Source organism: Pinus tabuliformis, chromosome 1_2 (assembly GCF_031772625.1).
Source record: "Pinus tabuliformis cultivar Carrire ecotype Pingquan chromosome 1_2, CPIR1, whole genome shotgun sequence".
Taxonomy (NCBI): Eukaryota; Viridiplantae; Streptophyta; class Pinopsida; order Pinales; family Pinaceae; genus Pinus; species Pinus tabuliformis.
This window is the reverse complement of record NC_142298.1, coordinates 650,004,473-650,076,561: the sequence shown is the minus strand read 5'-3', so window position 1 is coordinate 650,076,561 and position 72,089 is coordinate 650,004,473. Positions and strand designations below refer to the sequence as shown.

The window sequence follows — 72,089 nt, the reverse complement described above, 5'->3', positions numbered from 1 at the left end:
GGGTGTTCTCAACACCCTTGCTACTCGTGCCCTAAGAATCTCTATGGAAAAGTGCTTTGAAAGGGAGAAATCCCATCTCCTTGATGTCTTTGTCGAAAATGGTTATAGTAGATTCTTGGGTCAGAAAGCTTTCCTGAAAGCTGCCAAGAATTCGCTAACTAGAAGAGAACTGAAGGAGTAGATTCCAGGTGTCCATCTTCTATATGTTCAGGGGACCATTGTTAAGATTGCAAGGATTCTTAAAAAGCATAATGTCCCTGCGACCTTTAGGCCCCTTAACACGATTCGTAAGTCCATTAGATCAGTGAAGGATCCTATCAACCCTAAGGATATGAAAGGGGTATATATTATTGCTTGTTCATGTGGGACCCCCTATATTGGTGAGATTGGCCGCTCCATTAATGAAAGGATTAGTGAGCATGCAGCTAACCTTAAAAACAGGTGAACCAAGTCTTTCGCTTTAGCTGAACATGTGGAATGAACCAAGCATCATGTGTGTATTGAGGAGCCTAGTGTGATTGCTAGAGTTTCCCAATTCCATCATCAAAAAATTTAGGGAAGCCCTTGAGATTGAAAAAAGACCAAGCAATCTCAATAGAGAAGATGTCTGGAAGATTAGTAGTTGCTGGGTCGCAACACTCTCTTCCTAGTCGTTTTCTTCCCTTCCTCCCCTCCCTCGTTTTTTGGTTTGTTCGTGTCCTTTTTTTTTCAATTTAATCATATGTTAATTTTAACAATTAAGATAAACGATTAATTATACTATTTTCTTTCCAACACTTGACTTAGTCTATCATTATATTTCTGTTTATACTAACTATTATCTTCATAAATTTATATATGTGTATGATAAAAAAATAAAATAAATAAATTATATATATATATATATATATAGAGAGAGAGAGAGAGAGAGAGAGACCTTTAGGTAAATTCATATAAACAATTAAATTAGTTAAATACCTCTAGGTTAATGTGACAATTAATTTAATATGAATATTTAAAAAATAAATTTTCTAACACATGACTTATTCTAATATTTATATTATATTTTTTTATTAGTTAGTTAATACTTTTTATAACTAACTGTCTACTTAATAATATTTTAAAATTAATTTATTATATCTATATCTATATCTATATCTATATATATCTATATATATATATATATATATATATATATATATATATATCTATATATATATATATATATATATATATATATATCTATATATATATATATATATATATATATATATATATATATATAACCCCTATGATAATTATTTGTCGCTTTGACTTTTAGTTTAATAATAATATAACTAGTTAGCTATGAAATTAACTTATTTTTATACCCCTGGTCTGTCTAACTGTCCCCGAGTCATATATAGTCGTTAGTCAATATAGTTGTTGCCTGGTCTAGGATTATAGCAATTGGAGGTTCTGCTGGGACTCTTTACATGCAATGCTGGATCTGATTCTTCAACTTGTCCTGACGATGAACCACACTAGTTGGTTCAAAATGTGTCGACAAATGAAATATCATGTGATTTATGCCGAAAAATCTCTCATAAATTTGATATGGATCACAGAAGCCTCAATTCAACACATTTTTTATTATTTAAATTTCCTAATATTTATTAATTTAACCTCCATATACCACATAATCATAATCATGTAGTTTTTTATTCTTTCATAAATTATAATTACAAAAAAGACATTGTATAATAAAAATATGTATAGGAATAGCTTAATTCAATAAAAAAATTCTTTTCAATTTTTTTGAAAGAAACTTTAAAAACCTTACTTAATATATGTTTAAATTGATGTGATTTTACATTTTCTATTGTTTTTAATTTCACGAAAATTCTTTGGAATTACATGTAAATTTAATTCAACAAAAAAAGAAAAAATTGCAAGAAAATTTGAGTAAAGATTTTTTCGAATCACAGGTAAAATGTAGTTAGTTCCAACCAAAGATTCGTTAACATCTATTTGTTAGAAAACCCTTTAAAAATATTCATAAACACCTAAAATAAAAATCATAATTCAGTTTTAAGATTAAGATAAGTTATATATCATTATTTTTTTTAAATAATGGAGACATATAGAATTAATTGTTTTAGAAAACACATGTTATTAATAGTTAAGAACATTTAAATTATAACTATTATGATTAGTGTGTCGTTAAAAATTACATTATTAAGTAAGAAATACTATTTTAATAAATATTAAGAAATTCAAATAATTAAAAAAAGTTATAGAATTATAAAATTATGTTGAAAAATCTCACAAACATAAAACATATTACATTTTTTATTATTTAAATATCCTAATATTTATTAATTTATCCTCCATATACCGCATAATCATACTCATGTAGATATTAATGTAGTCCATTAGAATGCTTAGGTTGTGATATTAATGCAGTCCATTACAAGGATTAGCTTATCATATTAACAATCTATTGTTTTATTAATAAATAAGTAAAATAATTTTAGATTAATTCTAAATATGAAAAAAATAAATATATACAAATATGTTGTTTTATAAATTTAGTAATATAATTTTAATTTGACTTTTTTTATTCATTATGATTCAGTCATTTTTTTTTTGTCAAATTCCAACCAGAAAATTATTTAGGTAGTTCACATTACATACATAATTAAAACATATAACTAAAATAAATTCACTACCATACAAAACAGGTAGCCATGTGATCTTGAATCTAGAAAAAAAACGAAGTTATTCACCAACTATTTTTTATTAGTTCACATTTCACTCTTACACAACCATTAACATTTCTTATCCTTAACAAAATGGAAAATTGTGTATGGTAAATTATGTATTTATGTTACTTTTAATTTCATTCAACAGTAAATTGTTTTGTTGATATCAAATACCTTTTGTTTTTTACTGTTTGGTGATTTCACTGTTTCATCATGGATCTAGCTATTTGGAGTTGTCTTCCATTTTAAGTTCTTGAACTTGTCTTCCTGTGGCTCCCTTTATTAGTTGTGATAAAGTTTGGCATTGTTTGTAAAAAATGGAACAATTCTTTGAAAAAACCTTATTTCTTTTTACGTTGCAAGAATGTCTCTATGAACGAATCTGGATTTCTCGTTCCTTTCCTCAATAGTGAAGACAATTGTTTTTCTGCTCGATACCTTAATCAAAATGGCCACATATATCAATTTCATTTGGGATTCATAGATTCAAGATACAGAGTAGAGTGTATTGTTGGACAAATGATGGTTTTATCCTTACCAAAATAATGCTCCGAAACACACAACTATTTTGTAACAAATCCATTTACAAAGGCATTTAAAAACATAGGGCCAATACGAATTGGAGACTCAAGATTCTTTTCATTATTGGAAAATGTAAGCAGAAAAAAATATGACTGGGTTGTTCTAAAACATATCTATGACAGAATGCAGTCTGAATTTTATGTTTGTAGTAGTCTTGATAGGGTATGGCAAAGGGCTGTTGTTCCATTTTGTGGCACTTCACCCGCTAAGAATGTAGTGTTTTATAAAAGTAAATTGTTTTGGTTGTATCTCGACAAGGAGCATGAAGCTTATCCTCAGTATGGGTATACAATCTACTGGTTTGATGTAATAAAAAATGAGTGGTTTTTTTCATTTGTTCCACTCAGTGACATACGTTGTATGTCGTTAGCAATATACATGAATCATTTGATATCCATTGTCAATGATGGCTCCACTTCTGTATGGTTAATTGAAGAATTAAATCATTTCCAATTTGGTAAACCATGTGTTGAACGAAGAATTGACTACTTTGAAGATGATTAGGGTTTCAGATGGAAGTTCTTGGAAGAAATTTCTGCAGATATAAATAGAAAATGTCCTAGGTATCTTCTGTTCCAGACAGTCCATGGTCTGGTTCTTATGTGCAACTGCAGTGAAGTTCCTTTCCTATTATATGACATGGTAACTCACATCTGTTTTCCAATAGATATTGATAATTCAACTAATGAGTATATGTCTCGATTTTGGTACCCAACATTGGAGGATTGCAATGATTTGATTGAGTATGGAGATGTTTTTGCAATTGCTCCCCGTATGGATTCTGTTGATGAGATTCCACCATTGGATATGGCTATGGATTCTTAGGATATTTGTATTCTTAGGAGTTCTTATAAATATTTCCATTTTATATACTCTCTATGGTTGTGGAAAATATTTCGATTTTTGTCTCCATACATACTATGTGTCTTTATGGTAATACTTTAAAATTATGTTTGTATCAATCTTTGTGATGTAAAATATTTAATATTGTTTCCCCTAAAGTTTTCTTATTTACATGTAAATGTTTCTCGATGTTATGCATTTTTCTTTGTTTGTATAATTATAATTTTTATGATTTATGTTATATATATTATTTGTATTGGTTTTTGTCATTGATTCTCAAACAATGTTATATGTTTATGTCCATTTTAATATTTATATTTATATTTTGATAGTGTATATAGTTCTAAATATTTAGATATACTTCCAACTCATATATTTCTTAGATTATTGTGTCGCAATAATATGGGTTTCATTTTGATTATAATATGATACATGGAAATTTAGACTTTTTTGTTTAAGCCATTTGGAAAAATTCATTTATTTTTTTTGCCATTTTGAAATTTTTTGTTTTTGTTCTTAGTCATTTCGAAAAAGCCTTATACATTTTGATAAGTTTATATGGTTGGAAAAAAATAACATATACACTTTTTATGTTCCATGTTTATAATTCCATAATGAATATTTTATTATTCATTGTAGACATGTCATCTGAAGGCACAAGCAAGCATACAAGAAAAAGAAATTTTTCGCCAAAATTATGTGAGAGGTCTAATGAAAGTCATCGTTTATGGTATCAAAAAAATAAGGATGCCATAAATGAGCATAGGAGAGCTACATATAATAGAAAAACAAGTGAAGCCTCTCTTCAAAATGATTTTATAATTCCCCGTAAGTATCATACTATGGACGATATAATGGAAAGAACATTTCCTGCTGATAGTTCATTATCAGGATATGCTCCTCCTTAGCATAATCTTGTTGTTTGATGCTCTTCTGAAAATGTTCATAACATTTGGGAAACATATTGCAATCAGGAAGAACGCCATATCGATATCATGGATGCAAATGTCCACCCTAACCCTTCTTTGTGTCCAATTGCATGTTTTGATGGCCAAAGGTTGCAAAACATCCATGGTGGAGGTAATGATGACATTTTGTGTGATGATTTGGATGATAGTTTACTCAGCCATTTGTTTGATAATTTGGATCCAATTGCTCGAAACATCAGATCTTCAAATCTCGCTTCTCAAAGTAATGTGGTCCCACCAAGAGAACCAATCATCCCTGATAGAATTTCACGTGGAACAATGGAGGTAACACAATTATTTTTTGATTTTTGCTGCAATAGTGGTTGTTCTATTACATTCCTATATTTACAAAGTTTTGCTTACTAAACTTATGTTATTTTATTCTCTTCGAATAGGATACAACTTGTTTAATAGAGGTCTAGAAATTAACTCCCAAAGTGTTCCATCTACTAATCTGAGAAGTGAAGATGAAGCATGTCATAATCTTCCTATTCATTCTCCTCCATAATCAAATTACCAAACTAATGTAAATTTTCAATGTTTTTTATTTGCCTTTCATTTTTTAAATTTATAGTTTCTTAGGAATACAGATTAACTCCATAGATGTTCCATCTATTGATGTTAGAAGTGAAGAGGAACCATCTCATAATGTTCATCCACATTGCCAAACAAATTTAAATGTTGAGTGCATTTGATAGTTTTCTCATTTTTTCAATTACAGTTACCTGGAAATTGTGTTTTGTAATCTTTCATGGAGAAACCATGACCTCATCTCATTGGGTTGGAGAATTGGAATCCAAAACATCAAATTGTAAAATTGATGTAGATTTTCAATGTATTTGATTTATTTTCAATATTTGAATCTTTCTTTTTTGGACATTTAGTTTTATAACGTATTTTATTTTTTTGAAATAGGAAACGACTCATTTGAATAGAGGCAAAGAAACTACATCCAAAAGATGTTCCATTTAGAATCCAAGAGAAACCATCTCATAACCCTTGTCCACATGAAGACACAAATGTAAATTTTGAATGCATTTGATTCCTTTTCATTTTCTTCATCTATAATTAGTTGGAAATTAAATTTTAAAGACTTTTATGACAAAGAGACCTTTACATCCTCTCTGGTTCACAAAATGTACACCATAAATTTGGAAAGATATTCTAATAGATCCATTCCACATGCTTCACATTTGTGAAGGGAATCTCATGTTCTTGAAGATGAAGTAAATGTTAGAAGATATTTTACTCATCCAAATGGTTTTCAACATGGTTCAGCGAGTAGAGATGATATTCATTTTGATGAAAAGATTATTGCAGTGCATAAAAGGTTTTGCACAAAGATATATAGCTTGTTAGTTATCCAAATGTGCCACATTTGCCAAGAATCATATCCCGGAATCCATGTTGTGAGACATTATGAAGGACATATTTGTAGACGATGTAAGAGCGAAAGAGGAGCCCATTGTTTTTGTCAATATAATAACATGGATCCTGGTGAGAAACCTCATATTTTAAGAGTTCTTACTCAAGTTGAAGAAATGATAATAGCACGTGTGAATCCTATTTTGCAAGTGACACATGATTGAAGTGGTCAATATAAGTATAGTGGTCATACAATTAGCGTTCCTCAAGATATTTCTACAATTGTACAAAGCCTTCCCCGACATGTGGAAGATATTGACTTTCTAATTGTGAGGATACATGGTGCTTAGTCTAAATATTATGAATATTTATGTCAAAAGATCTCGAGTGATGTCTGCATTGCTTTTCAAAATCCAACAGGATCAATATTATCGAGATGTTGTAATTCATTATGATTCAGTGAATGCTTTACCTGAAAGATCAACAGATGTCTCCTCTAGGCTTAAATCTGTTAATTGTGATATTGAAGAATCTGAGATCAATGAAACTAATAATGAAGGGTTTCATGTTGATCATTTCCCCTCTCATGCTTCTTCTTTTGTTTCTCTCCTACTAAATGAATGAAGAGAAGTGAAAGAAATTAGAGCATTTCTTGATAATGTTGATTCTTCACATGTTCAAGACATGGATTGGCCCAATATTGGAACCTCTCTAGTGAATGAATATAATACAGAGGGGTTATTAGATATGGCATTCCCAACATTGTTCCCCACTGGTGATGCTAATTGGTTGCAACCACGTATTTGTAGTGTTGAACTTCATTAGTATGCATTGAATCTTCTTAGGTACTATGATCAAAGATTTGGAAGCCATCCTCACTTTCGATATTATCTATTAAGCATGATATTGTGGCATCGAAGCCAAGCAACATCTGCAGTTTTTGCAAAGAAACATTTACATGATAACTCACCTATAATAGTTGAGGAGTTGCGTCACCAACTATTTAATTTACCAGATAATAAGTTGGTTGAGCATCTTATGCGGTTTGGTTCTTCTTTGAGAGCTACAAGGGCATACTAGACTAAGTGTCGAACTGAATTGATGGACATGATTACTCAGTTAGGATGTCCAACTTTATTTTTTACTTTAAGTGCAGTTCACACAAAGTTTCCAGAGTTGCATAACCTCACGCCCATACATTCACATTCTCGTTCTTCAAATGAGCATCGTATGAAAATTGAGAATGTTATCTAGTACACTCATATTGTTATGACATTTATGCACCAAAAATTCAATATTTTTCAAGAGGAAGTTATCCAAAAATATCTTAAAGCTAAAGAATTTTGGTACAGGTTTGTGTTCAATTTTTTTCTATACTTTTTTGACTTTTATTATGATTCTATTTATATTGCTTTTAGTAACTATATCTTCATTTGTTTCAGATATGAGTGGAAACATGGAGGTCCAACACATATCCATGGTTTCCTATGGTTATAAAGTGCTCCTGACATGGAAATACTTGATTTTCAAATAGTTCTGATGTACAACTTGCAAAGGTATTCTTCGACACATATGTAACTACATGGAATCCATGTGACATACATCATCGCAACATAATGGTTCCACAAAGCCTCAATGATGACCCTTGGCTATTGAATACTGGTTAGATTTTCTCTTCTAATCCTCATAATGATTACGAGGAATTGTTAAACCATGTCCAAAGGCACGCAAAGTGTACTGTAGATTCTTGTTTGCACAAAAAGGGCACTATTCTAACACATCGGTACAATGGTCCATGGGATCTTTGTGATGAATCAAGATTGTTCATAGATGATCAAGGAAGAAAACAATATGAGCCAGCAAGAAATGATGACAGGCTTAATGTACATAACATTGACCTTCTCACAATGTGGCTTGAAAATGTTGATTGCCAGCCAATCCGCTATGCTGTGTTGAAATACATTGCTAAGTATGCATCAAAATCAGAAAAAAGGTTTGAAAGTTATCATCATATGTTGACTAGAATTTCAAATTCTATTAGCTCTGAGGATCATGCTTTATGTGCATATATAAAGTTTCTTGTAGAAACGATTGTTGACTATGACATTGGAGCACAAGAAACATGCCATATGTTGCTTAAGCTACCTCTTGTTGTTTGTAGTCGGAAATTCATTTCCTTATATGTTGGAAGAAAGGCTTTTAGGAAAATATCAAGGGATGGCTTGAAATATTCATCTGAGAATACTTTTGTTGAACATGATCAAAAGAGAAATTTTTCCCTGAACATCTATCTTTGATAGAAACAATAAGATCTTGGACATTTGATAGCAAGCGTAAACAAGATACATGGAAGCCTAGATATGTTCATGCTATTGTTTGGTTTTGGCCACGATTTTATTCTATTCCTGGTGAGGCTTCAAAGGAATTGAAACCTTTTGCTGGACATAATTGCTATTGTACAAGACATTTCATGACATTCCTGCAGAAATTGGCCTTTCAGCTAAAATTATTATTGAAAGTTGGAGGAATTTTCGATATCAAGCATGGCATGTTAATCTACATCCATCAATTGTAGAAAATATTGAAGATGAAGAAGATGGTGATTTTTCTAACCAATAAATGAATCTTGAAGATGATTTTCACGAATGGAAGATTTTCTTTTGTTTGGTTCCACCAAATGATGTGAAAGTTTATGATCTTCACACCCTTGGTCGAAGGGACTTTGATATATCCTTTGACTAGTAAAGTACAACTATTTATGATGATGTTGCAGAAGAAGCTATTAATTTTATAAGGAATGAAAAACCAATGGGTGATATTGTTGATCTTTCAAACATAACATTTGCATCTCCAGGTTCTTTGTCGGAAAAACAACGACTTGCTTTTGAAATTGTCTTAAGGCACTTTGATGAATATGAGCATGAAGCTCTTCTTATGATTATTTAGGGCACTGCAGGCACTGGGAACTCTTTCCTTATCCATTGTATTTTTGAAGCTCTTTCTAATTCTTCAAGTGATGGAAGAAGCCCTTTGCTTCTTCTTGCCCCAATAGGAATAGATGTTTTTAATATACATGCAAAAAAAAATACACTCGGCTCTAAAAATTCCAATTAAAGATATGCAGCCACTACAGGGGCAGTCACTTGCAGTATTCCAAGAAGAAATGCGACATGTTAGATATATATTGATTGATGAAATGGTCTTTATAGGATCAAGGTTGTTTATGAAAATAGATGCTTGATTACGAGAAGCATTTATAGAGAAAAAGAATTGTCCTTTTGGTGGCAGATCCATCATCCTTATGGGTGACCTTGGCTAACTGCCTCCTATCAGAGATAAGCCTTTGTATGTAGGTAATACAGCAGGGAAAGTCTTGTGGAACAAATTCAACATTGTTGTCACTCTTGACACAGTATTTCGTCAAGAAGGGAATAAGGAGAAAAAATCTTGTTTTCATAGAGTCCTCAAAAACATAAGAAACATAGAACCTATTCTTGAATATTGGTATTTTCTTATGTCATGGGCTGATATGAGGTTGCATCCTAGAGAAAGAGATTTATTTAATGCAGCAATTCACATGTTTCCAACAAATAATCTAGTCTCCTTCCATAATAGGCATATGTTAATATCATTAAATTCTCCAATTGCATGATGTGTTGTTGAGCATTCGAGGTGTTCAGAAATAAGTGGTGTTAATGATGATCAATTGGATCGTGAAGCTTTGTTGTGTCATGGTCAGCGTGTTATGTTGACGTGTAATTTATGGGTTGAAGCTGGCTTGGTGAATGATGCACTTGGTTTTGTTAAGGATATATTCTATCCGCCTACTTCTAAGCCACCTCAACTTCCAATGTTCACAACTATTGTTTCTTATAAGTATGTTGGTGTTCCATTTGATGCAAGCAAGCCAAACATTGTCGCTATCACCCTAGTGATAAGAGGAAATCCAAAACAAATTCCTTTGAATATGGCATGGGCTCTTATAATCCATAAGTCAGAGGGATTGACTTTAGAATGAACATTAGTTGATATCGAGAACAAAGAGAAGCAAAGCCTTACCTTAACAGCCATATCAAGAGTGAAATCAATAGATGGTTTATGCATTGCACCGCCTTTTTCGTTCCAACGTTATGCCAATATGAAAGATAGCGCATATGTTACAATTAGGAAGAAGGAAGAGGAGCGATTGAAGTCCATATCACTATCAAATACAACTAATAACATTGTGACCTTCTTTATAGTATGTTTTTTGAATTGCTTTTATTATTCTCTTGATTTATTTTAATGTAATAATCATTTTCATATATTTATTAGATTAATAAATTCAACATATTTATAGTAATATTTGAGAAAGTTGTTTACAACATTTTTCATGTTGTTAATTTTACTTATTTATTTTTTAATTGCTTATTGCTCTTTTCTTTGCAACAGACCATTCAAACATAAACATTGAGTTATGTGAACTAATCATTCCAAATCATTTCTATAACTGATTCGTAAAGATATTAATATTGTGGATTCATATTACATCATGAAATGAAAAAATGGAGGTTTTGAATACTGGCCATCCCCATGGCCAATATTCATTTTTTGAATATTGGCCATGGTTTTATTCTATTTCTACAGTTTTTTCTATTGCATTTTGAAATGAGGCTTATATTTGTAGAAATTTTTATATCATTTGGTTCATGTAACACTAGATTGTTTTTTTCATGTAACACTATAACATTAATTTTTTTAACAAATAAAAATGGGGTGTTAATGTTTATGTACACACACACACACACACACATATATGTCTCTGATTATTTATTTGTGAATGTCTTTATTGATTTTGCTTTTGTTTTTGTGTCTTTCAAATGCAGATATGGACAATAACGATGTCATATATTATTCCAAAACAATACAAGATATTGTTGGAGCTATAAGATTTCTTTCCTATCTTAGTAACAAGTTTGATAGAAAACATGGGTTCCACCCTGCATTTCTTGATGATCATATTCATGAGCTAGAACAAACAAAAACACACGTAAAATACTTGAAACATGTGCACCAAAGGGAACCTGGGAGGAGAACAAGAAGGAATTGGTTGGAAAATTTTAAGTATCATGATCATTATCTTGTTGATTTGAATTGGTATTGCTTTTGTCATCGGTCTGGTTGTGTTTTGGAAGAGGCTGCTCCATAGATGAATTTTGAAACATTGTTTGAACGTCAATTTCTAGTGGAATTATTTGATGTAAAGAAAACAAAAAATATATGTTAAGACTCAATGTTCTTTCTATCGTTGCAATGTTGGTTAAAATGATTATTTTAAACACTAATGTTGTTTTTATGTACAAAATTGTACATCTCTCGTCTTAATATGTCCTATTATGTTGTTCTTCTTTAAATCCAATGTGTCCAATTTAGATGTGTTTTTTTCATTTATGTTGCTTTACTCCAATGGCAGTGCTACTATTTTATATCTTTCTCTTGCATTTCTAATTGTTGTGGTCTTTTGTGTGGATCCCTTCACTTTGTTTACATTTTCCATAAATGAAAATATTGTTTACATTTATAACATTATTGTTGGGATTTCATGTTCTAGGTGTTTATACCAATATTCTTGGGATTTATACTATTAATACTTTCATGTAATGATATCATTGTATTTATGGCTTAAATTCTATTTATTGTTTATAAAGTAGTGATATAAATGTGTTATTATTAATTTAATGATGATTTATCATGTTTTAATGCTTTATGGTTGGCAATGTGGTTCTTATATTGGTTTTGGTTTATGTTTTTTAATTTTTTTGTGTTAAAGCATTATTTATGTTTATATATTGATGCCATGGATTTAAGGCTTAGGTTCGGTTTACTATTTCCTTGGTTTATAATATTAAATTATTAGGTTTATTTGTTCCTTAAGTTTGTAACATTAATAATTCCTTCAGTTTATCATTTATTCCATTTGTTTTATTAATCTCCAACATTAAGGTTTAAATAATAGACCTAATGTTTAATATTAATCCCTTACATTTACAATGTCTATTCCTTCAATTTATTGACATGTTACTTTCATAATATTAAGAATCCCTAGGGTTTATTGATGCATTAGGTTTATAATATTCATAGTCACGTGGGTTGATCAATCCATTGGGTTTAAAAAATTAACTCCTATTAATCCCTTGCCATTTCTGATCCCTTTGGTTTCTAATATTTTTCCCTTGGGTTTATTAATTCCCAATGGTTTATAATATCAAATTATTGGGTTTCTTCATTCTTCAACATTTTAATATTAATAATTCCTTGGGTTCATAATCCCTTGAGGTTTTAGTATTAATCCCTTGGGTTAATTATTCCTTTGGGTTTATTATATCAATCCCTTGGGTTCATTATTCCCTTGGGTTTATATTATTAGTCCCTTTTGTTTAATAATATTGCCTTAGGTTCATGATCCCTTAGGGTTTTAGTATTAATCCCTTGGGTTTATAATATCAATCACTTGGGTTTATTATTCACAAGTCAAACATGGTTTATTATAATGTCAACCATGGTCCAACATGGAATTGTGATAGGAGTTGTCTTAATATTTAAATCAATGATGGCCGATCATGTTTATTTTAATGTTTGTAATATTTGTCTTAGGGTTTACATATGTTGGGTTTATAATATTAGTCCCTTGGATTTAATATTATTCCCTTGGGGTATTAGTATTAATCCCTTCATTTTATTATTCCTTTAGGTTTCTCATATTAATCCCTTGTGTTTATTATTCCCTTAGTTTTATAATATCGATCATGGTAAACCATTGTCAATCACAGCCAACCATGCTTGAATGTCACATTGTGACAAGGATTGTCTCACCATGAAAATAAATAATAATCCCTTCGGTTTATTATTCCTTTGGGTTTATTATATCAATCCCTTGGGTATATTATTCCCTTGGATTTATATTATTAGTCCCTTTTGTTTAATAGTATTCCCTTTGGTTCATAATCCCTTGGGGTTTTACTATTAATCCCTTGGTTTATAATATCAATCTACTCGGTTTATTATTCCTAAGTCAAACAAGGTTTATTATGATGTCAACCATTGTCCAACATGGAATTGTGATAAAGATTGTCTCAATATGAAAATCAATGATGGTTCATCATGTTTATTTCAATGTTTATAATATTTGTCATAGGGTTTATATACGTTGGGTTTATAATATTAGTCCCTTGGGTTTAATATTATCCCCTTGGGGTTTTAATATTATTCACTTGGGTTTATTATTCATTTGGGTTTATAATATAAATCCCTTGGGCTTATTATTACCTCGCATTTATAATATCAATCATGTTCAACCATGGTTGAATGTCACATTGTCACAAGGATTATCTCACCATAAATAAATCATGTTTATTTTAGTCTTTGTAATATTTATATTTGGGTTTACAAATGTTGGGTTTATAATATTAGTCCCTTAGGCTTAATATTATTCCCTTGGGTTCATAATCCCTTGGGGTTTTAGTATTAATCCCTTGGGCTTAATATCATTCCCTTGGGTTCATAATCCCTTGGGGTTTTAGTATTAATCATTTGGGTTTATAATGTAAATAAGTTGGGTTTACTATTCCCTTTGGTTTATAATATCAATCATGGTCAACCATTGTCAATCATAGCTAGCCATGGTCGACCATGATTGAATGTTGCATTGTGACAAGGATTGTCTCACCATCAAAATAAAAAATGTTTATTTTAGTGTTTGTAATATTTATATTTGGGTTTATTTGTAGTATTTATATTTGGGTTTATCAATATTGGGTTTATAATATTAGTCCCTTCTGCTTAATATTATTCCCTTGGGTTCATGATCCCTTGGGGTTTTAGTATTAATCCATTGGGCTTAATATTATTCCCTTGGGTTTATAATCCCTAGGGGTTTTAGTATTAATCACTTGGGATTTTATTATTAATGTAAATAAGTTGGGTTTACTATTCCCTTAGGTTTATAATATGAAAATCAATGATGATTGATCATGTTTATTTTAATGTTTATAATATTTGTCTTAGGGTTTATATACATTGGGTTTTTAGTATTAGTCCCTTGGATTTAATATTATTCCCTTGGGTTCATAATCCCTTGGGGTCTTAGTATTATTCGCTTTGTTTTATTATTCCTTTTAGTTTCTCATATTAATCCCTTGGGTTTATTATTCCCGTAGATTTATAATATCAATCATGGTAAACCATTTTCAATCATAGCCAACCAAGGTCAACCATGCTTGAATGTCACATTATGACAAGGATTGTCTCGTCATAAAAATAAGTAATAATCCCTTGGGTTTATTATTCCTTTGGGTTTATTATATCAATCCCTTGGGTTCATTATTCCCTTGGTTTTAGATTATTAGTCCCTTTTGTTTAATAGTATTCCCTTTGGTTCATAATCCCTTGCGGTTTAGTATTAATCCCTTGGGTTTAATATTATTCCCTTGGGTTCATAATCCCTTCGTTTTATTATTCCTTTACGTTTCTTATATTAATCCCTTGGGTTTATTATTCCCTTAGGTTTATAATATCGATCATGGTAAACCAATGTCAATCATAGCCAACCATGGTCAAGCATGCTCGAATGTCACATTGTCACAAGGATTGTCTCACCATGAAAATAAATGATGTTTATTTTAGTGTTTGTAATATTTATATTTGGGTTTACGAATGTTGGGTTTATAATATTAGTCCCTTTGGTTTAATATTATTCCCTTAGGTTCACAATCCCCTGGGTTTTTAGTATTAATCACTTGGGTTTATTATTACCTCATGTTTATAATATCAATCATGGTCAACCATGGTTGAATGTCACATTGTCACAAGGATTGTCTCACCGTGAATAAATCATGTTTATTTTAGTCTTTGTAATATTTATATTTGGGTTTACAAATGTTGGGTTTATAATATTAGTCCCTTGGGCTTAATATTATTCCCTTGGGTTGATAATCCCTTGGGGTTTTACTATTAATCCCTTGGGTTCATAATCCCTTGGGGTTTTAGTATTAATCCCTTGGGTTTATTATTCATTTGGGTTTATAATGTAAATAAGTTGGGTTTACTATACCCTTAGGTTTATAATATCAATCATGGTCAACCTTTGTCTATCATAGCCAACCATGGTCAACCATGTTTGAATGTTGCATTGTGACAAGGATTGTCTCACCATCAAAATAAACCATGTTTATTTTGGTGTTGGTAGTATTTATATTTTTATTTATCTATATTGGGTTTATAATATTAGTCCCATGGGTTTAATATTATTCCCTTCGGTTCATAACCCCTTGGTGTTGTAGTATTAATCCATTAGTTTTATTATTCCTTTCGGTTTATCATATCAATCCCTTGGGTTTATTATCCCCTTAGATTTATAATATCAATCATGGTCAACCATGGTTGAATCTCACATTGTGACAAGGATTGTCTCATTGTCAAAATAAATCATGTTTATTTTAGTATTTGTAGTATTTATATTGGGGTTTACCAAATTTGGGTTTATAATATTAGTCCCATGGTTGAATGTCACATTTTGACAAATATTGTCTCACCATGAAATTAAACCATGTTTATTTTAGTTTTTCTAATATTTATATTTGGGTTAACCAGATTAGTCCCATGGTTGAACGTCCCATTTTGAAAAATATTGTCTCACCATGAAAATAAATCATGTTTATTTTGGTCTTTGTAATATTTACATTTGGTTTTATGATTGTTGGGTCTATAATATTAGGCCCTTGGGTTTATTGTTCATTTGGGTTTTAATATCAATCCCTTGGGTTTATTATTCCAACAAGGTTTATAATATCAAACATAATCAACTGTGGTTGAATGTCACATTGTAACAAGGATTGTCTCACCATGAAAATAAATCATGTTTATTTTATACATTGTAATATTTATATTTGGTTTTACGAAAGTTGGGTTTATAATATTAGTCCCTTGGGTTTAATATTATTCCCTTGGGTTCATAATCCCTTAGGTTTTAGTATTAATCCCTTTGGTTTATTATTCATTTGGGTTTATAATATCAATCCCTTGGGTTTATTATTCCCTTTGGTTGATAATATAAATCATGGTAAACCATTGTTACTCATAGCCAAACATCATCAACCGTGGTTGAATGTCACATTGTGACAAGAATTGTCTCCTTGTCAAAATAAACCATGTTTATTTTAGTATTTGTAGTATTTTTATTTGGCTTTACCAATGTTGGTTTTATAATATTAGTCCCTTGGTTGAATGTTGCATTTTGACAAAGATTTACTCACCAAGAAAATAAACCATGTTAATTTTATTGTTTGTAGTGTTTATATTTGGGTTTAACAATGTTGGGTTTATAATATTAGTCTCATGGGTTTAATATTATTCGCTTAAGGTTTTCGTATTAATCCCTTAGTTTTATTATTCCTTGGGGTTTATAATATCAATGCCTTGGGTTTATTATTCCCTTAGGTTTATAATATCGATCATGGTTAACCATTGTCAATCATAATTATTTATATAGTTATTAATAATAGAAGTCAAAGTTGTAGCCATTCCTCGAGAGTTCTAGTGCGTGGACAATTGAAAATAGAGATGAAGTAAAACCGACTACAGTCGGTGGTGCCACAGTGACATCGGTTCATGATTGGGAGAAGAGGGAAAATAAAGCCAAGGTGATGTTGAAGATGTTAGTAAAAGATAGTATAATCCCTCACATTTGCGAATGCAAAATCACTAATGGCATTTGGGTGACGCTAAAGATTTGTACGAGACTAAAAATACAAATCCCCTATTTTTTCTAAAGAGCAACATTCTCTCCATTAGAATGGAGGAGAATCAATTCGTTGTTGTGTTCATATCACAGATCAAAGAGCCAAGAAAAAAGTTAAGCAACATAGGGGAGAAAGTGTCCAATACGGATCTCATCACCTCATCCAGGTGGCTCCAAAGAGACACACAGGACAAAGAGTGTTTATGAACGCTCAAAAATCATAGTGTTTGGATTGGGCTAGAACTAGAACCAGAGTGTAGGCCTCATCGTTCTGATCACAGCGGTGTGAACGGTTCATCTAACCGAGTCTGTATGCGAAAATTAGAGCTCTTCAAAGTTTGATAAGACAGGGGAAAGTGGGGCCAGATCATGCCACATGGCACCCTAGTAAACAAGTGGGAACCATCTAGCAGCTCACCAACCAATGACACATGTCATTTCCTCATTTGCCTCTTTAATCTTGAAAAAGATAAGAAAAAAATATCATTAAAAAAATATAACAAAAAAATCATTTTTTAAATATGAAAAAAGATGGTTATTAACAACCATATAACAAAGACAGAAAACACTGCACGAAACAACATGACATGAGTTAAAAGTTAGCACATTTTGATCATTACCCAAGCCATACAAGCAGCAGGGGAGAAACCGAGTGTCCAGAATTCAATGAAATAATATTTTATTTTTATTATATCCAATATAAAGTATCTAGTATTACATTTGATGTGCTATTAATTTGTTTTTTACCAAAAATTAATTGTTTTTACCAAAAATTTATAATGTTTATCTATAGTTTGACCTTTTCTTATTATTATTGAGTTTTATTTATTTGTAAGGTGATTTGTTTAAATTTTATTATGGATTGTTTAGTAACTTCTATTTATATTATTGGAAGGGGAATATATGATCAGAAGAGGAGCTAAAGTTTGCAACTATATAATATTATTGGGATGAAGAAATGGTCAGAAAAGTGACAACTCTTCTGCATGAATACCAAGGGTTATTTCCCACTAAGTTTTCAGATATGAAGGGCATAGTAGGAGATTTAGGAGTTATGAAGATTCCTATAAATCTTGACATGAAGCTAGTTAAGCAAAGGCCTTATAGACCGAATCCAAATTATAAAGAAGAAGTGAAGAAAGAACTTGACAAAATGATAACAATTGGAATCATTGAATCTGTGGAAGAATCAGAGTGGGTAAGTCCAATGGTGGTAGAAGAAAAGAAAAAACAAGGAGAAATAAGGATTATTGTTGATTTAAGGAAGCTAAATGATGCATGCCTACATGACACATTCCCGACTCCTTTCACTAATGAAGTATTGGAAATGTAGGACATCAAGAAGCCTATTCATTTAGAGATGGATTTTTATGATACCATTAGACTATAATTGCACCTCAAGATCGACATGAAACCAACGTCACTACAAAATTGGGTTCATATCAGTATATAGTGATGCCCTTTGGATTGAAGAATGCCCCTGCCATATTTTCAAGAGTGGTTGTTGCAACTTTCAAAGAATGTATTCACATGTTTTTAAAAGTATACTTTGATGATTGGACTGTATAAATTGGGTTATTGAAGACACATAACATGAGGTTAAGGTCAATGCTTGACAAATGCAGACAATATCAGATTTCTCTAAATATTAAGAACTGCATATTCTATGTACCTTTTGGTATATTAGTAGGACATATTTTCTGCAAACAAGGATTGATGGTGGATCCTGCGAAGATTGCTATTATTGTGAATTTACCTCCACCAAAGATAGTGAGGTAGCTTGACACCACATTAGGACATATAGGATACTATAGAAAATTTATCAAAGGATATGCACAAATCATTGCGCCTATGGAAAAAGTGCTTAAAAAAGATGTAACATTCCTATGGAATTAAGAATGTCAAGAGAGCCTCAACACACTAAAATAAGATATGGTAACTACTCCTATACTAGTATTCCTAGATTGGAATAAGGAATTTCATGTTCATGTGGATGCTTCACTCATAGGTTTAGGAGTGTTATTGGCACAACTTGGTGCAGGAGAAATCAATCACCCTATAGCTTTTGCAAGTAGGAAACTGTCTAAAGCAGAGAAGAGCTATACAACTATAGAGAGGGAAGGATTGGCTATGGTATATGATTTACAAAATTTTAGACATTGTTTGTTGGGATCACATTTCAAGATGTTCAAAGACCACTCTACACTAAAGTATTTGGTCAATAATCTTGTTTTAGGAGGAAAGATTTGTAGATGGATGTTATTGTTTAGGGAGTATGATTTTGAAGTTGTTGTTAAGCCAGGAAGACTAAATGTTCAATCTAATCATTTGTCAAGGTTGGAAACAGGATAAGAGCCAACAAATATAGAGGATAATGTTCTTGATCCATAGTTATTTGCAATCAGGGTTGCAGATGATCAGTTCATTGATTTTATTTAGTTCTTAACCACATGAATGACCCCTTAAGAATACACAATTCAGCAAAAGAAAGAACTCGTGGTTAAGGCAACATATTTTTAACTAAGACATTTATACAAGATGGGACCAGATGAAGTAATGCAATGATATGTCTCTAAGCATGAAAGACATAAAATTTTAATAGAAGCTCATAGTGGCACAACTACTAAACATTATGCATGAAAAGCCACTACGAAGAAAATTTTAAGAGTAGTATTATGGTGGCCTACACTACACAAATATGAAAAGTAGTTTTATTGAGCTTGTGACATCTACCAAAGAATGGGAAAACCTTCAAGAAGAGATTAAATTCTACTAGTGGCACAAGTAACATTGCAGGCTTTTGATAAATGGGTTATTGATTTTGTTGGACCTATCAATCCACTAGGAAAAAGGATTGGTGCAAGGTATATAATCATTGAAAGTGATTATTTGACAAAGTGGGCTAAGGAACAACAAGTGAAGGATTGCATCACATAAATTGCTGTGAAGTTTATCTTTGAATACATATTGTCTACACTTTGGTGTCCAAAGATATTGATGAGTGATCAAGGATCACATTTCTTGAATAAGACCATTAAAGCATTAACTGTGGAATCTCAAGTTTACCACCAAAAGAGCACTCCTTACCACCCTTAGGAAAATGGAACTGTGGAAGCATTCAATATAATTTTGGAGAATTCATTGACCAAGGTATTTAATGTAAATAGGGATGATTGGGATCTTAAGATTCCAGCAGTATTATGGGCTTATAGGACTACGTGCAAAAAGTTGACAGGTCAGACACCCTTTACATTAGATTATGTGAAAGAAGATGTGATTCCCATGGAATATATTGTCCCTAGCCTAAGAATTGCAACTTTTACAAATATGATAGACTCTGAAATAATGGAAGAAATGATGTCGCAGTTACTTGCACTAGAAGAAGACACGTTTATAGCAGGATTGCATCAACAAGTACAAAAAACAAGAGAAATGGATTAACATGATAAGCACATTAAGCAAAAGAAGTTCCAGATAAGAGGCCTTGTTATCCTCTATGACAATAAGTTTTTGAAATTCTCGAGGAAATTAAAAACACATTTGTTGGGCCTATATGTTATTAAATATATTACCGATGGAGGTGTAGTGCAGTTAGTGAAGTTAAATGGAGATTTAATTTAGGGAAAAGTAAATGGAAGTAGATTGAAGTTATACAGGGAAAATCTTGACCCGATAGCTTCACCCTAAAGAAGAAAGAAGGAAAGTTTTAGTGTCACATGCAGTTGAAAGTGGACACTGGACTATAAACTACGCTACAGAAAGAGGTTCGACAAAGAAAGTACTTCGTTACAGTCGGGAAGATGTTGAAGTTTGAAGGAAACCATGACGTAAAACAAAGGTGCGCTACAATAGAGGTTGTGTCAAAGTTCATCAGAAAATTAGAAATATGAATGTTAAAATGGAAAAGACAGGCATAAAGTTTCATTTAAGATGAAAACTAGCAGAACTTAATGATAGATACACATTTAATGATGAAATCTGAACATAATCAGGAAAAAATAAAATCTAATGATCTGGTCCAAAAGCCAAAATTATTATAAATAACCGACTCTATCCCAGATTAAGAAATTTTTTGAATCAAGAGCTCGAATGATTAATTATGTGCAGAGGTTGCAAGAGACTTCGATGTGTATGTTGACTGAGCGATCTTGGGAGGATATTATGCAAATTTTTTGTGAGCGGGGATTGTCTAGAGTCATGGAAGTCGCAGATACATCCGTGCCAGTAGTTGAAACACCCATAGTAGTAGCACCACTGCCACAAAAGTTATGGACATCACCAAGGAATAAGTAACCCAAGGAAGTTAAGAACTAAGAAAAAGTAGGACAAGAAGCATGTCAAACTTGTGAAACCTCAAAAGAAACCGGAGGAGGTCAAAATTGAAGAATATGTGGAGGAAATTCAGGCTAAGGAAGGTGGTGCAATGTTCATCTCACCTCTTCCCTCATATATTCCGCCAAGGAAACCAAATGCCAAGCCACTAAAGTATTCCAAGGACGCAAAGTATGATACATTCACATCATTACTACAGGAAGATGTGCAGTCTAAAAACGAGATTTAAGGAAAAATATTGCAGCTAAAATTCACAGATAATTATTTTAATGACTAGACAAAGTACCCGCAGTTCACACCAGACCGGTACTTGCAGCAGGTTCACTACCGAAATAGTGGAGTGATGAGATTATAGCCTTAACATTGGGAAAATGGGTTTGCACAGTCATAATTATTCAACATGTCGAATGTGCCCCACTTTGGCAGAAGTTCATCAAACAAAGCATGTGTTTAACAAGTATTGGTATTGATTCATGATGGACACCTATGGATGGGGAATAAAATCCCCATAGACCGAATGCTGATCTAGAGGATCACTAGATTACCACACCAAAGGCAGAACTGCATGGTAGAGTTCATAGGAAAGGATCAGGACCACGCCGTGGCAGAAGAATATGAAGAAGAAATATGGGCTGGTCAAAGGCAACAGGGGATATGGCAAACTCGATTAACAACCAAGAGTACACTTCGCCACATATATTTGGCCAGCATAATTATGAGCAAGTGCCACACAAATGAAGTTCCTGTGTCAGTGGTTTCTTTAGATGTGTAGTGCGCAAATGGAGTCTAGATAACTGGGATGCTTATTTATGCAAGGAATTCCTAGATGACTACCGCGAGGTCTAGGAAAAAGGTACATCTTTCCACTATGCTTGGATAATATTAATCATTATTATGTTGGCATTGAAGGAACTAGAGGATACACAGTTTCCTCTGATAGAAGAAGATGTATGTGAGGACGCACAATATGCTTTGTTGTGGCATATAAATCAACCATCAGAAGCACAGGAAAATAAAATATTTTTTATGTTATATCAAATGGATCTACACATGTTGGTAAAGCAGCATCCATGCCTTTCACCAAGTTTTCACAAATAGTAAAACCCTGTGGCGAGGTTCAAGGTGAAATTTCATATATTGTACATACAGGCACACAAATATGTGAAGAAGGAATGGCATGAATTTCCATATATGGTCAAAGAGGATGATCTGCTAGAAGTAGTGCAAAAGTAGCCCACAGATTAGATGACTTCACTAGAGGAGGCTAGATACACCACAACAGAAGTAGAAGAGCTAGACACTTTGCACCATCGCCAAGGTAGTGGAAAAGACAAGGAGAAGGAAGCAGAGGTAGAGGAAGAGGAAGAAGAACACCATGAGAAGAACATCATGATGGAGAGGATCCTCAAGGAGTCAAGGATACGACTAAGGGGAAAGAAAAGGTAGAAATAGAGAAATTTGTCATAGAGAAAAGGAAGATCCAAGGTGAAGCTTCCATCAAGCCTAGAACAAAGCATAATGTGGATAAATCAAAGGAGATCATCAAAATTGTTCTCACTGAGGGATACTTGGACCAAATTGGAGACAAGGTTCAGGAGATCATAATGGAATCTTAAAATAGGGTGGAAGATCACTACGGTGAGCTTATCGCAGGTGTGCATGAGAGGATTGTGGAGTTGAAGCTTTTGGCATTATCAGATAGGAAACTTGCAAAAATAAAGGGATGGATAAAAAAAGGAAGACCGATCATGCCTACCTTTGTAGCGAGGCTGACACATATACCTGCAAGGGCTCTACTGTTTGAATCAACAGAAATTTAGAAGTAGGCCAAGGTGTGGACACATATAAACATCAACATCGTAGCAGTGTCACTGCCAAGGATACATAAGCTACATGAGGAAATTATATAGGAATTAAAGCTAAGGGAAGAGTGCACATCGCCGATCAAAATACAAGTGGAAAGGGAGTGGGTCGTGCTATCGTAGAGGCTTGAACAAACAATACAAGAGAGAGATTAGATAGCAAAAGAATATCAGTAGTCGAAGGACATAGTAGAAACAACATGTAAGGGAATTCCATACATGGAGGTCTGCGAAGAGGAATCGACAGAACAAAAGGTCCTAAAGCTTGGCTTTGTAATGAAGGAGTAGAAAGACAAATTTGAAGTGGTAGAGTTTGAGTATGAGGTAAATATCAATGAGTTTTAGTTAAAGTTGCAACTAAATACACCAATGGAAGTAAGATGTCAAATGGAGGTTGACCTGAAGTTAGTCATGGTTAGATTCTCTGCAACATTAGTAGACTAGAAAAAACTACTGGGTGAAAGTTTGTAAATTTAGAATTTGTTGCAAGAAGATCCAAATATTCAGAAACTGCAAGAGGAAATGATTCAAGGCAACAAGAGTTAGAGGAGAGTCAAGAAGTTGCAAAGACATTGCCTATATCATAGAATATCGCAAATATTAATGAATCGAAGGTGTTGTGGAAGAGGATCGAAGTGATGAAGAGGGAAGATCAAACATTGATAGAAAGAACTCAGCCTTGGAAAGATGAGCCCCTTCAGCTCTCATAGAAAGTAGATGAGAAGCTTCAAGAGCTTTATCAAAAGGAGGAAACTTTCCTACAAAAACCCGCAGATCATGTAACAGAAGCATTGTTGTTGGAAGCATGCAACGAGGATAAAAAATGAAAAAAGTATGAGTCATAGGCAAGAAGGCATACAATAGAATTTTATAATAAATCAGAGGCAAAGAAGCTAAGTGATTCGGGATGAGTCACATGTGAGTGTTGGGTGGTCAGTAGCTCAAAATTTGCCAAAAATTCAAAGTTCTTAGAATGATGTGGAACCTCAATGACCGCGTAGACCTTGTCATCCTGATTCTAGTGAAACTCGTTTCACGAAAAAATGATATCATATGCTCAATATATCATGTTCTAATTGTTTTTCCAAATAGGCAAATTTAATAAAACAAGAAAACCCACTCAACAGTCTGAACTGCTGACGTGGTGCTGACAGAGCAGGTGATATGGCAAGTTGACTTGGTCAAAATTATTCTCTGGCTAATTGGGTGGTGGCAAGTGGCACCTTGTTAGTGGTCCAAGTGGAAATTTTTGTGTGGTCCACGTGTTTTTGTGGTGGCCAATCTCAGGCCACCACGTGGTAGCCTGAGGACCACCAAAATCATGCAAGGGTCTGGCCGTAGGTAACAAGGGTCGAACCCGTGATCTCCCAAACACTAACGCAAAGGCTTCACTATTACACCATACCAATGTTTCTTAACCATATATGTTTTTGTTTATATTTAAATAGGCATGTATGCACAATTTGGGAAGTGGTGCCAGCCAACACGGTTTATAGACTGCCCATCTGAATGTGGCCAAGTTTAACCTCCAACATTTAATGTGACTGCTGGAGGGAGGTGGCCAGTGTCGGGGGCTAGCCCCTAGGTGTAAGGCCCCTCCATATGACCATTATTTTGGTTTTTAGGTCTCAATAAAAAAATTAACTATCTCACAAATCCACCTAGATTTCGGTAGATTTGGTGGCCTCTTAATGGAAAATGGGACGAATTTGTAGGAATATGCTAGATTTTGTGTAATTTTGTAGAGGGAATGGTGGAGAAACTAGGAGAGGTCATAAATTCTATAGTTTTTGACCAAATTGGGTACAAAAGAGGTTATATAGCCATTTTTGGACATTTTGGACTCAATGAAGCATGTTTCAGAATCAAAGCAACACTTCTAGATAGGATTTTTGCAAATTGAAGTCTATGGGTGCCATTGTCAACCAAAGTGTTGAATCAATTTATGGAGGAGTTTGAAGATGGGGATGACCTTGTAGGGGTTTTCCACCCTCCATGTGCTTTTTGCAACAACTATTACATCGGTGTTGTAGCTTTTATTCCTCTTTTATCTATGTGTTTTGGAGAAGAGACTTGTTTATGTACCTCAAGTGGATTGTGGTACTGTTGATTTTTTATGAAGTTGGAGTATGGGGGTCTTGTTGTAAGATGTCTTTGTTTACTTAAATTTTACATGTTTGATTGTAGGTTTACATGTATATGGAGTGCTAACTATTGCAAAAGTTGTTTCTTAAAGGAGAAACTAACCATTCCATTTCTCAGCACTTTATGTACTCTTATTTTTCTACACATTGAGCATAATGAAAATGGGTCATTCCATTAGAGATGATCCAAGGAGATATAGCCTAAGAGGGGTGAACTTCTTTAACAATGGCTGGTGTATTACTGATTGATGAGTGCTTCCATCAGTGTTTTGATTTCATGTTTAGATTTTTTCATGAAATTAACTTAAGAAAACACACATAAAAACTCATGTTTTTACTTGCTATTTTGGAGTACAAATCTCAAGCACATTTTTGTATTCTGATGACGATCTTAGCCTAGAAAAATAATATTTAGCATTCATATCAAGTTGGTATCAGAGCACTGGTTTGCTTTATGCAAGGAGGAATTGACTGTTGTTTTGCAAGTGAATTTGTTTTGAAGCTCAAGTGAGGAGAATTTTTTGGAAAAGAGAGAAAGATTGTTACAATCTCTACCACGAGTTCTCCCTCAAGTTGCAGTAGAAGTTTCAAGAAAAGCATGTCCCAAGGAGGAGAGCCTGCAAGAATGTCATAGGATGTGAAATTTTTTAGATACACTTTCTTAGACATGGCAGAAATGGTGAAATTCCTCTATGAAGAGAGGAATACCAAATTACAAGGTTAAAGCTCTAGACCTCCAAGAGGAGAATGTTCTCTAAGGGAAGAAGGTAACAATAATGGTGATAAATCACCATATTCTCCAAAATCTTCATGCTTTTCTACAACTCGTATGCAAGATGTTAGTGTATAAAGTCCCTCGGAGAAGTAACATGGACAAGTTTGTACCTTTATTCCACATGATGTGGAGGATGAGCTTCTATCAGCATCCAAATTCAAGGAGCCGAAAGGAGAGAGCCAAATAGTCCAAGACAACACATCTAGAATCAAAAGAGAGTTTAAAGACATCTTTTTATGTCAATAAAAAAATGGTGCAAATGGTGAGCATTTACATACTTCTTATTTATATGAAAGTGTTGATGTAGATTCATTTGCAGCATTTGAAAAACATAGAGAAGGCATTGGTTCCAAGATCTTGACCAAGATGGGTTACAAGGGAGGAGGCCTTGGAGTAAACCATCAAGGCATTAAAATTCCAATTGAGGCAAAGGAGAGGTCGAAATATGAAGGATTAGGCTATGCTGCAAAAGAATATTGGTCTTATAGTGACAACTCATGGGTATCGTGTTCCTTTTTCTATAAAAGAGGACATGAGGAGGCAAGATGTTCAGATTTGCATCCATAATTGGTACGTTCTTGGTTCCTAAAGTATAAGGAGGACTTGAATTGAAAAACATATCCAAAGAGATAAAAACATGTTGAAGAAGAAACTAACCCAAGTTCTTATTGCCATGCAAGTTCCTCACACAAGAAGCGTAAGCCAAAGGACAACAAAAAGAGGTATAATCATCCTGTTAATACAATTGCTTTTCATAATGGAAAACAATATGCTCATTTGAATAACATGTTGAAAAATGTGTTTCCATGCACCTTTTTCCTTTCATATAACCATTGTGTAGATAAGTGCTATAAAAGGAATGAAATCATCAAGAAGATGTTTATGGCTAATGGAATTGAGATCGAAAAGAGAAATCTCATCCAAGGTTAAAGACATGTGATCCAAGAGAAGCTCAAAAGAATTTTTTCACTCACTTCATATCAGTGGGCATTGGGTCAAGAAGTGTTGGAAATTGTTTCCACAACTTCATCCTGGAAAGGGCAAGCAAATTATGCAAGCACCAGAAGAGGAAGCGACAAAGGAAAAAGTGGCGCAATATGCGACCATCTCTGAAGTAGCTCCAGAAGAAGAAAAAGTTCAAATACAAGGTTCATTTACTTGGTTGGGTAAGAAATGGGTGGACAATTTGTCCAGCTGAATTTTGTAAATATTTGTTTTTCACTAGTTGCATATCCCCATAGTTGGGCAATTTGTAAAAGTGATGTTCATAAAGAAATCACTTATATGCAACAATGTTTTCTTTGGCGTTGTTATGCTAGTTTGATTTGTTGATAGTCGATTTGAATGGAAAATTTGGTAATCAAGTTTATTCCATCTTGTAAAATGAATTTCTATTTGTAGTTTAAGAAAGAATTTTAAAATTGTTGTATGAGTAGTTGCATCACATTCAGTATATTACAACTGTGTTAAGCACTCAAGTAATAACATTATTCACTATGTGAAACTTGTTTTAGTTCATTTGTAAAAGCCTTTTTGGGATCTTATCGTTGATAAGGATTTTTTAGAAGAGCGCCATGGGGAATTCATCTTGGGAGGGTTGTTGTGTGGATGGCCATAGCTACATGGACAAGCCAAGAAGAACATTGGACTTGAATTCTTTGGTCAAGTTATATTTCAAGTTCAACTTGAGAAAGAGCCAAGAAAATTATAGATCAAGGCACTACAATAATCATTTGGATTGAGTTTCGAAAAGTGAAGGAATTGTACCTTCAAATGCTGAACAATTGAAAGTGAACTTTTGGGGACCAAAATTTTTCAGTTTGGAAGAGTGATCAGGAGCTCAAAATTTGCCAAAAAATGAAAATTGTTAAAATGATGTGGAACCTGAATGACCGCGTAGATCACATCGTCCTGTTCTAACAAAACTTATTTTACATAAAACCGATATCATATGCTAAAGATATCACGTTCTGATCGTTTTGACAAACAAATGAATTTAAAAAAAGGACAACCCAGTCTAGAATCCATACTACTAACGTGGCACTGATTGGGTAGGTGATATGGGAAGTTGACTTGGTCAAAAGAATTCTTTGATGAATTGGGTGGTGCCAAGTGGCAAGTTTTGTGTGGTCCACATGTTTTTGTGGTGGAAAATCTTAGGCTACCACATGGCAACCTGAGGACCACCAAAATGGTGCAAGGGTCTAGATGAAGGCAACAAGGGTTGAAACTGTGACCTCCCAAACACTAATGCAAAGGGTTCACCATCACACCATATGAGCATTTCTCAACCATATATGTTTTTTTTATATATTTAAATAGACATGCGCATGTAAGTTGGGAAGTGGGGCCAGTCCACATGGTTTATAGACCACCCATGTGAACGCGGCCATGTCTAACTGTTAACAATTAATGTGACTATTGGAGGGAGGGAGCCAACGTCAATGGATAGCCCCAAGGCACATGGCCCCACCATATGGCCATTATTTTGTCTTTTAGTCCTCGTCAAAAAATTTAACCGTCCGACAAATCCTCCTAGATTTCAGTAGATTTGGTGGCCTATTAGTGGAAAATGTGGCGAATTTGTAGGATGATGCCAAATTTTGTGAACTTTGTAGATAAAATAGTGGAGAACTTTGTGAACTTTGTAGATGATGCATGCTTCCATTCAGTGTTTTTATTTCATGTTTAAAGCTTTCCATGAAATTAACTTAAGAAAACAAACATAAAAGCTCATGTTTTTACTTGTAATTTTAGAGTAAAAACCTCAAGCACATTTTTGTATTCTGATGAGTATCTTAGCATAGAAAACTAATATTCCACATTAAGATCATGGGAGCCTGTTGGGTGCAATCGAACTTGGCCAAATTTTGGGCAAGAAACCCGAGTTTTGTACAACGCTGAGTAGAAAAGATGTTGTGGAGTACGAAGTGGACCGCGCGTAGTAGAGTAGCGGAGCACAAAAAATACCATGCAATAAAGTCACTGTGCAACATAAGGGGATTTGAGACAAAGCCCCTTCATTTCTTGTAAAAGGCATAAAATATTGTAAAAGTTGACGATTTGGGACCATAGTCCCTTGTATTATGAAAACCATGGTATCGGGTCCATGGTAATGTAGCGATGTAATCCCTCATGTAATAGTATATATAGGGATCAATAATAAAGAGGAGGATCATCTTAGGATCATATCATGTATTGAATGGTTGAATCTTTCTGACTGGATTTTGTGGCGAAGGAAAGGCTTTGCAGCTGAGTGCGTAGATGACCTGCAGCTAAGTGTGAAGGTCAATAACTATTTTTTGTACAAATTGTATATTATAAGAAACAGTTCTTGTGGACATAGTCTCACATTGGGATGAACCAAGATAAAATTTGTCTCTCATGTGTTAATTTATTTATTATCCGCACTTTATTTTAGTAATGTGAAGTTTATGTATGTTTATGTTATGTTTAAGTGAAGAATGTAATTTTATGAAGTAATATATAAGTGCGAAGTAGTTTATGTATGCGATATAATTTGTAAGCATTAAATAATATACAAAAAGTGTAACATCGCAACATCCCTCAAGCTGCAAAAATTTGGTTCTGCAACCTCCCATAGTCACTTCAGGTGAGACTGCGACTTGCTTAGAGGTCATTGCTGAAAGGGCTAGTGACTGAAGGTTTTGTTCCTGCACAATAAAGTCCAAACATGGGTCATCCCAACTAAGCCAACACCTACACTTGACGTACAACATATACACCTACACCCGACATACAAACACAACACATACACCTATATTCAGTGTACAATACAACACATATACCTACACCTGGTGTATAACACAATACATATACATACATGAAGTACAATAAAATGAATACACCTATCACAATACCACGACTACGCACTACACATACACTGTACCACACGTACACAAAACAACATGTACAACATGCACACAATACCACATGTGCACAACACATGTATGACATGCACAAAATACATGTACACAGTACCACCTGTAAACAACACGACATGTGCACAACACCACTCGCGTAATGTGTACACCGCACCACATGTACAAAACATCACCTGCACAGTGTGTACACAACACCACATGTACACAACACCACATCTACAACATGTACACAAAACCACATCCACAACATGTACACAACATGTACACAACACTACATGCACGACATGTACACGACACCACATGTACATAGCACCACATGCACCACATGCACGACATGTAAACTCCACCACCTACATAGTATCCCATGTATAACATGTACACAACACCCCATGTACACTCCTACACACAACACCACATATACATAACATTGCATATACAACATGTACATAGTACCATATGTGCATAACACCACATATCCATCATGTGCATAGTACAACATGTACACAAAACCACATATCTAACATGTACATAGCACCATCTATACCCAACACTGGATATGCAATATGCACACAACACCATATATAAAATAGGAAGACAACTCCATAGGTACAATCACTAAATATACAATATGCACAACATATACACAATAGTACCACTGCACAACATATACACAATAGTTAGCTTACCTTATTGTGCCAAGCATGTTGCCTTGCAATTTGACACATCCACACCATCTCTCAAGGGACTCAAATCCCTTGAAAAATCTAGACATAACTGAAAACTAGCTTAATATATCTATTAAATACATGTTTAGGAATATAACATATATCCACATAATATCAAACAAAATATAGGTTAAAAATTATTCCTGTATTCAATACATTCATTCATTTGGAATTTTGGTTTCCAAACACAGCGAAAGGAATTCTCATCCAATTCCTTCTTTTACCTTTAACTTGTTGCAACTGAGTCTTATTATGTACTGCTACATCACGCAACAAATATTTATATAAATAAATAAACTATTACTTTGTCATGCTAATAGCATGCATGTTACCTTGAAATTGTTTACACATGTCAACCACATGTTCCAAGGATCAAAACATCATGTCTGTTAATTGAAATCAACATTTTCCAATACTAACAACCATGTCATAATCAACAATCAACTGATAGTCTCTAGTCATAATACTACAACTATCAGTGTCTATCACCCACTTACACTCAAGTACATATCAGTTATCTCATAACATATTACATTAGTACAAGCATCTTAAAACAAGATCATTCATTCATGCAATCTGATAGACACATACTCATATCATGCAATTAATCAAACATTCAAACAAATAATAGACAACATAATAGACACCAAACTCTCAATCACAAAATAGATGACATAATCAAACTCATAACTTAATGTATCTTAAGGGAGGCTATCACATCTACACAAATCAATCCAAATTAATATGACATAATATCACAATATATTAACTCATACCTTAATTTCATAACCATAATCATTTGCATAGGTCAATCCATATTAGCAAAAAACGTAATAACATCAAAACTTCAGCGTCAATGAACATAACCATCAGGCATATGACCACAATGCATACAATAACAAGTTACTATCATTAATTACCATCCAACACATGTGCATATGATTGCACTAATCAAATTGCATCTAGCATGCATGTAACCACAACATCAATAGAATGAAAGACATGTATATAACCATAATGCATATAATAATCCATTAACTAACATACCTTCATGCCAAACATACAATAACTATATGATGATATTCTCTTATCATAAATTCTAGTACTACAACCTAATTTTGACGGTTTACATCTCCTGCTCTATCTCAACCAACACATCATCATCATCATGAGATAAGTTGCAACAATGAATCTCATAATGGTTCTCTAACCTACTATGCATGCATAACCATAACTATAACAATACATGCATAAAAAACATACAGACACTGACATGCATAATGAACACATATATGACCGACATTTATGCATGACAAACACATCCTAACAAACTCATCATCAAATTATACATGACAATGAAAATGTAACAATGACCACCACCATGCATACACAAGAAGCACATAGACTACAAGAAAAAGAACACATATGCAATTGACATGTATACATGAAAAAAAAACATTCTGCCCATATAGTCCAAGTGTTGAACCATAATCTAATACCACTCTGTAACTCCCTCCTCCCACATTTACCCGTTACCGACCTACCAGAGTAAACATGCGACGAAGAGTTAGTATGATATGATTCAACCTCTTAGTCTGAGGTATTCATGGAAATAGTAGCATTTTTCATGTTGGATTTTAAAATAATAATGTCTCAATTACTATTAAGGGCGTGGATTCCATGGAATTCTTGCTTGGTGAGGTTGGGTTTTCATAAAATAGAACAAGGAAGAATTCAACCAATTTCTTGGCTAAATTATTCTATATGGTGTGAGGGGATAAGCGGGGTTATTAATTTGATGGCATAGAGGATATCCTCATGGAGAATGCACTTGGGCATGAGGACATAATTAAATCCTTTCTCTAGGAGAATTAGGGTTGATGGTTGATGGTTGGGGAAAGAAGGATGAATGACAATAGGAGGGGAGGTGGAAGAAAAACATTGTAGAGTGGAAGAGCAAGGGTGAGAGTGATCATGTGATCAAAATTAGGCTCAAAAATAAAAGTGTCACAATAATGTTAAACTTCACTTTAGATCAAAGAGCTCGTCATTCTGATTACAACAGTGTGAACACTCAAATATAAGATCGTATCGAAAAGTTAGAGAAAGTCAAATGCAGAAGTTAGGGCAAGTCAAAGTTCAGGTTTAACTTACTCACATGGTAGGATTAGATGATGTAGTAAGGTCCTTCAGTGAATGAGGAGGCATCAAGTGGCAAGCTTCCATTTGCCCCTGCATGTCATAAATCATAATTGCAGGGAAGTTGGCATTAGAAATCGTCCCCCGAGTTGGGAAGGGTGTGATGTGATAAGGCAGGTAGGAAAGGTTTGAAGAAACGACCATAGGAGCATTGAAATGGATCACAATCGTAGATCGGTGAAGGGTCGCACTACATAATCGCCCCCCAGCAGGTACCAAGTTGTGGTTCGATATCACAATCACAAGTCACAATGGTGTAAAGTTCCACATATACAAAACCTCGGTTATCCACTAAATTGTGAAATGTGATAAATCCTTGGATGCGAGATGTTTATTAGTTCCGGTTAATACTCCCGTCAGGTCCACCACATCCTAATCACATATCACCCATCAAGTTCAAAAGGCCATAAGCTCGCATAAGTCAGTCAATTGCAATTTGTGATGGACAATCGGTTATGACAAATTATGATCCGCATAACTCAGTTGATTGTGATTTATGATGGACAATGGGTGCTGAAGGAATATGGTCCCCCAAATGGCAAAATTCTTTCTCGGTTAGCAGATTTTTAGAGTGAAATTGTGGGTTCCTATAGGATGTGGAGCAATTTGTGGAGTGAATAATGCGAAAACAAGGGAAATTCATAACTTCTATAGTTTTTCACTAAATTGGATGCGAAAAGGGGCTAGAGAGTCATTTTTTGACATTCTGAAATGATTGGAGTAGGTTTCAGAAGAATTTGAGCATTGTAGACACAAATTTTTATAGAGGGTGAACTCCTTTATCATGTCCTTACTGAAATGTGTTTTTGATGATGTTCTGTACATGTTTATGTTGTTGTTCATTTTCTAGTTTATGTTAAATTTCTCATAAAATGAACATAAAAACTCTTCATTTCACTTGAAAAAATTGATGAATCCTTAAGCACAATGAAAGAATTTTGTTAATAATCTAAGGTAGATCTTGGCACTACAAACTAATATTCTAAATCAGATCAAATTTGGTATCAAAGCACTAGGTTTTATTTGTGAAAGAATGATTTAATTGTTTGCAAGTTTATGTCATGCTTACAAGGTTAAAACTCAAATGAGGTGAAGGAAATCTGGTTGGAAGCCTCGAAGTTGGTTTAAGGGGAAGAAGAGAAAGGTTTCCACAATCTTCAACACTTGTTCTGCGTCAAGTTGTCATTTATACTCTAGAGATCATGTCTCATGGAGAAGCTACAAACATGACAAAAGATGAAAAGAACTTCAGAAAGGATTTCCTTGATATGACAGAGATGGTGAAGGTCCTCTATGAAGAGAGCAATAACAGGTTGCAAGGAGAAAGCTCCAAACCTCCCAACTAAAAATTCTTGTTGAAAATAACAACAAGAAATGCTAAAAATAGAAATGCTAAAAATAGCATTGCTATAAATAGCATTTCAGGACATACTCCAACTCTCTTGGAAATATAAAAAAATAGAAATGCTAAAAATATCATTGCTATAAATAGAATTTCGGGATAGATTCCAACTTTAATTAGTCTCTGAATTAAAATTGAGAATTAAAATTTGAATTTGGTCTCAGCAGCTATTTGAAAAATAATTAATTAATTCATCTTGAGTTAATTAGTTGGAGAAAATCAGACATGATGTATTTGTGAAGACATGCAACAATTATCCCTTTGATTGAGGAAGTTATCCCTTAATTAAGGAGATAAGGAAGAGTTGTATTTGAGTTGTACTTAGTGAGCTCAGTTAACTAAGTTAAGTTCAGTTAAATTAGTTCCAAATAGTTGGAGGAACTAATTGTGAGTTTAGTCAGTTAATGCATGCATGCATGCAACTGGTGTTCTCCATATAACTAAATATTCTCTCATAAATAACTCATGCATGTCAGTTCAGAGAAAGACCCAGTTGAGATTAAAGGAAGACAGTGCACTATCAGTTGGAGAAATTTTCCTATAAAGGAAACTCATCCATGCAGAAGGAATTATCTCCTTGAGGTTTGTGCAGTTATTTCTGATCGAAGTGAGCAGTCTGAGGTGGAAATTGACACAAGTGGAAGCACTGGAACCCAGGAAAAACTAAGAAAGGAAATAGGAGGCTTGTAGGTCAGAGGATAATGTTTGTGAGAAGCCTTTGACTGTCTATGAGAAGCAGAGGGATTGTAATGAGAGTTGGATAACTTCTGAGCTAACACTACAACAAAACCAGCGATTAGCGTCCCTTTTTACTTCTTTTTTTGCATCTAGAGCCGATTTTTGGTGCTATTTGCATCCATTTATCAAATATGGTGCAAAACTTGACACAAAATTTGCATCAAGTTTTGCACCAAATCTTACACCAAGTTTAGCACCAGGTATTGCAATAGGTTTTGCACCAAATTTTATGCCAAGTTTTGTGTCATCGTTTACACCAGGTTTTGTTCCAGGTTTTGCATCAAGTTTGGCACCTAATTTTGTTTGACATACTTTTGCATCCTCATTTGCATCCACTTTTTGCACCTACACTTGCATCAACTTTTGCATCGACTTTCGCATCCTTTTCTGCATCCTTTTTTAAATCATTTTTTGCATCCATTTTTTCATCCATTTGTGCATCCCTTTTGCGCCAAGTTTTACATCGTGTTTTGTGTCTAGTTTTGCATAAAATTTTGCATCTAATTTTGTTGCATCCACTTTGCCCTCTTGTTCGGCATCCATATTTACATCCTCTTTTGCATCTATTATTGTACCCACTATTGCATCTAATATTTTTGTGCCACAATTAGCGCCTAGTTTGGCACCTCTTTTTGCACCCACTTTTGGTTATAATTTTGCATCCACGTTTGCATCCTCATTTGCGTCTAGGTTTTCATCAACTACTACATCTATTTTTTCATCCCTTTTTGTATCCAATTTTGGACCCGGATTTGCATCGGGTTTTGTGTCTCGTTTTGCATCTATTTTTGCATCGACTTCTATTGCATCCACTTTTGCACACAATTTTGTATCCACTGTTGCACCCATTTTAAATTTCACTTTTTGCATCCCTTTTTACATCTTCATTTGCATCATACTTTGATTCTTTTTTTGCATCTATCATTACATCCACTTTTGTTATGCCACAATTTGCACCATGTTTTGCACTCACTGTTGTATCCACGTTTGCTTCCAATTTTTCATCCATGTTCACATCCTCTTTTGCATCAAATATTGCATCCACTTTTATTTTAGGTTTATGCATTGGGTTTTGCATCTCGTTTTGTATCTACTTTTGCATCTACTTACATTATATCCATTTTTTGCATCCAATTTTGTTTTGCCTGTTGCATCAATGTTTGCTTCCACTTTTACATCCATTTTTGCATCTTATTTTGCATATTTTTTTTCTATTGTTACATCCACTTTTGTTGCACCATATCTTGCGCCTACCATTGCAACCACATTTGCTTCCACGTTTGCATCCCCTATTGCATCCACTTTTGTTTCATCCATTTTTGCATATACTTTTGTTTCCGTTGTTGCATCCACATTTGTTTCACCACAATTTGTGCCAAGTTTTACACCTACCATTGGACCCATGTTTGCTTCCACTTTTGCCTTCATGTTTGCATCCAAGTTTGCATTGACAACTGCATCTACTTTTGCATCCATTTTTGTGTCAGATTTTTCATGTTGTTGTGCATCTACTTATGTTGTATCCACTTTTCATCCAATTTTATTTCTATTGTTGCCCCCATTTCTATGTTCGCTTTTGCATCCCTTTTCTAACACTCATCGTATTTTCTGCATTGATGATATTCCTTATGGCATTGACAATTATGAACAATTGATGACAATGTCAATAATATTGACAATGATGAAAATGAAGATGATGGCGATGACATGAATTGTGATTATGATGATAAAGACGATAGTGGTTACAATGACAATGATGATGATGGCAATGATTATGATGATGACGATGCTAATGACGTTGGCGAATCTTCCCAATTTTAGATGTCGTCATTGTCATAATCATAAGCATTATCTTTGGTGTCATGATCATCATTTTCATCTAGGTCATCATCAAAAACAATAATGGCATGAATGATGATGATGCATGATTACAACAATGTCGATAGAAATTACATTAATGATGATGATGGGGATGATAAAAATGACAATGACGATGATAATGGTGGTGATGATCATCATCATCGATCATCTGTCAAAAATAGAGTTGTTATTTCTCTTACGTATATCAGTGTGTCCTAAACAACCCTTTTCTAGCACTGATCACATTTTTTGGGTTGATGATATTTCTTACAACATCTACAATTATGAACAATTGCAAACAATGTCCATAATGATGATGATGATGGCATGAATGGTGATTATGATGATAATGTAATGATGGCAATAACAATGACAAGGATGATGGTGATGATGATGATAATGATTATGATAATGAGAATGACCTTACAATCTTATGGATTCGTGAACAATTACTAGTTTCAATACCATCTTCTGGATACGTATTACTATCATACTTTTTAAATTTTCTGTCTCTCTTGAGGTATCTTACTATAATGGTGTTGTCAACACTAGAAAGATATCTTGTTGTAATGGTGGTTCTAATGTTAGCACTAGAAAAGTTTAGAAGGGAGGATGCTACTACAAGAGGAATTCCTTCTAAGTGACTATGGCATTCAAAATGAGGCTTTATGGGCTGCTTGTTAACACATGTTCTCATGCTCATATAAAATTAATGTGAAAAGTTGCTTTAATTGGTTCCCATGCATAATTGATATTGTTAATGGGGTGGTATAAAATTGTAATGGGCATATCCGTTAGTTAGTTATGATGGGTCAACAACATTGAAACCATCCAAGTGACATTTCACCTTGGAACAATCGTCGCTCGTGCGAAAACACGAAGTTTATGTAAATGAAATTTGTGATTGTAGTGGAATTAAAACCATCGAGAAATATCAAAGAAGACGCTGCCTACCAGTTTTGAAAGACAACCAAGGCATTGAACAACTATTTGCGTTAGGATGTAGTGAGGGAATCGAAGGAAATTTGGCAGCCATAAGTTGCCATTACTATTGCCAATCACACATTCAATAGTAACCATAAAAGGTAGCCACATATAAACAGAACCTCGATGTGTTGACAGTCAGAATCTATTGTAATAACTTTGACGTATATATAGTTTTGTGTTTAGATGAGAATGAAGTGGGCTTCATCCAGGGTTCGTCTCAATCCTCGTCCATTCCATGCAGTGGTGTTTAATTCGCCAAGCAAGAGAACATTACGTGAGTGTTCAGAGTTAAATCAACAGAAATCAAGGACGTGTGATTGTCAAATTATTGCTCCTCCCTTATGATTGAGCGCTTGATGCGATGGTCATTATCCTTGGGTGATACTTTTATTCCCCATTTTCTATTGAAAAAGTAGCGTTTTTCTGTTCGATTATGATAGGATTGGATGAACGCCGGTTTGGGTGGATGTAGACCCATGTTTTTTTGTGGTGATCTTCAAATGTCTTGAGGATAAGAAAAAAATCCTTGACCAAGGTCCATGGTTTTGGGGATGAGTTGGTCTTCTAGTGAAGCCATGGTTTCCCAACTTCAATCCTCTCACTATGTTGCCGATGACTACTCTAGTATGGGTAAGATTCCAAGTTTCCCCATTCACTTTACCCATCTAGATCTCTTAGAAAAAGTGGGCAATTTTATTGGAAGATTCGTCAAAGTAGACAGGGAAAGAATTTTGAAAGGCATTTTCACCTATGTTTGCATATGTGTTTAGGTAGATCCCAATGAAGTTTTGGGAGATAAAATTGAGCTCAAGTGGATGGGAATTGTGTATTCCCAACCCCTGCACTATGAAAATACAACTTTTCGATATAGGAATTACCAACAAGATAGACACCTTCAAATTATCTGTCCCTTTCCAATAGGGGCTTCCTCCTTACAGTCATCTAAGAACTCTAGCTTCAGTTGGAGGGATCTTAAGGAAAGAGAGGGATCCAAAATGTAACACCCCTCCCTTGTGTGTCAAACTTTGCAAACCTAAGCTGAGAAAAGTTAGGTATGATGTGTAATATAAAAAGTAAATACATTATTAATAAATTAATCACTTGGAAAAGCGAGACACCAAGAGATGAGATTCTTGCCAAATCACATTGGTGAATGGGAAAGGATAATCCTTTCATGGTAAAGCTTCTCGATTTAATTCTAGATAAGTTGGATGGATTGGAGATAAATATCCATTGAGAAAAACATAAAAGTTGTGTGGGAGAGAAAGGCAATCTTCTATGAGGAAAATCCTCATGGGAGAGAAAGGTGAGCTTTTATGAGATAAGCCTATGCAAATGGATAAAAAGATCCATAAAAGCGAGACACCGCTAATGGAAACCATATCCTTCCATATGCTAAGGTCAATGGTGAAGTGGGTCTAATCTCTTGCTATGGAACTTCATGCATGGACAAGGAATCAATATCTACCTACTATGCCAAGGGGAATATTAGAAGGGTACTAAATAGGACTAAAGACTATTGGCTATTGGAATGGCTAAGTTATACTAGATCTAGATCTTTATCTCGGTAGAGAAGAGAGTAAAGAAGTGAAACGTAGAGATGCGAGTATCATATGTCTAGACGAGTATAATATGTATAGAGCTTGAAGAGAATGAAATTCTCTGAGAGCTAGCCATGGCTCAAAGAGCCTCTTTTTAGTTGTTGAATTTAATGTTGATTGCTTTCTCCTTTCCCTTATTTCCTCTCTCTTATTCTTTTTTCTTTTCTCCTTTCTCTCATTCCCCTGTCCTTTCCCCCCTCTCCCTACCCGTACCCCACCCTCGCCCAGACGGCCCTCAAGCGTGCCTTCCCCTATCCTCGCCCTATGATCGCTTACCACTTATCTTTTTTCTTGAACTCGTACCTTTGATGGCTCCTCCGGAGAGCGTTCCGTTCTCCTGCGGTGCCGCCCCTTACCTCTTTCAGAGTAAGATAGACTTCTTTCTTCAAACAAGTAACAGTTGTTCGAAAAAAAAGAACAACCAAAAACACCCAAAGTACTCATACCGACTTTCTCTCCTACCGAACCGAAGCAAAGCGTAGGTAAACGACTTTCTTTCTCTCGATACGGCAACCGAAGCGAAGCGTAGGTAACCGACTTTCTTTCTCTCCTACCGAAGGTAACTACCAAAGGTATGCATTCATCTACCGAAGGGAGGATGATAGGTAACTAACTTTCTTTCTCTTGATACGACAACACAACTACCAAAGGTAGGCATTCTTTCCGACATCTTTCCAACTCTTGCTCTTACCTCTCTTTCCAAAGGAAGGAAGGGGGGTGTGGGGGGAAGGAAGGATCAACTTCCTTCCCACCGCCAATGAAGGAAGGGGGTTGTAAGGAAAATATTATTAGTGCCAAATGAAAATTTATGTTAGGGATGCTTTCACATAGTTAGTTTTGTAATTATTATAAACATCACATACATAACAACCACAAATAAAAAAAGTATGTAATATATAAGAACAAAACTAATGAAGTTGTTAATACTAAAATGAGGCATATACTATCACATGTAATCTTAGATATACTTAGTGTGAAACACCATGACATCAATGTCTGAGCAATTTGTAAATGTGCAACAAGGGCTCAATAGGGGGCTACTATTTATTTGATAGTCACGTTCTTGGCTTTGTTGCTTCATTTGAAGGAAGGAGGACACTATTGAATTATTTCAATTTCATGGTTCACACCTTCCAAGTATTAGTTAACTTGCCTAAAAAGGTTCCTAACACAAGTGATCAATGCAAATATCACCCATAGGCTACTTTGTTCACAAAACTTAACTCTCCCACTTTATTTTTGTAAATACCCACTAATTCAAGTGTAGCCATGGTAGTTGATGCACAACCTCATGTGCACCAAAAAACATCCCATAACCAACCTCCTCGAACCAAGCTTACCCTTCCACTCCTAACACCAAAATGTGCAACACTTATCATAGGGTCCAAGGGGTATTGTCCTTGGTGGCCTCTCATCACTATTGATAACTAGGGTTGAAATGTCACACCCCATGCTTGTGAAACATCTACATCATTTGGCACATTGAATTCCATCCATGCGCACCAAGTTCTAATATGCATGCATGCTTATCCTATATCTGCTTATATTTAGGAATGCCAACCATGACATAACCATTGCAATATCTTTCTTCTTATTCTTCTTCTTCTTATCACTATAGAAAAAAAGGACCCTTTTGTTATTCACGAGGAAGAAAAAAAGCACAAACATTGACAAAAAGATTGTAACTTCTGTCATTACAATGGGTTGCCAGAAGACAAGGCATCACGACCCAGAAGAAGAGAAAAAGAAGTTGTTATAAAACCAGGGTTTTACAATTTTTTTTTCTTCTGCAAATTATAAGACTGACTAGAAATGACAATAGCATGCAACCAAAAATTGTAGAAAGTGTATTATACAACCGCGAAGAGGGCCCTACTATGAGAAAAACGAAGACAGTGACTAGAAATGACATTAGCCTGTAACAAAAAATTCCCGAAAGTGTATTATACAACCATGAAGAGGCCCCTGTCAAGAGAAAAAGAAAGACATTGTATTTGAGGCTAATTGAAAGCTGAATGTAGACTCACTTGAAATTTATAGTAAGCTAGTTGATAACTAATTGAAAATTTGACTTAAAGCTGATCCATATTAGTATATGGGCATCGAATGAGAACTTTGAACTGGGTTGCCAACTAATTCATCATAATATATGTAACCTGTCTCCAGACAAATAATTCTTTTTTAGAGAGAATCTACATTTGTATTTAGCTCCCTATGGATGTGATGGAAATTGATTTCCTAGAAGTGGTTCTTTAACTCCACAATTTTTCTTTTCCAGGAGGATAAACTTATAACTTCCAACTATGCTTTACTGTCATTTTTTTTCGCTCCATTACAATATTTGTATGTCAACAACATGGCACACTACAACCAAGAAGATGAACAATTAAATCATTAAGAGTTACAAAACCATCTTGCCATCGAATAACCAACATTAATTAAACATCCATTTAACAACATAATAGCAATTACACTATATATATATATATATATATATATATATATATATATATATATATATATATATATATATATATATATATATATATATATATATATATATATATATATATATATATAGATCACATTACACGTATAAATACCGCATTTCAATAGAAGTTAGATGAATTGCGCTAGTCCCAAAGTTTTGCTTTGACTTGAAATTAAACTCTTCTTCACTTTGTGATTTTTGTGTTATCCACTAGCATAGACCCATCTTAAATATAGATATAATATGAGCGGAGAGGGATCCAATTTCTTCATTGGCAATTATTTTTTATGAGCAAACATTATTTAAATGTTTTGTATTTTTTTTTTAAATTTTTTTTTTTTTTAAATTTATTTTGGCCGACACTAGCAAAATTTCAACTTTGATGATGGACAAACATCGCTGTAACCATACTAGGCTGTAGAGTGAGCTTGGCATATTCATATTATTTTCATCCTCAACATTGAGGATTGTGTAAAGCTTAGTGGAAGATGCCCCTTGGAAGATGGACAAACATGGCCATAACCATACTAGGCTGTAGAGTGAGCTTGGCATATTCATATTATTTTCATCCTCAACATCGAGGATTGTGTAAAGCTCAGTGGAAGATGCCCCTTAGAATAGTTTTGATGCCCCCAAAATCACTTCCATTCTCAACCCCTCCCCATGACATTTGAACTTAAGAGCTCGTAACAACTAAACCCCATACAAACCAACTACCCTACAACTTATTATGGATCAACCACAACAATACTTATTATAATAATTTAAAACCAATATTTCTAATTACTTTTCCATATTTATCTCATTTACAAACCCCTCAACCCCATCCCATTATTATTACAATAAACACAATAATATATCACCGAGGAAAGAGTTCAAAATTGCGAAAACAAAAAACGCACAACAACCTCTGGTCCCAACATGACAACATGAATGAAGTAAGCCTCTCATGATGGAGATGATTTAGGGGTTATTCCATGGCCTTCTCTCCCTTTGAAACCCCCCAACCATCCCTGTAATAATTTATTATATTATCTTTAACGATGCTACTTTTACTCTCAATCTTTAACAGCTACCGACCTTCCCTCTTCAAAACCCTTATATAGAGTGTTTTCTCTCCATCGACCTCATAAACCCTTATATAGAGAGTTTTTCTCTCCGTCGACCTCTTTGCCCTTTGCCTTCGAAGCATTTTTGCACAGTTAAATCCTTTGTCCAAAATCCTCGGGGTTTCGCATTCGTGTCTGATATTGGGCGAGTTTCTGGAATATTTTGGATCCATCGATTTCATTCGAGCCCTCCTTCTGTCCACTATCTGGTATTGGGATGGCTGGAACTCAAGAGGATCCTGTTCTTACACGGGCAGTAGATGACGATTCGAGAGAGAACGACGATGATGCCGGAAAGGAAGAAGACACTGGAGCTCAGGTTGCACCCATTGTTAAGCTTGAGGAGGTTACTATCACCACGGGCGAAGAAGAGGAGGATGTCCTTCTTGACATGTAAATTTCTTAATCCATGGCTATTTCATGATTTTGTTTTCTCAGTTGAAAGTTGTTTTCATGGCCTCTTCAGTGGCTCTTTTCCTGTGCACATAAATGGGACCTTGACTATAAGGAAGATGCATTTGGGCAGTTATGTACTTCTAATTTTTCTCCTTTTTAGTAAGATCTATTTTTATCGGGTACTCGATGTTTTGTTCGCCTGTTGATGATGATCGGATTTGTCATTTCAACAGGGTGCTGAAGAAACTCTATGGTAGATGCATTTAGCGGGCTATGGTTTGTTTTATCGGGTAATTAGGGTTTTGCTTTTCTGTGTATTTTGTGAGTTTCTTGTTGTTTTGATGTCCCATTGATATTTTGATCAGCATTTTTTGATCTCATTATGGTCTGTAATAATTGTTTTCCTATGTTGATAGGCTGCCGATGAAGATTTTTTCGGGGATGCATTTGATGGTTTATTTGTTATCATTGGGGGTTTTGTATTTTGACGAGTCTTTTTATATTTTGTTGAACTATAGGCCATCCTTTTTTCAATGTCTTTGAAGAATCTATGATGGTTTCTCTGTTATTCTGGTTTAGTGGGGGGTGTGATGGTCATTCGTTATTGTTAAGCATACGGGGTTTCGTATTTTTTGGTTTTTGGATTAGCCATTGAATACTGAATTGGGCCTATTTGATAATCTGTCTTTTGGTTATTGGCATTAGGGTGATTTGTCTTTTTATGTTGTGAGGTGGTATGATTCAGGCATATGTCTGTTTTGGTCTTTTGTCAACTGTTTTCGTTGACTTTCTATGATGTTTTGAACAGGCTGTTCATCATTTCTGTACTTTATGGGGATGTATGGGATGAGCATTCTTTTGTTATTAAATAGTTGATGATTTGTATTCTTACATGTTTGATGTTATTATTGAGCTTTTTTGTGGGATCCTTTTCGGTAATGTTAAGGAATATCTCCTGTGTTTTTAATAGGTCGTTGGTAATTTATCTTTGAATGCATTTGATATGGTGGGATATTGCGGATGTTACTTCTAATGGATGCCATGGGCTCTTAAAATGATCCTAATGCAGTTTCATTGTTTATTAATATTCCCATTCTTTTTTATATGTTTGACCCTGCAGGAAGGCGAAGCTGTACAGGTTTGACAAGGATGGGAATCAATGGAAGGAGCGTGGTGTAGGAACAGTAAAGTTTCCTAAGCACAAGGATACTACAAAGGTTCGGCTGGTCATGAGGCAATCCAAGACATTGAAAATATGTGCAAACCATTTAAGTATGTAAATTTGTTTGTTTGTTTTTTTTTGTGTAATTTCCCCCCTGAGATTGTAATAGCTTATCTTACGTCCAAGTTTTAAGAGGCTTTCTGTGCCGAGAATTTGTGTTAATCCTTATTATCTGGATTATATTGTTTTTTTTTTTTTTTGCCTTGCAGTTCATTCCCCAATGTCACTTCAGGAGCACGCAGGTAGTGATAAAACTTGGGTCTGGCATGCAACTGATTTCTCAGATGGGGAACTGAAGGAAGAACTCTTCTGCATTCGTCTTGGCTCTGTAGACAGTGAGCACTGTTCTTAGACTCTTCTAATCCTTGTTATGATCTTTTCTTTCTGTCTTGTATTTTTCTTTGATAAAATCAATGTTTGAGTACCTATATTCTTGGATCATTTCATTGAAGGGCTGATTTTGCATATGTTCTTAGGATGCTTTTATGCAGATTATAGTGGGTTGGTAAGGGATCCACCTCCCCAAACACCCTATCATCATAGTTAAGACTTGAGTTTAGGGTGGCTTTAATTATCTCTGGTAATAGCAAATGATACGAAGGATTGTGCATAACCCACCCCCTTTTTGATTCCAATAAGCAGAGGTGGTCACTATGGTAATCCGATTTCAATTTGTAGTTAGAAAATGGGGTCACAACTTTCCATATTTTTTGTTTTGTTTTGTCTTTTTACATCAAAAAATAGTATATTTATTAGAACCATAGTCAACTAAACAAACAGGAAACAATTTATTCGACAGGTGGAAGAAGTGATAGGCTTAGAGCAATTGAATTGTAGGCCATGCTTCTTGACAAATTGATGAACAGATGTCTCCTTACTTGAGATTTAGGTTGGCACCATGGCACCATCCTGTCCATCATTATACACTAATCTTGTCATTATCTTCTTCACTGTGAACGACTAGCCTGTTCCCTGCAAATAGATCTGGGCATAGAGGAGCCAATCCAAGAACAGTAATCTCTAGCACAAGACAATATTAATGATCTAAATACCTAATCTTGAAGCTTGAGTTTGATTTTTCTCTACTGGTTCTGAATCTTTGATTGAGAATCTCCCACTCGTCATTATCAAACCTTCTCCTTCATCATTGGCATCAGCTGCACTGCTGAGGTACTTTGGTTGGTTGTCATTGGACTTGAGAGCTTGAAGTTTCAAATGATTATAGTAACAGACAGCCAGAAAAGCCAGTCCACACCCACTCAAGTTTATGATTGTAACCTTTTCATTTATTACAGACAAAGATTATCTTATGAGCAGCCAGTCCTTGACAAGACCAGCAACATTCATAGTCAAGGCTGAAGTCTTTCCTATCAGAAGAAACACTGCAAGATTAAGAGCCAAGGCACAAGCAGAAATGTCATGTAATCCAAATCAAAGGAAGAGACCCTGATTATCAGAAATGGGTATTCTACTAAGGCCCAGGGGGTGCTGAGAAAAACAAGGCAACAAGGAGCAACAAAGATGTGATGGGATTCAACTTAATCCCTTTTGATGTTCGTGGAATTTGTATGAGAACCAATTGGGTAGTCTCACATGCAACTGCACTTAACTGGAGAATCACCTCCCATGCATTCATCTTGGCCTCCCCATAAGCTGAAATAGTAACTCCAATGGATATGGCCAACATATTGGCCTCGGGCTCACCATTATAAGCTTCTTTCTTCAGGGAAACCACAATCAAATACACATCAATGGGAATTAGAGCTTTGAGCATTTGAAATAATGATACTGAGAGGAAAACATAGGCAGAATTTGAAAACCAGAGACCCAAAGAATACACTTATCAATACTATGGGTTCAACGAGCTTGAAGACTCTTACAATAGCAACAGCCAGTGTTGAGTAGAAGCCCATGTGAATCATGGTGGGACTGATCACACTAAAGTTGTCAAGCAATGGCAACTCCAATGAATATGGCTAACATATTGGCCATGGCCTCACCTTTATAAGATTCTTTCTTCAGGGGAACTGCAATCGAATGCATATCAAATGGGCACAAGAGCTTTCAACATTTGAAATATCGATACTTTGAGAGACATGCACCAAGGGCTGCATCATTTAGGATTTGTACTCAGTTTAGGTGTCATATTCAAGGGGAAGTTGTTATGATTTCCACCACTTCATAGATTGTTAGAGTGATGAAACAAAAGAGGCTCCCTCTTGAGGCTAGATTATGTCATTCATATCAGCTGTGTTGTTGATGTCCTAGCTCAGCCAGGTCTTGCCAAAACTCTGTTGAGGTTCAAAATTTATTATAAACTGAAATGTCTTCACAAGAATTGACCTCATAAAATGCCATAATCACAAGATATGACATACATGGCTGTGATTATGGCTCGCAAGACCCTTAGACTTTGAGCAATGAGGCTCACAACATCACTTATGATTATGCACTCTACAATTCTGTGACCAGCTGAATGTCAAGCAATTGAACCGCGATTTAAATCCTATTTTGGCAGCAATAAGTACTATACTTTGTCTTTATTTAGTGTAGAGAACCAAGCACTTATTCTGCTCATCTACAGAACGGACAATGGTTGTTTGCCTATGAGGTATAAGGAAATCCTATCAGATGTTTTGTATTTTCGTATGGAATTGAATCATACTCCTGCACACTGTAACATTCATATATATCAACTTGTAGAGGCTTTAATAACACCTGGTATTCTGGTTAGTGATTTTATTGGACCTCATGTGCATATCCTACATGCACAGGATGGACTATACATATGTTACAGGGTATTATTCTTATTATTTAGGGTGCACATCTTCAGGTGCTCAAGAACGATTACTAGAACAGTCAGTTAATTCTGCAATTTAAAGGATGAAAAAGGAGGTTATAGGAGTCTAGTTTTGGTTCTCATCCACAATGTCACACTAGTCTGCCTGGGCATGGTTCTCATGGTTTAATAGTGACTTGAGGAGTCATAATACCACAGATCACTAAACACGAACAGCTAAGGTAGCCCAAGGACAATAGCCATCTTTACACATTAATTAACGGGTCTTACATTAATTATCCTAGGGGGTTTTAATACTTCCAAATGCTTAAAAAACAGTTAGCAGAGCATTCACATTACACATTCCAGCAATCTTTTCTACAAACCAACCAAATGCAGTCAGGAGAGCCCTCCTTTTAAGCTATACAACCTTATTGTTAGTATGATCAACCTTATTTTAATGTATAGTGTGACAAACCGTATGTGACAGGCAGGTGGAAAACTTTTATCGCAATTGACTAAGCGACGTCCTGCGAGCCAGACTTGAGATGGAAACCCTCGTCAGAAGTATATGCTTGGCTCTTTTCCAAACAAATGAAGAGTCAATGAGGTTTTGTGTAATTACTTCTGGTATCGTATTGGGTTAACCCACCCCCTTTTTGATTCCAATAAGCAGAGGTGGTCACTATGGTAATCCGATTTCAATTTGTAGTTAGAAAATGGGGTCACAACTTTCCATATTTTTTGTTTTTCTTTGTCTATTTACATCAAACAATAGTATATTTATTAGAACCATAGTCAACTAAACAAACAGGAAACAATTTATTTGACAGGTGGAAGAAGTGATAGGCTTAGAGCAATTGAATTGTAGGCCATGCTTCTTGACAAATTGATGAATAGATGTCTCCTTACTTGAGATTTAGGTTGGCACCATGGCACCATCCTGTCCATCATTATACACTAATCTTGTCATTATCTTCTTCACTATGAATGACTGGCCTGTTCCCTGCAAATAGCACCAATTCACTCTCTACCCATAGCTTGTAGTTGGGAACATCTACCTAGGACAATATCAAATTCACTCTCTACCCATAGCTATGGGTAGAGACCACATCGCTAGACAAAAGCAACAATTGTAATACAAATGTATGTGGTGTTTCTATTTGAGATAACAAAACACTAGAGAATCCCAAGAGTTTTCAATCAAGCCAACTCAAATCATTAGTAGGAGATTCATCCTCCAAGACCCAATGCAAGACTAGATCAACCTTATCAAATAAAATTGGATCTAGATCCTTTGCCTGCAATTGTTTTGTGAGCATCCAAATGTTGTAGTTGATGAAGACCAACTTCCCCAGTTGCTCATGCTCCAACATACTGCACTTTTTTCTCATATCCCTGTGCAATACCCATTTTTTATAACAAACAACAAACCCCTTCAACGTCATTTGCATATAGGATTTTATATCAGCTGGGGAGAGAACTATGTTTTTGTCTTTTATAACAATCTCAAGATCACTCTCCATGAATTCAAAGACAATATGTAAATTTTGTTTGTGTGGATATGCATCTATTAGTTGAATTATACTTGGATGCGAAAGCTCCTTCAATAATTTGATTTCTCTTAAAGCAATTACATTAACACCTTCTTTGGCTTTACCCAGATCGATTTTCTTTACTGCCACAGTTTTGTTTGTCACAGTCTTTCAAAACAGTTTTAATCCAGAACTGGTTGTCTTTTTTTCTAGTTCTTGATATTTGTATGGGTTCCATAGGGTGGCAAGGCCTCTTGAGTCCCCTCTCGCACTGACTATTGCACCTTTGCTGCTGGCCCAACAAATTTTCTTGGCTTTTTCAAATTCATTTGCATCCATCTTTGTTTCATGAAGGAATAAAATGCCTGCTTTCTCAGTCCTTATTATATCCTTTACTGCCAGGGTTTCGATGGTGTTCCCCAAACCTCTTATATTTGAAGAAATTATTTTCATTGAGAGGTGCGCAGAGATGCTTCCTTCTCCTTGTCCCTGTATTTCATTGATTCCTTTCTGGCATTCTGCTGGTTTTTTGTGTTGCTGTTCTAATGTTTTCTGCTTGCCTAATATTTTCTCAATGGCAGTGGCGTCATCTCTTTTCTCCTTGTGAGGTTTTCTTCCCATTTTTTTGAATCCCTTTTCAACATGCTCAAGATGTTCCCCATCAGCCCAGGAGTCTGATTTCTTCTACTTGCAGGAGGCGTTGATGTTCCTATTAGGATGAGGAACAGGAGACCCTTCGTTGTTAAGAGGTTCAACTAGCGAGGTCTTCTCAATGAGAGATGAGTTAGCAGGGTCATGGGGTGAGGGGGCTGTGTTGTCCACTGAAGGTTTTTCTTTTTTATTGGAGAGGAAGATATGACAGGAGAGGTGTAAAGACTAACTAAATCAGCAGGAGGGTCATCTGCTTCAGGGCAAACAGATTCTGTTGTTTGGTTACCATGTCAGGAAGGGTAGTGAAAGGGTCAAAAGGGTTAGAAGGAGTGGTAGTTACAACCTCTTTCCTGAACGAAGATCCAGCTTTGACATGCCTTGCACATGTTTTCTTAGGGACATGACATTCTCCCGAGGGACTTACAACAGAGGTTTTGGACTTGCAATCATTGGCAAAGCGACCATATTCGTGACAAAGCTTGCACTTGTAATGGATCTGTTGATAATCCAGAGTCTGCTCATGGATTCAGTCTCCATTTTTGAGGATTATTTTCTCTGGAAGAGCTTGTTCTAGATCAACTTCAACACAAATACAAGGACAAACATATTGTTTATGCTTCAGTTCAGAACTATCTAGAAACTTTCCAAGAGAGTTTCCTATGTAGATGGGGTTGTCAGTCTCCCAGCAAGGAAGAGGAAGACAAGGAAGTCAGACCCAGATAGGGTAAGGGTTGTGACTCAAATATTTTCTGAAGGAAGCTCCGTGGTAGGAGCATTATCAGCTTTCTTTACAAATTTTGAGGAGAGGGAGGAACTGGTTTTGACTTTTTACCCCAACCACTAATTAAGTTGCTGAAAGCTGAGTCTGCTTGGAAACCTCCAGAACCTGATGATATTTCTTCTAACGTTGTTGGGTTATTCGATTACGTATCTCGTACAAAGAGAGGAAGACAAGATTCGATTTTTTGAAGTGCAGGAGCAGTTGCAGAGCCCTTGGAGACAAAGCTTGAAAAAATTGAAATAGAGGCCTGTGTAGATAGTTAATCATTGAAATTTCTTAGTTTTATTGGCCGATCGGATGATTTGGCAGTGGACTGGATCTGTTTTTCCTTGTATTGTTGGTGAGATTTGTATATCTGGGAGAAGTCGTTGCTGATTTGGTGTTTCAAGAAGAAATTGATAGATTTCTGAGTGTTTTGCCACAGGGATTGGGTAGATTAATCAGAAATCCATATTCATGTGTTTCACTGTTGATTTTTTGTAGATTTATCAAAATCTGTGGGATTTTTTATTGTTTAAGAGCAGATTTTTGGAAATTTTTGTGTTTTGTTCTTGTTTGAGGGCAATTTTTTCACAAATCTATGTGATACGTGGTTGCCTACTAGTGTTGAGAGCCCATATACAATGGTTTGTCCTCAAGATTGTAGAGTGAGGGAGGGAGGAAAGTCTATTTTGAATTTTCAGCATTTTACTATGTTTCAATGTCTATTTCTGCATTTATGACCTGTATCACTAGCCTTTTTACCCAACATCATGTTGTAAGGTAGCCATGGAATTTTTGGCAAATGCTACATGCATGTGTAAGCAACATATGTTTGTCATATTTGAGTAGAGGTGCTTGGTTGATATTGTCCTAGGTAGATGTTCCCAACTGCAAATAGCACCAATTCCATTTCCTGAGGCATCACATTCCAAAATAAAGGTTTTTGTGAATTTTGGCATAGCTAAGGCCAGTGCTTGGCACATTACCTCTTTAAGATGTTCAAAGGACTTCATTGCTTCTGGAGTCCATGAAAATGCATCTTTCTTCAATAATGTTGTTACAAGTGCTTCTATTCTCCCATAATTCTTAACAAACCTGCAATAATACCCTGTCAACCCGAGAAATTCTCGAAAGCTTGAGTTTGATTTTTCTCTACTGATTCTGAATCTCTGATGGAGAATCTCCCACTCGTCATTATCAAACCTTCTCCTTCATCATTGGCATCAGCTGCACTGCTGAGGTACTTTGGTTGGTTGTCATTGGACTTGAGAGCTTGAAGTTTCAAATGATTATAGTAACAGACAGCCAGAAAAGCCAGTCCACACCCACTCAAGTTTATGACTGTAACCTTTTCATTTATTACAGACAAAGATTATGTTATGAGCAGCCGGTCCTTCACAAGACCAGCAACATTCATAGTCAAGGCTGAAGTCTTTCCTATCAGAAGAAACACTGCAAGATTAAGAGCCAAGGAACAAGCAGAAATGTCATGTAATCCAAATCAAAGGAAGAGACCCTGATTATCAGAAATGGGTATTCTACTAAGGCCCAGGGGGTGCTGAGAAAAACAAGGCAACAAGGAGCAACAAAGATGTGATGGGATTCAACTTAATCCCTTTTGATGTTCGTGGAATTTGTATGAGAACCAATTGGGTAGTCTCACATGCAACTGCACTTAATTGGAGAATCACCTCCCATGCATTCATCTTGGCCTCCCCATCAGCTAAAATAGTAACTCCAATGGATATGGCCAACATATTGGCCTCAGGCTCACCTTTATAAGCTTCTTTCTTCAGGGAAACCGCAATCAAATACACATCAATGGGAATTAGAGCTTTGAGCATTTGAAATAATGATACTGAGAGGAAAACATAGGCAGAATTTGAAAACCAGAGACCCAAAGAATACACTTATCAATACTATGGGTTCAACGAGCTTGAAGACTCTTACAATAGCAACAGCCAGTGTTGAGTAGAAGCCCATGTGAATCATGGTGGGACTGATCACACTAAAGTTGTCAAGCAATGGCAACTCCAATGGATATGGCTAACATATTGGCCATGGCCTCACCTTTATAAGATTCTTTCTTCAGGGGAACTGCAATCAAATGCATATCAAATGGGCACAAGAGCTTTCAACATTTGAAATATCGATACTTTGAGAGACATGCACCAAGGGTTGCCTCATTTAGGATTTGTACTCAGTTTAGGTGTCATATTCAAGGGGAAGTTGTTATGCTTTCCACCACTTCATAGATTGTTAGAGTAATGAAACAAAAGAGGCTCCCTTTTGAGGCTAGATTATGTCATTCATATCAGTTGTGTTGTTGATGTCCTAGCTCAGCCAGGTCTTGCCACAACTCTGTTGAGGTTCAAAATTTATTATAAACTAAAATGTCTTCACAAGAATTGACCTCATAAAATGCCATCACAAGATATGCCATACATGGCTGTGATTATGGCTCGCAAGACCCTTAGACTTTGAGCAATGAGGCTCGCAACATCACTTATGATTATGCACTCTACAATTCTGTGACCAGCTGAATGTCAAGCAATTGAACCGCGATTTAAATCCTATTTTGTCAGCAATAAGTACTATACTTTGTCTTTATTTAGTGTAGAGAAACAAGCACTTATTCTGCTCATCTATAGAAGGGACAATGGTTGTTTGGCTATGAGGTATAAGGAAATCCTATCAGATGTTTTGTATTTTCGTATGGAATTGAATCATACTCCTGCACACTGTAACATTCATATATATCAACCTGTAGAGGCTTTAATAACACCTGGTATTTTGGTTAGTGATTTTATTGGACCTCATGTGCATATCCCACATGCACAGGATGGACTATTCATATGTTACAGGGTATTATTCTTATTATTTAGGGTGCACATCTTCAGGTGCTCAAGAACGATTACTAGAACAGTCAGTTAATTCTGCAATTTAAAGGATGAAAAAGGAGGTTATAGGAGTCTAGTTTTGGTTCTCGTCCACAATGTCACACTAGTCTGCCTGGGCATGGTTCTCATGGTTTAATAGTGACTTGAGGAGTCATAATACCACATATCACTAAACACGAATAGCTAAGGTAGCCCAAGGACAATAGCCATCTTTACACATTAATTAACAGGTCTTACATTAATTATCCCAAGTGGTTTTAATACTTCCAAATGCTTAAAAAACAGTTAGCAGAGCATTCACATTACACATTCTAGCAATCTTTTCTATAAACCAACCAAATGCAGTCAGGAGAGCCCTCCTTTTAAACTATACAACCTTATTGTTAGTATGATCAACCTTATTTTAATATATAGTGTGACAAACCGTATGTGACAGGCAGGTGGAAAACTTTTCTCGCAATTGACTAAGCGACGTCCTGCGAGCCAGACTTGAGACGGAAACCCTTGTCAGAAGTATATGCTTGGCTCTTTTCCAAACAAATGAAGAGTCAATGAGGTTTTGTGTAATCACTTCTGGTATCGTATTGGGTTATTGTTAGAAGCGATAATTGGATTCGGATTCTCATCGAGTGAGTTGTTCTGCTTTCTCAATTTCAGAGGGTTTGTTTGGAGGGAAAAACGAAAGAGGACAGACAAGAATAGTGAGGGGAAAGATGCAGAGGAAGAGGATTGAGAACATCGTCAGCAGGCAGGCTACATTTTTCAAACGTAGGTGGATTGCTGAAGAAAGCTTACGAGCTCTCGGTGCTCTGCACTGCAAAAGTTGAACTTGTGATTTTCTCCCCAGCAGGAAAGCTCTATGAATTGTTTTTTAGTGCAAATCCTACTATTTTGTTTCTAATAATCATGGCTATGCAAACCTCATGAGATTCTTACTAATAACCCCGATGGTGCAAGCCCGAGTAAGCTCGATGTTGAAAAACTTAGTGTAAAACCTCCAAATCGCTGGTTTTGTTGTAGTGCTTATTGGAGAGTATATAAAAAATTTCACACCTTTTTATGAGATATGGGAGGAAAACATGTTAAAGATTTTTAATAAATATAAAATTTCCAAAATGATGCTAGTTACGTGTGATTCTTTTTTCATTGTTTGTGATTATGAAAAATGAAACTCAACGTTTTTTCATTAGTGCACACATATTTCATTATATAATTGCATATAGAAAAATCATTCCAGAGCCGATAACAATAAAAGTGAAGAATTTATGGTCCAACGTTATATTTAAGGGAGATGTTTAAGGATGACGTTTGAATTTTGTTTTTCATTTTAAGACATTTGGAGCAAATATTAGGAAGGACTTTGAGAAAGGATTGTCCTTGATTTTCGAAAATGGAGTTGTTCCTTTCCAGCCATATGCCCCAAGTGACCATCAAAGGGAGAGCTCATATGTTTTTTGGATGTTTTCTTTATAGCCATTTTTTTACACATATCCATAGAGTCCCCATTCCATTGATGTGAATTACTTTTTTGGTTTTTTTTAACCAAAATTTTTAACCAAACAAGAAAAATTAAAAAAATGCCTCAAGATCAAAGACTGAGACAAAGACCTATTGACATACCTTGGATGCACAAAGAAAAGTCGGCAATGAGAGCATTCAGGTATTGAATTTTTCATTAAATATTATTTAGAATGTATTAATACTTATAAGTATCTTAGACATGTATTTGTGTGAAAATGAATTGAATTGGTTTATGTTTAAGGACAAGGCATCCAAGGCGAGGTTAACCAAGACAAAAGTCACTCATCGTAGTGGTCAGAAAGGTTTAAAAGCACTGATAACAACCTTTGTAAGTATATTAAACATTTGATATTTTTTTAATAAATTTTGTACTAGAAGAAAGTCATTGTTATCTAATTTCTCCCTATTTACTGATTGATAAGAACTAAAATATGGAAGACCTCCAAATCATTTGGAAAAGGAGGTGCTGCAGCAAAAGAGATGGGTTGAATTTGTTGTTTGGATGGACTCTATGGTATGTAATCTTAGTTGGATTTCCAATATACTTTTAAACCATATTTTCATTTTATTTTTTAGTACTATTAGATATTATATCTTACCTCATTTTATGGTTAACATTGTATAACAAAAACATGTGTTGTGTTATGTAATTAATACTAACATGTAATATTGATTTTTTTTGTCAGAATGCTATAGGTAATGATTGCCAAGACGATGATCCAAATTATGTTCAACATATATCAGGAGATGATGAGGATGAGGATGAGGATGAGGATGATGGTGGTGAAGGAGGAGATGATGATGATAGTTGCGGTGTTGGTGATGATGTGGATCAGAGTAATGAGGATGGTCAAGATGATCATGAGGATGATCTTGGTGGTGGTAGCTAGGCATGCACATGCATTGTTTTTTATGAAGAAATTATTGTGTAGAATGACATTTCTATGTTTAGATGGGTGTTGTGAATTTACCCTATATCAATGAGACATTTTGATTTTGTAATCATACGATGAGTTTGATTTATGTATGTTGTTAATTTATCGTAGAATAACGATATTCATGAAATATTTTGATTTGTTAATAATATTTGAATTTTACTTGTTTTGATTAAAAATAATACTGATTTTATTAGTATTATGTTGTTATTTTATACATGTTTTGAAAATTGTTAATGACACATTGTTATTTTTTTGGATGGATGTTGTCAATTTCTCTTAAATTTCTTTACAAATGATTTTGAATTGTGATATCTGCTTTAATGATATTTAGAAACTATCATATATTTCACTATGAATCTATAAAAGGGGTCATATATGTAAAGAAAAATATACTCTATATAAGAAGTCAAATGCGGATGTAACCATGGATGCAAAATTGAAAGTAAAATTCGATGTTAAACTAGGAATTAATACAAAATGCAAACAATTGACATACAAAGTGTTTTAAATTAGAAGTGAAAAATTGTGCAATAGTTGACACCAAGAAGGGAACAAAACATGGCATGCAAAAGGATATCAAATTGGGCAAAAACAAGGACACATAAATGGGCACCAAATTAGATGCAAAAAAAGACAACAACTACATGTAAAATAAGATGCAAAGTTGAGCGTTAAAAAGAAGCAAAAAACGTTACAACTTAATATGCCAAATCATGATGCAAATAATGGTGTAAATTTGGGATGCAAAATTGGGTGCAAAAAAGGAAAAAAAAAAGATGTAAGAAAAGACATAAAACAAGATGCAAAATGGGGCTGAAAAAAGGTGAAACCAAGGATGTCATATTGGATGTAAAAAATGATTCCTAATCACATGCAAATTTAGGCTCGAACTCAGACACAAAATTATATGCAAATGTGGACACAAAATGAGGCAAAAAAAGATGCAAATTTGGATGGTGAAAACGATGTAAAACTAGACACCAAAAAAATGCAAAATTGGATGAAAAAGTCGGTGTAAATAATGGTGCAACATTCGACACAAGTAGACACAAAAAAATGGTGCAAAAAGGGGCATAAAATAGCTTAAAATTGGATGCAAAACTTGGTGCAAAAACAAATACAAAAATAGACGTAAAAAATGGCTCTAAATTGAATGTACCATTAGACACAAAAAAAGATGCAAAGGTGGACCCAACACATGACTCAACATAAGATGCAAATATAAATGCAAATTTGGATGCTCAAAATGATGTAACATTAGATGCAAGAGATGGTGTTAAAAATGATGCAAAATTGGATGAAACAAATGACGCAAAATATGGTGCAAAGTGAGATGGGAAAAATGGAGACAAATCAAACGTAAATGTGGATGTAAAAAATGGTCCAAAAAAAGATGCAAAAATGGGCACAAAAATGGATGCAAAGTTTGGTGCTAAATCAAATTCAACACATGGTGCAAAGATAGGCACCAAAGCTGGTGCAAAAACAGAAGAAAAAACTAGTGTAAGACTAGATACAAAACCTAGCGTAAGACTAGATGCAAAAACTGACACAAAATGGATGCATAAAAAGACGTTAAATTGGATTCAAAATACAGTGTAAAATTGATGCAAATGATGGTGAAAAAATGGAAGCAAAGAATGACACAAAATAGGAAGCAAAAGAGAATGACAAATAGATGCAAAAAATGACACAAAACTAGAAGCAAAACCTGTCATAAAATAAGATGCAAACCTTGGTTCAAAATTTGACGCAAAAAATGATGCATAGTTTGGTGTAAAAAATGATGCAAAATCTAGCGTGAAAAAGGATGAAAAATCAGGTGCGAAAAAGGACGCTTTAAAAATTGTACAATAGGGCCAGATTTAGCGCCAGGTTGCTCATCACAATTACAAAAAAAATGCACTAAAATCTGGCGCTAAATCTGGCGCAAATCGCTGGCTTTGTTGTAGTGTAAGGCTTTGTGTAATCGGAACATATTTCCACTTGTATGATAATAAATATAGCGAGTTGTTTAGCCGAGGCTTTCCCCAGAGTATTCTCCTGTGTTTCATGTGCATGATTTCTTCTTCTCTATTATATGTGTTCTGATTGATCTTGCTCAAATTGATTAAGCTTCCGCAATGTTAGATAGTAGAAGTAGATCAAGTATTTTTCTTTAGTTACATTGCATTATGAGGTGATCTACAGTGAGAATTTCTACATGGTATTAGATATAGCTGATCCATAGAGAAATATCTACATGGTATCAGAGCCAATTTTATCAGAACAAAGGTGATCATAGCAGTGAACAATATATGAAGAAGAGAATTCGAAGTAAGAAAAAAATTGGGCCACGATTTTGTAGAGAAAATCTGAAAAGTTTTGTGCAAAATTTTTAGAAACAAATAGTAGATATGGATTCCTTGCAAATAAATACCCAAATTCAAAAAATAATTGGCTGAATTGGAGTCTGGATGAGGGAGATATCGCTAGTTTAAAATCAGCTCTTTTTCCAGAAAATTTCATGACAGCGGGAAATATGAAACACATTGGTGTGCAATCCAAGAACCTGTATGCACTTGAAGTAAAAAATGCATGCAAAGCCTTGAGGAGCAAGCCAAAAGTTAGATACTTGGTGGTTGAGAGGGAAAGTAAATTACCTGTCAACATGTAGCGCCAGAAGAAGTCTCAGACAATTGTGGAGGAGCCACAATTGGTGAAGCAACTTCAGCAGGTTGTGGAGCAACCACAACTCGAGAAGCCAAGAGGAGACCGAGTGGAGGCATCCACTCATGCAAAGACCTCTTGTAGGGGGGAATTTTGAGCCAAGTGGGCAGAGGGATCACATGAATCCATACCTCCAGGTGTGAGGTGGGGTGATGTGAAGTGATTGTCCCAAGAAGGCTGAAATAGGGGTAGGATGCTTGAGGTACCCAACTTCTTTGATTATACCTTGCTACAGGAGCCCCAAAGAGGAGTAGTAGGAATGGATGAGTGGGTAGAGATGGATTTGGATGGAGCGATAGAGAGAGCTACAGTGGAGGAGTCTCAAGACAACGTAGATCTAGGAAGCTGTAACAATGCGAGAGGCTTAGTAGTGTTGCACCAGTGCAGGATGAAATGGAGAGGTGTACAATGGTGTGATATGCAGGGAGTTGTTGTAGCATCACAGATGTCAGAGAGGGAGCACTTGTCAGCGACAGATGGAGCTTCAACATCGAAAGGTGTTTCTAGCCCAACAGGGATGTCAGTTGGGAGATCAGTTACTTACTTCTCAGTCACTGAGTTGCACTACAGCAGTGGGCAACACGATGCAACATGATGAGAGGAGGTGCACTACGGATGCATTTCTGGGAGATAGGAACAACAACAACACAGATGCAACAGGAAGAATCGGTGTGATTGATGCAGTCATAGATCAATGTGACGGAGGCTGAAGCAGTCAGATAGTGAAGGGCACAGAGGTGCATAGTTTTCAGTCGATAGAGGAAATAATAGTCAAATAATTTGATGATAGAGGCATCATTCTAATTCAAGTTGTATATTTTTTGTTTTTGGAGTTGTTGGAGCAACAACACTTGAGAGAAGTGTTGCATGTAAGACATTCCAAAGGTTCAGGATCAGGTTCAAGTTGAATGCCTTTCTTATTGAGAGGGAGTGTTGAAAATAGCAACAAGAAATGCTAAAAATAACATTGATGTAAATAGTATTTCAAGATACACTTCAACTCTATTGAAAGTAGAAAAAAATAGAAATGCTAAAAATAGCATTGCTATAAATAGCATTTCAGGATATATTCCAATTTTAATTAGTCTCTGAATTAAGATTGTGAATTAAAATTCGAATTTGGTCTCGGCAGCTGTTTGAAAAATAATTAATTAATTCTTCTTGAATTAATTAGTTGGAGAAAATCAAACATGAAGTGTTTGTGAAGACATGCAAAAGTTATCCCTTTGATTCAGTAAGTTATCTCTTGATTAAGGAGATAAGGATGAGTTGTATTTGAGTTGTAATTAGTTAGCTCAGTTAACTGAGTTAAGTCCAGTTAAATTAGATCCAAACATTTGTAGGAACTAATTGTGAGTTCAATCAGTTAATGCATGCGTGCATGCAACTAACGTTCTCTAGATAACTAAATATTCTCTCATAAATGACTCATGCATGTTAGTTCAAAGAAAAACCTAGTTGAGATTAAAGGAAGGGACATTGTACTATAAACTAGATGAATTTTCTTATAAAGGAAACTCATCCATGTAGAAGGAATTATCTCCTTCAGGTTTGTATAGTTATTTATGAGCCAAGTGAGCGGTGTGAGGTGGGAATTCACACAAGTGGAAGCACTGGACCCTAGGAAAAATTGTGCAAGGAAATAGGAGGCTTGGATGGTAGAGGAGAAAGTTTGTGAGAATCCTTTGACTGTCTATGAGCAACAGAGGGATTGTATTGAGAGCTAGATAGCTTCTCAGCTAAGGTTTTGTGTAATCCGAACATATTTCCACTTGTATCATAATACAGATAGCGGGGTTTTTGGCTGAGGATTTCTCTGGAGTATTCTTTTGTGTTTCATGTGTATGATTTCCTCTTCTCTATTAAATGTGTTCCGATTGATCTTGCTCAAATTGATTAAGCTTCCACAAAGTTTGATCGTAGAAGTAGATCAAGTATTTTTCTTTAGTTACATTGCATTATCAGGTGATCTACAGTGAGAATTTATACATGGTATCAAAGGTAGTTGATCCATAGAGAAATTTATACAATTATCTTCAAGATGATGTAATGGAAAAGAAGGTATTGGGAATGGAGACAAACATCCACACTCTCCACCATCTTCTTCATCTTCTTATTCACAAGATTATCCACCCTCTTCCATTAACAGAACCGTTACTCATACTCGTCATCATTCTTCAAAAGGGACTGGTAAATTACCCTTTTTAAAACATGATGTTAAATTCAAGTTGCCCATGTATAATGGTGAAGTGAATGCATAGAAGCTTGATAATTGGATTCATTAGTTGGAGGTGTATTTCAGGATTCAAAACCTTCAAGAGGATGACATAAAGATTCAGTTAGCTTGCTTGAGAATGGAGGGTGCAACACTAGTATGGTTGGAATCAAAGACCCAAGAGGATATTAAAAAACATGGTAAGATCTCAATTTCTTGGAATGATTTCATTGCTGCAATTAAAAGACAATTCTACTCTATAGTTTATATTGAGAAAGGCATCATGAATTGGTATAAATTTAAACATATTAAAGCTCAAAATGTGCAAGATTACACCGAATAATTTAGAAAAATGTCTCTGATGTTAGGTGTATATCTGCAATCACATGACACATTGTTGAAGTACATAGGGGGTTTACACAATTATGTTAGCCATAATATCTTAATGTTTAATCCAAGTAATCTAGATGATGTCTGTGTGCAGGCCACTCATCTTGAGGCAAGAGGAAAAAACACCCCAGAAGAAAGTAGTAAAAATCCTTTTAAGAGTAAAGAGAATGAAAAAGGTTTCAAATGAAAGAAAAATGCATCCATTAAAAAGGAAGGAAAGAAAATAATATGTAAACATTGTTCCAGAGAGGGCCATGATGAAGCTCAATGTTGGAAACTTCATCTTGAAATCAAACCAAAGAAATTCAAAAACAAAGGAAAGGAAAAGACAACTGAAATCACTCAAGAAGACGATTTGGGATCTGAATTGGGTGATGAAACAAAAATCATAGTCATGGGGTTTCAAGGAAATGAATCCATTGCCAGCACTATTTCTTCAAACTCACATAATGAAACTCCAAATGAAAGGAGTAGAATATAATTGTTTCACATAAGGGTGATCTCAAAACATAACAAGATTGATATGTTGTTTGATAGCAGCTCTCAATCCAATCTTATCTCATAAAACATTATCAAGAGTTTAAATATAAAAACTATTCCACATCATAAACCATATCCACTTGGATGGGTGTGTGACAATGCGCAATTACAACTTACGAGAAAGTGTCAGCTGAAATTCACAATCACTGCAAAATTCATAGATGAAGTGGAGCTTGACATTGTGTTGTTAGATATTCATGGCATCATTTTGGCCAGCCCATACCTTTATGACATAAAAGCTATTTTCCATTAGCATGAAAACAAATATCACATATTCAAAAATAAAGTAGAATATATTATGAGAGCGCACAACAAGAAAACAAATCTTTCGCTTGTTACTGCAGGGCAGATGAAGAGACTTGTGAATTCGAGCAAGAATTTTATGCTTCTCATGACCAAACCTGAGAATGATATTGATTATGAAGCATTTGATGATTGTAATTCGAATTTGAAAACTTATTTGGTTGACACTATTAACCAATCTGATGAAATGATTTAGGAATAAAAAGGATTACTTCCCAAGAGGGGAATTCAACTTGAGTTACAGTTTCATCACCTAACATTGGCATGTACAAGATTTCTGTGATGGAAAGCATAGAAATTAAGAGGAAAATCCAGGGATTGTTGAATAAAGGGATTATTTTGCCTACTCCTTTACTGTGTGGTGCACCTCTTGTTTTGGCACCCGAGAAGAATGGTAAGCATTTCCTTGAATGGGATTCATGAAGTGGTTTTCATCAAAGTAAAGTCATTGAAGGAGATATAGGGAAGTTGACATTCAAAACTAGACAAGGTTTGTTTAAATAGCTTGTTATGATTTTCGGTCTTTTCCATACTCCTACTAGTTTTACGCATATGAAGAAAGATGTGTTGAAGCCATTTCTAGACAAGATAGTATATTCGGATGACATTTTCATTTTTAGAAAATTTCATTATGAACATGTCGTGTGTGAAAAAAAAAATACTTGATGTCATATGTCAAGAACATTTGTTTCTAGAGATGCAAATAATGTGGTGGATAAAACTTCTTTGATGTACTTGAGCTATGAAATTGGTTCTTCCAAGCATGTTCAAGTTCACAAAGGCTTTTTGGCAATCTGCATGGGATGTGGATAAGGTGATATGAAGTTAGACTTCTTCAATATTGATGTTGTAATAGTCTGTGGTGGTATTGACTCCATTCCTGTAGAACATGTGAAAGAATCATACATCCCGTGAAGTCGCATATGCCTTTGCTCTACTCGCAATTTACACATGCAAGTTCAAGATATTCTTTTGGATAAGAGGTTTTCTGGGAGCAACCCAATATTGTAGAAGAAATTTTGTTAATTCTTCTTCTATTGTAGTTCATTTTCATTCATTGGAAGTCGTGAAAAAGGTCTTGTAGTGGGGAGGCAAACAATGAGAGGCATTTGATGCTCTAAAACAAAATATCAATACAACTCCAGTGCTTGCTTTTCCAAACTTGAGATAGTCATTTAAGTTTCAGGTTGATATATGTGACTATGCCATGGGTGCAATGTTTTTGCAATGTGGTATGCCCATTTCTTTTCATTCAGAATTTTTCAATGATAAAGTGTTTAAGTTGCAGTGACAAAGACACTTCCATTTGATGGATTTTCTTCTACTATTCCACTCGGTCAAAAGCTATAAAAAAGGTATAAGTTACAAGTATGTTGATGTACTTTCTATGCCTATAGTTTGTATACCTACTTTCCTCAAGCATCATTTTGTTTTACATGAAAGTTATGTTTAGGAAAATAAATAATTTAAAGATGTATATTCAAGCTTGAGCCAAAGGAATCATAATTTACTGTATCATCTTGGTAAGAACGATGTTGTTACTGATAATAACATGGACAAGGCCAAAGAGTTCATTGAACGAATCCAAATGGTACATAAAATAGTGCAAGAACAAGTTGAAAAGGTTAGAGACAAGTACACAGAAATGCACGACAAGAATCATGGAGATTACAAGCTCCAATTTAGTTATCAATGGATCGAGGTTCGAAAGGTGAGGGAAATATACCTTCACCTATTGAAAAAATGAAAGTGATCCTTTTAGGGTCCAATAGGTTTCTAATGTGGAGGAGTGATCAGGTTGTTAGGCCCCTATAATACTAGTGATTCCCCCATTACTATTATCATTGTATCCCTTATTATTATTATTGTGCCCCTATTATCCCTATATTGTTATTAATATGTCCCATACAAACCCACTATTGTTATTTTTGTGCCCTTATGTTATTACTATTATGTCGCCTTGATTATATTGTGACCCCTTAGACTCCTATATATAGAAGGGAGGTTTAGTCATTTGTATCATCCAAAAACTATTCAATTTTGTAATTTAAAGGATCTTTCCCCCTCGAAGAGGTTGAATTCTAAGGCATTGATCTATCTTTTCTATCTTTTTGTGAGTTGGTTTCCTAGCATTTGGATTTAGATATTTGGATTCTAGGGTTTCACTACTCCAAACAGGTCATCCTGGAATTTTCACTATAACTCTTTTCTGCGATGTTTCAGAATCTAAAAACAAAATCCATTTGAGCCCAAATCGTTCTAAGCTTTAGGTCCAAATTTCAGAGCTTATCTCGTTATATTTGCGGAGATATGATCCAAGGAAGTTAGGGTTTTTGCATACTCCCAAATTACATTCCAGGCAGGGGACCTGGGAAAAATCGTCATAAATTTTGTTTTGAGAATTAGATTGAACTTTCATAAGAAGTTTTAGAAATAGGACATCCTGTATTTTTTTGTGTATCAGTTTTAGGTACTAAGGTCAAAACAGTGACACGTGGCACATCGTACAAGTTCGCTCTACTAAACCAGTCTATAATTAGGTCACAGTGGGAGATTTGGCATAAATATTCCTTAGAGAATCCAATCTTGATCATAATCATGGGGTTAGAAAGGGGACTCAATGGGATACCATAGGATGAGATTTCATATATTCAAGATCCACAGTTACAGAGATACAACAGATTCAATATTGAGCTCTTAAAAAGTGAAAAAAAGGTGTGTAGTTCTTTTTAAATTTTGCATAAGATTGTTTTAAAATATTAGTTTGAGGGAATTAAATGGGAATAGTGAGGAATTATTGGCATTAATTAATACCCCGAGGAAAGAAAATGGAAACACCTAGTAAGCAACCTGAAAGCTCTAGCATGACTCGTGAAGAAGAGGAAGAAATGCAACATGATATATCAAAATTACAAGACCAAGTATAACAAATTTCACTCTCACTAAAGGTAAATGAAGGCAAGATGAATGACATGGAAGCTAATATGAATGGCATGCAATTTAATATGGATGGTGTGCAAGCTACAATGAATAGCATGGATGCTAAGATGCATGGCATGGACAAGAAGATGGCAGAAATGAAGATAAATTTGAATAAGTTGCTACAAGAAATGGTCGCTAATGGTGAATGCTTAGGAAAGGAGACTCATAATGAGAACAAAAGAAATGTTAATCATGATTTCGTAGACTCTAATTTTGGATTGAAGAACCACCATGTTCCAAAAATTGGTATGAGGAAGTTTGATGGAAAGGATCCAAGAACATGGATACTACAGATGGACAAATTTTTCGATCTCCATAATGTGAAAAAGACACAAAAGGTACCTATTAAAACTTTATATTCGGAACCAAATCAGTTTGTATGGTATCAATGGCTTTGCTCTTGTAAACAAATTCTCACTTGGGCTATTTTTATAGAAGAAATGATAGCACATTACGAGGATACAAAAAGGAACACGTTTTTTAGCCAATTGATAAATCTGAAACAAAAGGGTTTAATGATGGAGCACATTGAGGAATTCCAAAAATTGAACATAAGGGTAAAAGATATTCCAGAGGAGGATAGGATTGATGAGTTCATAAGGACTTTAAAGTATAATATCAAACATGAGGTTTGCCTTTGGGAACTTGATTCATTGGAGAAGGCATTCAGGTTAGCAAGAAAAATGGAAAGAAAAATTATGGCAACTAGGAAGCCTACCACTCACAACTATAAAGATGGAAGTGTTGTTTCCCCTAACCTTCCACAACCTACAAGGTTGACACCACAATAGTTGGAAGAAAATGGAGCAAAAGGGGTTTGTTATAGTTGTGATAACAAATACACTAAAGGCCATAAGTGTGCTGAGAAGAAATTATTCTACATAGATTATGAAGAGGAGGAAGAAAAGTAACAAGAAATGTCAAAAGAAGAGGATATACTCTAGGAAAAAACCCTAGATAAAGAAGAAATGAATCTGACCATACCTTGTAATGCATTGCCTGTAATTAGCACTCCTCAAACTATGGATATAGAAGGACATATCAAGAAGAAAAAGGTAATAGTATTAATTGATTTTGAAAGTACACATAATTTTATTCATTGTAAGATAGTAAAGGAATTGAATTGCTTCCTATATCCAGCACTAGAGTGTCAAGTGATGGTTGCAAGTGGAGGAACCATAAATTGATTTGGAAAGTTCCATAATACCAAGCTATCCATGGGAGAATATGTATTGAATAGCCCAATGCTTTCCATTCCAATGGGCGCTGCTGATGTTGTACTAAGAGTCCAATGGCTACAATCCTTGGGTACAATAGCTTTTAATTTTCAAGAACTTTTCATGAAATTTTGTGTGGAAGGAAACGAAGTTGAATTAAGGGGTGTTTCAGGGAAACCAAGAAAGGTAATCAGATCTAAAGGTATAGAAAAGCTTCTAAAGAAGGAACAATGAGGTGTAATTGCACAATTATGTTTCATATAGGTTCCCACATCGAAATCATCTATTTCTCTAGATCCCCAAAAAGTCTTGGACAATCATTCCAAGGTATTTGAGGCTCCCAAAGGTCTCCCACCTATTAGTGATCATGATCATTCTATTCATCTGATTCGAGGAAGTGTTCCTCCAAACATCAGGCCATATAGATATCCCTATGCCCAAAAGAGTGATATTGAACATATGGTTGCAAATATGCTAGAGACTGGTATAATTCAACCTAGTCAAAGTTATTTCTCTGCTCCAGTAGTATTGGTGCACAAGAAGGATGAACCATGGCCCATGTGTCTGGATAATAGGGAGCTCAACAAGCTCGCTATTAAAGATAAATTTCCCATTCCTGTCATTGATGAGTTATTGGATGAATTGCATGGATCAATTTACTTCACCAAGTTGGATCTTCGTTCAAGAGATCGTCAAATAAAAATGAAGACTGAGGACATTCCGAAAACAAAATTTATAACTCATGAGGGTCATTATGAATTTTTGGTCATTCCTTTTGGCCTTACCATTGAACCTTCTACATTTCAAGGTTTGATGAATTCCATTTTCAAACCATTCCTTAGAAAAATTGTGTTTGTATTTTTTTATGATATACTAATCTACAACGTCTTGGAAGGATCATGTTGAACATGTTGACAAGGTGCTCAAACTATTGGAGGAGAAAGAATTATATGAAAAAAGCTCCAAATGTTTCTTTGGAGTACAAGAGGTGGAATATTTGGGTCATATTGTATCTCATGAAGGTGTTAAGGTATACCCTAGAAAAATTAAAGCCATTAAGGAATGGAAAATCACCACATCAATAAAGCATATGCGAGGATTCCTTTGGTTGACAGGGTATTATCGCAACTTTGTTAATAATTATGGGAGAGTAGCAGCACCACTAACAACATTATTAAAGAAAGATGCATTTTCATGGACTCCAAAAGCAACAAAGGCCTTCAAACATCTTAAAGAGGAAATGCGCCAAGCACCAGTCTTAGCTATGTCGAACTTAACAAAATCCTTTATTGTGGAATATGATGCTTTAGGAAATGGAATTGGTGCAGTTTTAATGCAATACGAAACACCCATTTCTTTCGAAAGTCATCCAATCAAGGGAAAGTATTTACACAAAGCTATTTATGAGAAGGAAATGTTGGAAATACAACATGCACTTAAGAAATGGTGACCCTACCTGATGGGAAAACACTTGAAGGTAAAAACAAATCATGATAGTCTTAAATACATTTTAGAACAAAGATTATCCTCTAAAGAGAAACAAAAATGAGTTACAAAGATGTTGGGTTATGAGTTTGAAATCATCTAAAAAAAGGGAAGAAAAACGTTGTGGTAGATGCACTCTCAAGAAAGGATGAGGATGTGGAAGCGTTGTTGTGAAACATTTCTATTATCCAAACAGATTGGATAAAGGAAGCAAGGGAGGAATGGAAGAATGACGAAGAAGTGTGAGCACTCATTTGAAAGTTACAGCAAGATCCCAGTACATCTGATACATTTAGTTGGAAAAGTGATTCATTATGGTACAAAGATTGCTTATACCTATCTAAGAATTCCCAATTCAAACAAAAGATTCTTATGGAATTTCACAGTTCTCCCTTAGGAGGGTACTTCGGATTTTTTAAAAACTTACCACAATGTTAAGAAGGAATTTTTTTGGGATGGCCTTAAATCAAATATTCAAAAGTTTGTCGTGGAATGTTTGGTTTTCCAACAAAATAAAGTTCAAACAATTAAGACCCCAGGTCTATTACAACCTTTATCCATTCCAAGCCAACGTTGGGAGGAGGTTTCAATGTAGTTTCTCATAGGTTTAACCAATTCCGAAGGAGAGAGTGTCATCATGGTGGTAGTTGACAGACTTACCAAGAATGCACAATTTTGTGAATTATAACATCCATTTAAAGCCAATATAGTTTACAATACATTTATGGAAATAATTCAAAAGCTACATGGAAACCCAAAGATTATTGTAAGCGAGAGAGATCCAATTTTCACTGGAAATTGTTGGACAATTATTTTCTTTTCTTGGTATCTAGTTAGCTCACAGCTCATCTTATCATCCTCAATTTCATGGGCAAACTGGGATAGTAAACAAATGTTTGGAAGGATATCTTCGCTGCTTTGTATCTAATAAATAGACATAATGGGTCAAATGGTTGCCTCTAGCTGAATGGTGGTATAACACTTCCTTCTATAATGCAGCAAATGACCCCATTTATGGCACTTTATGGATATCATCCACCATCCATCACATCATATTTAAGAGAAAAGTATAAGGTTAAAGCAGTGGAACATCACATCGAGCATCAACAACAGGTTCTCCAACTCTTAAAGGATAACCTCACGTTGGCGCAAAATAGAAAGAAACAACATGCAGATCAACATTGCAGTGAAAGAGGTTTTGATGTAGGTTACTTTGTATTCCTACAGCTACAACCATATAAACAAATGTCCCTTAGGCAAGCTAATAAGGATAATAAATTATCACCAAATTATTATGGTTCATACAAGGTGTTGCAAAAGATTCGTACTATGGCATACAAATTGGAGCTTCCTGTAGCTTCCTAAGTGCACCAAGTTTTCCATGTTTCATGTTTAAAGAAGGTTATAGGGGACAAGCTCCCATTTCAAACAATATTGCCATAACTTAACGAGGAAGAAAAAATCATATTGGAACCGAAAGCAGTCATAGAAAGAAGAACTCGATAGCTACGGAATCGATAAATTTCGGAGTATCTCATCAAGTGGAAGAACTTATCCGCTGAAGATTCCACATGGGAGGATGAGAATTTTATACAGAAGCATCCAAAACTACTCAAGCATTGAGGACAATGCTTTTCGGAAGGAGATGGGCATGTTAGACCCCTATAATACTAATCATTCCCCCATTTCTATTGTCATTATATCCCTTATTGTTATTATAATGTCCATATTGTCCCCATATTGTTATTAGTATGCCCAATAGAAAGTCACTATTGTTATTTTTGTGCCCTTATGTCACTACTATTAGGTCGGCTTGATTATATTGTGACACCTTAGACTCCTATATATAGAAAGGAGCTTTAGTCATTTGTATCATCCAAGAATTATTTATTTGTGTAATGTAAAGGAAGTTTCCCCCTTAAAGAGGTTGAATTCTAAGGCGTTTATATATCTTTTCTATCCTTTTGGGAGCTAGTTTCCTAAGACAGGTGCTCAAAATTAGGCTCAAAAATCAAAGTGTCAAATGATGTTAAACTTAAATTTAGATTTAAGAGCTTGTCATTCTGATTCCAACAGTGTGAATGACACTCAAATCTGAGCTTGTATGCATAAGGTAGAGCATGTCAAAGTTCAGGTTCGACTTGCTCACATGACAAGATTGGATGATGTGGCAAGGTCCTTCAGCGAATGAGGAGGCACCAAGTGCAAGTTTCCATTGGCTCTTGCATGTTTTAAATCATAATCATAGGTAGGTCGAAATTATAAATTGGCTCCCAAGTAGCAAAGAGTGTGATGCGATAAGGCAGGTGGGAAGGTTTTCAAGAAATGGCTAGCGGCGCGATGCAATGGATCACAATCACAGATTGTTGAAGGGTTGGCATTATAGAATTGACCCTCAGTAGGTACCAGGTTGTGATGTGATATCATAATCACAAATTGCAATAGTGCAAAGTTTTTCATATATAAAACCCTGGTTATCCACCGAATTATGAAATGCGATAAGTCCCCGGATGTGAGATGTTTATTGGTTCTCGTTAATACTCTCATCCGACCCACCACATCACAATAACACATTGCCCACCATATTCGTAAGACCGTAAGCCCACAAAACTCCGTCGATTGTGATTTGTGATGGATAGTTGGTGCCGACAGATAATGGCCTACCGCACAGCCAAATTCTCGCTCGGTTAGCGGATTTTTGGAGCGAAATTATGGGTTCCTGTCGGATGTGGAGCAATTTGTGGAGTGAATAATGAGCAAACAAGGGAAAGTCATAACTTCTTTAGGTTTTCACCAAACTAGATGTAAAAATAGGATAGATATCCATTTTTTGATATTCTAAACAGATTGGAGCAGGTTTCAGAAGCATTTGAGCATTGTAAACACAATTTTTTTACGCTTTTGGGCATAAAAGAGAGACCCAAGCCATTAGAAGCTTGACCAAGGAGACGTAGCCTAAGAAGGGTGAACTCCTTTATCATGTTCTTGTTGTAATGTGTTTTTGATGATGTTCTGTACATGTTTGTGTTGTTTTTCAGTTTCTGGTTTATGTTAAATTGCTCATAAAATTAACATAAAAAGTATTCATTTTAGTTGAAAAAATTAATGAATCCTTAAGCACAATGAAAGCATTTTGTTAATAATCCGAGGAAGATATTAGCACTACAAACTAATATTCTAAAACATATCATAGAAGAACCAATATTGTTTGTAAGGTGGGAGTATGGGGGAAATTCAAGTGATGGAGGGAGCAAAGCAAGTCATTGGGGGTGAACTTAAAATGTTTTGAGGGGGATTAATGAACAATTAGGGTTTGGTGTACATTTTGTTGTAGAAGAGTTAGTGGGGTTTTGGGAGGCATGGGGTGAGATGTTGCTTTCGATGGCATGGGATCTCATGGTGTTCTTAGAGGGAGGGAGATGGGATAAGACATAATTGGGAATCTACTTGGCAAGTGACAATTTAAGGCTAATAGGCATGGGATTTAAAGCAATCCATTGAAGATTTTTTGAATGAGAAGTGAGCTATGCCGGTGTGGTTCAAAGAGGGCTAGACAGGATTGATTTCTTAGAGCGATGGTGATGGGATAGAACCGGTTGCTGATAACAAAATTCATGTTAGGAAGAGAATAATTTTTGATAGGAAGAGGGCTAACAATCCTAGGAATTATTTTGTTCCATTCAGGTGTATTTTAGCTGGTAGTGGGATGAGAAGAATTGTAGGAGCATTAAGGTGAGAATTGGCAAGATAGTGGGATGAGAAGAATTGTAGGAGCATTAAGGTGAGAATTGGCAAGATAGTGGGAAGAGGTTGAATTCGCATAAGGGGTTTGTCTCAGGGATCCAATTCAGGAGAGGAGGGGGCTTTGTTGGATCAATAATAGGCTTTGGATGGATGAAAGTAGAGAGGTGAGTAAGGACTTAGTGTAATGTGAGCAGCAATATGAAGCATTATGGGAGATAATGAAGCGTGGGGGGCAAGAAGAGGAATAAGCAAGTTTAGGTGATGGTAGGGTTTGAGGATTCAGAGGCAGGAAAGATAGCTTCAAAGAGTCAAACCTAAACAAGGATGAGTTTTAGGGAACACAAGGGGAGATAAAGTTAGAAATGGGGTAGGAGGAGGAGGTGGGACATGTATTTGACCAATGGTAGTGAGAGA

General features: G+C 35.1%; 1 protein-coding gene and 1 long non-coding RNA gene across 2 annotated transcripts; both read left to right on the top strand.

Annotated features, from left to right (window-relative positions):
- Window positions 1–43,602: 43,602 nt before the first annotated feature.
- LOC149207360 (ran-binding protein 1 homolog c-like) lies at window positions 43,603–50,691 on the top strand. The gene is made up of 4 exons (XM_089398015.1): window positions 43,603–43,778; window positions 44,902–45,053; window positions 45,213–45,347; window positions 50,591–50,691. Exons 1-4 carry the CDS (start codon window positions 43,603–43,605, stop codon window positions 50,689–50,691), a joined length of 564 nt encoding a protein of 187 aa, XP_089254141.1.
- LOC149207359 (uncharacterized) lies at window positions 45,213–56,269 on the top strand. The gene is made up of 4 exons (XR_016252005.1): window positions 45,213–45,338; window positions 55,394–55,480; window positions 55,575–55,666; window positions 55,839–56,269. It is a non-coding gene; the product is annotated as an uncharacterized LOC149207359 (long non-coding RNA).
- The last annotated feature ends 15,820 nt before the right edge of the window (window positions 56,270–72,089 follow it).

Excerpts from the sequence above, each read along its gene's own strand:
- LOC149207360 (XM_089398015.1), top strand. The coding sequence starts at position 43,603 with ATGGCTGGAACTCAAGAGGATCCTGTTCTTACACGGGCAGTAGATGAC. Across the intron at positions 43,779-44,901 it reads GAGGATGTCCTTCTTGACAT|GAAGGCGAAGCTGTACAGGT; the intron begins GTAAATTTCTTA and ends TTGACCCTGCAG. Across the intron at positions 45,054-45,212 it reads AATATGTGCAAACCATTTAA|TTCATTCCCCAATGTCACTT; the intron begins GTATGTAAATTT and ends TTTGCCTTGCAG.